The sequence below is a fragment of the Amblyomma maculatum genome, unplaced genomic scaffold, assembly GCF_055883805.1.
Source record: "Amblyomma maculatum isolate TAMU_Amacu unplaced genomic scaffold, ASM5588380v1 scaffold_19, whole genome shotgun sequence".
Taxonomy (NCBI): domain Eukaryota; kingdom Metazoa; phylum Arthropoda; class Arachnida; order Ixodida; family Ixodidae; genus Amblyomma; species Amblyomma maculatum.
In genome coordinates this window covers 4243208-4314957 of record NW_028146744.1, presented here as the reverse complement: position 1 = coordinate 4314957, position 71750 = coordinate 4243208, and the positions used below count along the sequence as shown (strand labels likewise).

The window sequence follows — 71750 nt, the reverse complement described above, 5'->3', positions numbered from 1 at the left end:
TGGCGTGATTTCCCTCTTAAAAGTACGCAGGACATGAAACAGACAAATGTAAAAATTTGCATTCGGGAATATTTCACCAAGTATCTTCTCTGTAAAATCCTTGTCAGTCATCACTGCAGATGTTCTGAGCATCTGTTCGCTTCCAGAGTGCACAACAAATCGTTGAAACAGTGACCGCACTGTGTCCTCGTCTTCAGACACACACAGGAAGAATCCGGCAACCTCTGTGTGCTTATTTGAATCCTCTACACAGATAAAGTATAGTGGCAACCTCCTGTCATTAGTCTTGTGAATAGCATCCACGAATACTATCTCAGGGTAGTTTTGAAATGCACTTCTCATGTCTTGATCTTGATAAAACAGCCCAACAAGCTGGTTGTCTTCCTCTCTCGCCAAAATGTCAAGGGTCCCTCCAGCTTGTCTGGCAATAGCTGCTATTGACTGCAGTGTTCCTGTAGCATGAATTTCTTTGCTTGCTCCTGCTGCCTGCACATTACGAAGATCTCGAAGCAGCACAATCTTGCCACTGTTTCGCAAGTTAGCTTGGATAAGCTTTTTGTTCCCACCAAGGGAGAGAACCTTCTGAGTGTCGCTGAGCTGTTGCCCAGTTAGCTTACGCTGCCGTGGCACCTGTTCATAGCACCCCTGCAATAAAATTTTTACACTTGCGTTAGTTTATTACATGTCCTAGCAATACACGAATGAACGATAGCACGCTACTGACCTTACTAACAATGTGGTTATGCACTGTCTCGACTGCCTTAACTTGAAGGGTGCGACCGTCCTGAGATGTCAGCAACTTTATTCTGGCTTTACAGCCAATCTTCGACGTCCTGCAATAAGATAAAATGCAAATAAAAAGTATCACGCACTAAGCAAATCGTTCAAATTTACAGGTCAGGCAAAATGCTCACTTTTGATTTGGACGTCCACCTGTTGATCTTGATGTGAATTTCCGACCACCATTAGTACAAACGTACTCGATCTCAGCAAACTTGAGAGCTAAGTCCACATCTCTTGTCAATCCTTTCTTTTTCGCTGCTGCAATTGTTCTCGACGAATTCACCCAAAACTGCACGTAATTGTCGCCTTCATATTTGCGGATGGCAGCTTGCAGACCTTCGTATGACGAAAACGTCGCTCCCACGTCGAACGGGCCATTCGGCAAAACAGCGAGGTTTTCCATACGATCACGGCAAGCGCAAAAAAAAAAAAAGAGTACCGCAATGCTTCGGTACAACGACTGAGTGACGAAACACGTGTAGTGAAGAGAACTGCTGATTGCCCCGTCACTTACTCAGATGACACGTGTAGTGAAGAGGGTTTGTTGTTGCCCCGTCACTATACTGATAATGTTATAGTGCCGGGCCCCGTCACTGCAGCGACGTTGTTAAAGTGACGAGCTCCGTCACTGCAGCGACGTTGTTAAAGTGACGGGCCCCGTCACTGTAGTCAGTACCGTCTGGGTACCTAGAATCCACATTCACTGAATGGAATGGAGATGTATACATTCAGAGTGTTCCTGGCATCGCGCGATAGGATTTTGAAAGAACGCCTTGAAGGGTCCTGTGTTCGTGGAATTTTTAGGTTTGTAGATGACTACTTTGTGTTTTTAGAATGTGACAACCTCGATTTCGAGCAGCAATTCCGTCATGTTTTTTCAGTGTTCTTAGAGCATCTTAACCCTATGGTCTTAACGCACGAAGTGCCTGAAAATGGTTTTATTAGGTTTTTAGATTTGTCATTTCACTTCACCTCATCCCATGTTTGTTGGGCGTTCGAGCCGCGCGGTCAAAAACCGATTCTTCCGTATGCATCTGCTCATTCTAAGCTCGTAAAAAGAGCCATTGTTCATTCAGTGTTTTACAATGCTGTAAAAAAGACATGTCAGCACAGGCTGGAACTTAGCTTCAAAAACCAAGTGTGCCGCCTCACACAGGCCGGTTACCCTTCTGACGTTCTGACTTCTGTGGCAGAGAAGGTACGGAAAAAAGTGAAAGCTGAGATGAAAGGCGAGAAAAGACCAGATAAAAAGAAGATGAAGTTTGCTGTGGTGCCATATATGCATCAGATATCACATAACCTGAGAAAGATTGGCAAGCATGCCGGAGTCGACGTTGTCTTTTCGGCTCCTGACCGACTCTCGAAACTGGTCAAAAAAGTTAATTCGGCTAACGATGAACCAAGCGGCTGCAGAAAAAGACACGCCAAAAAATTTGTGAAGTGCCAGGAAGGTGTAATCTATTCCCTGCCGCTATCATGTGGGAAAAGTTACATCGGCCAGACTGGCCGATGTCTTAACGAAAGATTGAAAGAACATTATTATAACGTTGCGCATGTCCCTATTACCGGTCACGTGGCTAAGCACTGCAGCAGCTGCAAGGAAGGTGACGAAGGTGACGATAGGAGTGCCTGCCAACCTTTGTACAATGAGTGTATGATATTAGGAAGCCATCGTGACCAGTTGACGAGAGAGGTGGTGGAAGCACAAATGATAGCGAGGCTCTCGGAAAGTTGTATAAGTGCACCATCTGTGGCATTATCAAAGAGAGAAACAGCTTATCTCGAATGCGAATGTTAATGCGACCCTGTAGTAGTGTGAATTTTATGTGTACTCATGATCGGAGTGTCTTGATTTCTATCTCTGCTTTCCAGTGGGGTATATATACCGGCTGGACAAGCAATAAAAATCAGTTGTCAGTTAAGCGCTGTGTTTGTCGTTATTGTGTTCTCTTGTCCCGTTTATCGCGCTGTAGATATGGAGTGAAGGATGCTCCGAAGTTATCATTATTCGGGGTTCCTGAAGACGAAGCAAGGCGCCACGCATGGCAGCGCAACTTGCACCGTGCGGACAAGCCCCTGGAAATAACGGATGCCGTGTGTGAGCTGCATTTTGAAGAGAAGTATATATTAAGAGACTATGTGCATATCATCAACGGCAAAGAGGTGCGCATACCACGTAGCCATCTCTTTCACCAGATGCAGAACCAACAATTCTGCCCAACCTTCCCGCGTATCTCTCCAAAAAGCCCTCGCGCGAGAGGCCAACACTTGCCATTAGTGGTAGAAAAGAGTGACTCAAGACTTATTTATTATATGGCAGGGTACGTGGCCAGTAGCCATCTCTTTCACCAGATGCAGAACCAACAATTCTGCCCAACCTTCCCGCGTATCTCTCCAAAAAGCCCTCGCGCGAGAGGCCAACACTTGCCATTAGTGGTAGAAAAGAGTGACTCAAGACTTATTTATTATATGGCAGGGTACGTGGCCAGAAAATGTGTCTTGAAACTTAACTGTGCGTCTTGCAAAGACATTCTTCTCGTGGAACCAAATGAGGCAGCAGTGCACCATCTCCCATCCGAGTATACAAAACATTGTGACTGGGGTGGACTTTTATACCCCTCGAAATATTTGTACTGCTTCGTCGCTGAATTGGAAAATTTATTTACAGAATGCTTCAGCACTGGAGAATTGCACGCCAACAGCATCTCCGACGTGATATCGCTTGTGAGGCAAACATTCATTCATTCTAATGCTGTTGGGTGCAGTGTACACAAGGAAGAGATTAGCATGAAGGTGGTCTCTTTCTATGTCCTCACTCGCTTGCACTTTCTCGTCAAAGGACTAACAGCGAAAATAGCGCAAAGCGAAAAAGAGCCAAACTTGCTAAGCTGAGCAAGAGTGTGTAAAATTCGCGGCAGTCAGTTCCACCAATGCTGTTTTGCATTTTCTCGGAAATATTTGCTTATTATTGCAAATAAAGCCATTTTGTACGTATTTCCAACGCAATCAGACTTTTCACATGCCTATGGGCGCTACATGCAGTGAACGCACGCCAGCCATACGTCACACGGAACGTTTATGACTTTACAAGAGAGGACTATCTGCCTTTCTTCCATAAATGTCTGATGCAAGATTAAACCTCTTAGAGCCCGAATAACTTCAGGAGCATACCTGCCTGATCACCAGGTACTCGCCGAGCTGCTGCGAGCGAGCGCTTGCTTGCCAGATGAAGGGAGCGGCAGCGCCATCTTTCGGCGTCGGCGCAAACAGCTTCAGCCCGCCGCCTTCCCTCGACCCACTACTCCTATTCTAGTTCACTATAATAAAACGCGCAAGCCAGGCTTCGGCAAACACGGAATAAAATTGTCTCAGCAACACCAAAACAACAAGCCAGAATGGATTACCTCGCTCGACTACGCCGCGCAACAAGATCGTTGGAAATATTTCCGGTTTCTGCTGCCGGTCTAAAAATTACAACTTCTTCACCACCGGCGTATGCTGCCTGCTCTCACGGCTTGCAACTAATGTTCTGGATGCCTATACGCACTATATTGTGCACTGGATCCATTTTAACATGTGGAATTTCACAGCGCTGGCAGATTTAGTGGCGCCGGCACTTCGGTCATGCTCTGCTACCGTGGATGCAGTTTTCGCTAAACACGGAGCTGTAGCACAAACCTTGAAGGATAAAAGTGCGACGAAGCTTCAAAACTGACAAGCGCAGCAGCGAGGACACTATTTTGCTGGTAACTAAATCTTATTTGTATGCAAACATGTCGGGAAGCGTTGCGATTACCGAGGGCTCGGTTTGTTTATATACACAGTGCAAGAAGGAGCGCAAAAGCTTGAGAAACATGTAAAGTATTGTGCATTACAAGCGTTGTATGTTTTTTTTTTCTTCCTTTAAGGGCCCATCGCTCGGTAAATTACTCTCTTCATCGTTTTATTTATTTCGGCTGTGGCCGTCATTGCGTGTACGCAGTTGCTATGTTGGCACTTGAGGGATGCGACGCCGCGTCCGCGCCGGCTCGCTAGCTATCACGGAGTCTCTGCTTACGTCATAGTGTGCGTCACTCAACTCCAACTACGTAATCGGAGGCCACAGTTTGAATTCGACTGGCGGGAACAAGAAAAAAACCTCAACTTCTTATCGCAATATCTCAGCAATTATTCGATTTTTTGCTGCCGGATATGAGGCGACAGTGTCACCAAATGTAGTTTATTCGATTTTCATAGCATCTTTGGATGTCTTTAGTTACCCTGTAAGGGGAAGGAATTGTAGGGACGTTTTCAATGGCAGAAAGATGAGATGCCAGGCATTATACTGCGGCAGCCAGCCGGCAGGAAAGAGAGACTAGGCTTTACAATAAATACTCCCGTGCTTGTCAAGAATGCAACTATAAAGACAAACAATTACGCGTCAGTAAAGCTATTTTTGATGGCAGTTGCCGCAATTTTGCCGCATGCGTGTTTACGTATGCAACCGTGTACTGCGTGTCGAATGGACGCAGCTGTGAGTTTCCAGTCGTGTCGCTCCTCTTATTCCTTAGCACCTCCAGCACCCCCATCCTTCACGTTTCTCTTGAGGCTAAATGTACTCTCATCTTCGCTTTATAGCCCCTCCATGAGCTTAAAGTAGCACCATCTCGCCTCCCCTATGCAACCGCTGCTGTTGTTTTTCGCCTGGGACTCCCAGTATGCGAGGCGGAGCTACAGGACGCTCTCCAAATTAAGTACCGGCGCTTAGTATTGCCCGAGCTTTACAGCGCGTATGTTTTTTCAAAATGTGCCAAAATAAGAAATGGCTGCCGGACGAAACACTAAGAATGAACGTCGACAAGGTATTACACTTGAACGCTTTCATTTCTAGCATACTAGCAGTATATAGGACACTGTGCTTCGGCGCACGTACGCGACCTCGATTTTGTTTCATGCATCTATAACGGGACGTTATAGATGCATGAAACAAAATCGAGGTCGCGTGCATCAGACGCTCATCGGCTGTCGACTAAGATGCTTCCTTCTAACTAGGCCGCGAAGTGGAATCATCTACCAGCACTCTCCACGTAGTTACCTCACTGGTGTAAACACAGCTGGTTATAATGCAGCGGAAGTGCAACCTTGACTCCTCTTTTATTCAGGATCAACGACATTGCATACTGCATGTGAAAACAAATTATGCAATCCTATCGAAAAACAAGTGTGAAAAATTATTGATAATTTAATTGATAACTGTGTTATATGTAGGACCTGAACGATATCTGTGCGATACATCAGAAATCAGTGTCTCATGTAGAAAGGTAATCAATTTCTCTTAACATCATGTAAATCGTATGATATCGCCAGTCATAGACAGTCGCGTGTCGCACATCTCATTCAGCTCTCATGCAACTGGCGTTTGATATCAAACAGGCTGTAATACTGATCGTACACGTCCTTCGGGATCATTGAGATGGCGTATGAGAGCGCAAGAATTCCTTGGCATTCCATCATTCAGAATTATTCGTCGTACATTTCATGACAACTTAAGTATTTACTTTAGTGACCTTTTTGAACATGTATGTGGCTTTCTCTATGGCAAAACTTGGAATGAAAGTAATGTTTTCCAGCCTGTTTCGTGACAAAAGAAATATAAATTTAATACTTGTTTCCAGCACTGTATAGTGCCATGTACAATCATGTACAGTCAGGGTTTACTGAAATGTGTACAGAGCGAGTGTGTAAGCTTGTGTGAATAGTCATTTTTCTTGTTTGAAGTGAACGCCAATTTTATTCTGATAATTTTGAATAGTTCCGACATGCAGAAAGGGTTGAAGAGCATAACACGCATTTTCAAAATAGTTCTTTTCCAACGCACACCACCATTACACGGGGGAAAACAAAGTGCACTGTCATGCTCATTGAAGCTATCTAGACCTTTCGCAAAAATGGCCATCCAAAAACTGGGGGAGCCAGCCTATGTGTAGAGAACACCTGTTGTGGGCCTGGTCAGATCTCTAACTGCTAGTCTTAACTGCGCCTGCACCATCATGCAACTGCCGATTATAAGCGGCAACTTCACAAACTTCACCTGCACGGCCCATGTGTGTCTAGCGTCACCCTGCATCAGGCATTTGAAAGAGGCACCCATCGTTTTGGCTTGTCTTTTTGCTCACACCATCAAGCTTGATTAGTGAATTTTGATGTGAAGCTCAGGTTGGTCCCACGGATGTCATGGAAGCCATACATCCTCCAATAGGTATATGTATGTTACAGGGGTGTAAGTGAAGCTCCATTCTGCTTTCCATGCAGCCCCGACATTTTACTATCAAATTTAGGTGAACACAGGAACGATAACAGCACACCAGTGGCAGAGGGTACAATGCATCTTGCACTGGGCTTAATGTAAACAAATGTTTTCAAAGCTAGGGAAGCGTGGAGCATAATAAATATTTTTTTTGCTAATATAAATTTAATATGGCCCACAGGCAATTGGAGGCTATTAATTGTGAAAAAAAAATGCACTGTGCATGTGAAATAGCACATCCTCCCAGGATTTTGAATCACCTGTGGAGAAAAAAGCGAGAGCAGCAAGCGAAGCAGATAGTGCGAACTACCGCGAAAAGTTAGAAAACTTCTCCGCCTGAAAAAAACTACACAAGTTGCTTTAATGCTTTTGCTGTGAAAACAAGCAGGTACGTCACCATTGAATCCTTTTGTCCGTGACATACGTCAGGCAAAAGCATACTTGAAGCATTATGGGGTGGTGCGCCAAAGGTTCCAATCACTAGGAACATTCTCAATGGTATCGGAAAGCCATACAGGGCCTGTAGCCAAGATGGTAAAACTGAAACTCCAGCATTGCTCAAGCAAAAAAATAATCAAGGCAATGAAGTAAAGAAGCTGAAGGATGAAAGGCTAATCTTAAGTGCTGTCTATCCCCTCGAAGAAACTACAGACTAGTGCAGGAACTTATCAGCATGATGTAATATCAAAAAAATTAGAAGGGTTTAATGCTGCTGAACCGAATATGTAGCGAAAGCATTAGCTGCGAGTGACCGAGCGTTCTTCTTCTTCGCAATTAGACGCGGCTCTCGCGCATGCGCATAATGGGCGGGGCACACTCACGCGAAACTCTGCTTTGACCCGCGTAGCGTAGCTTTACGCTACAAAAGGATATGCACAAGATAGCAGAAATGTCGTGCCCATTGCTAGTGGCACTGCCCGAGTGCTTTGAAGTGGTAGACTCTACATTTCAATCTATCAAGTAAAAATAGGCGAAAGCTTCAGCTCAAACTTTGTTTTTTCAGTTAATAAGCGCTCCGTCAGCTGCAACTTCATTCCTAATTGTGGGTTAGGTCAGCCTGTGTTGTTTTAAGCACCTTGAAGTTTTAGCTGCTGTCTTGTCAGAGGTGCGTGTGTAGCTGGAAAAATATTGAATGTTGCATAAAAAGGAATCAGACTGGGATGTTGTTTGTCGGGAATAGAAAATGGCAATTATCAAAGGCCATTGAACCTAGACATGTGTCCCAAACCATGCTCAGAATGCTCCAAAACTTTCCCACGCAAATTTCTTGCCAGAAGTATGCATAAACTAGTGTACCACGATACTGCACGAGGTATGTTAACGAAGTGACTACTTCAATATTTTTAGTACCAAACATTCGGTTTATATAGAGCATTTTATATAGAGTATTTAAATATTTCACCAAATAAAAGAAATGATTGTATATTTGCACAAGCTTACAAGTTTGGCTTCGGTGCATTCTACACAAGTTTGCCATGGATAGGAACAGATTATGGGGAACTTCAGTCAGCCCATGTGAGAACTGAAAGTTGACTCTTTGCAATTAGTTGCCAAGCTCTGCCAACCTGCATGCGACGCCATTCAGGGGCTTGCAACAAGGTGCATCTCATACAGCCGGCTGCTCTACCACTTGGAAAACACGGGTTATCACATTATTTTGCACACAAAACTGATCTCATGATGTTGATATTACCATGTCTAGCAGGCTGAGCTGTCTTGCACATACTCAAACTGCTTGCAACAGTACTTCTAAATATATAAAACTTAGCTTTTGCACTTCTTAACTTTTAAAGCAAGATTGGAATCGGTACTTCCCCAGCTCATTTGAAGTTAAAAACGGGTCAAAAACATAGGTACCAAACCCAACCTTGGAAAGGTTAGCCTGACCAATTAGTGACAGAGGCTTCATGATGCTAGTCCAATCGACGCCTGTGAGTCATAGCAGGCATTCACAATCCTCCCGAGCTGTCTCAGTCTCGTAGGCAACGTGATGCATATGTAGGCGCAAAATCAGAATAGGGGAGATTCGGTCATAGCTCAAACTTTCCAACGCCAAAAGTCTCGGCATACTTACGATTCCCCATCGCTGAAACATGCACACACACCATATCGCTCACTTTCCACGTTAGTTTTTGAGTTCTTTATCACCATTTTTGTTATTATTTAATTCCACTATGCCATTTGTAAACTGTTTGTCCAAGCATACTAAATAAACTTTACAGGCACCAGGAAATTTTTGATTACTTCACAAAACTTCATTTTCAGCACCATTTCATTCAGCCACTGTTCTTCAGAATACAAGCTAGTGCGATGCTCTGCAAAACTTTGGGCAATTTTCCACAAAAATGTCAATTGAATTTGTTTGCCAATCTTGAATATGCAAAATTAACTTCAGACCATATTGCACTGCACCATAAATAAAACTTTGTTCAACACTTACATGACTCACTTGGTGACAGATATATTTATTGAAGGCAATAAAAAAATTCTTTTGATATTTATGCTCAACTTTGTGAACGTTTCTGGACTGCAGTGCTGGTCCTCACTCCTGCAGAGCAACAGTGTGCTGGCAGCGAGGGAAGGAGGAGGGGAATGATGTACAGGGTCATCCACTTCTAGCTATAACACGGTCACTGCTTTCAAAGCAACATTGCGCCCGACGCAGGCGCATATCGGACGAAGGCACAGAAGGACCCGGGCGTGTTGCTTCACATGGCCTGCCACTAAGCTCTATTGCATGGCCGGGTCGGACGCAATGACGCTTCGAAAGCAGTGACCGTGTTATAGCTAGAAGTGGACGAGGCTGTACAGCTGTCACAAGCTTCTGAACGCGATATGAAACCGAAAACATTTCTTGCCTCATGGGTTGCTTCTATACAAGTTGTCACTGTGGCATGTCCTAACGAGAATTGAAAGTGAGAAAAATAAGTGAACCATGTCTACACCGGGACTCAAACCATCATCCTTCCATGCCCTAGCTGACTCTATGCTGACAAACCGAGAACCAGAACAGTCCTTATTCCTCCATGTTTGGTATAAGGACACCGGAGGGCACTGAGGAAAAGGGCAATGGTGGCAATAACTAAAACAATGAAAAGCAAAAAGGAAAACTAAGAATAAAAGTAAATAGTAAAGACAAATAAAGATAACATTAGAAAGAAAGTAGCAGCTTAAAAGCGATGAAATTTGTACACATCTGAGAAAAACAATGAAACACGGAATGAGCTCATAGCGAAACTAAACATGGAACTCGTGCTTTCGCACTTCCGCACATAAGCAGACTTAAATGCATCTCCAATTTTTTTTGTTGTCAAATTGAACAGATAAACTGATACATCATTACTTATCGTTGCACCCAAAAACTAAGCTGTTAGCGTGATCTGTAATTTAGTTCAAAAGCAACTAATGCAGAAACACGAAAAAGAAAGGTAGTTGATTACAGTTAAAATTTTAATATTTTTACATACAGTGTCAAGCTCAACTTAAAATTCTAAACCGTTTCATTTTTTCAAAAAGAGAAATTCAAGAAGCATCTGGCATTGCCCATACTTCTTCAATTGGTACCACATCATCTGGGCTGGAAGAGCTGCTCCATTCTGCTCCAAACTAGCTGCCTCAATGCTGTCATCAAATTCAGCAGAGCAAGAGTTTTTGCTGTACAGCGTGCCATTAATGACAGTGCTTAAAAAAATGTGATCTGATGCAACTCAAGTGACTGTTCGAAGCACAGCAGGGTGATGGTGCCCGCATGCACCTTCATTATCATCAGCCTGACTATACCTACTGCAGGGCGAAGGCCTCTCCCATATTTCTCCAATTAACCCGGTTCGGTGCTAGCTGCATCCACTCGACCCCTGCGAACTTCTTAACCTCATCCGCCCACCTAACTTTCCGCCGCCCCTTGATATGCTTTCCTTCCCTTGAAATCCAGTTTGTTACCCTAAGCGACCATCGGTTATCCTCTCTTCGCACTATATATCCTGCCATGCCCATTTCTTCTTCTTGATTTCCACTAGAATGTCAATAGCTTGAGTTATTTCTCTGACCCACTCTGCACGCTTCCTATCTCTTAATGTTACCCCTACTATTTTTCGTTCCATAGCCCTCTGCGTAGTCCTCAACTCTTAAGTAGAAACCTCTTGGTTAGCCTCCACGTTTCATGCATGCACCTTGCTACGGGCCTAATGCATATATAATTTTCATACACTAGAAAAGCACAGAGCATAGCAAATATTTGTTCACAATTAAAACAAGCCAAAGGCAATTGGAGGCAATTGTGAAAAAAAAATGTTTTGTGCACTTGACATAGCACCTTCTACCAACCTCTTGAATCGTTCGTGGTGAAAGAAGCAAGCGGCAAGCAGCATCTTGAGCCGTTAAGCTTGTCCAGCAACAAGAACTGCACTAATTGTTCTTATGGTTCTGCTGTGAAACCAAGCAGGTACTTAACCATCAGGCCTTTTTGTTAATAGCGAGCTTTAAGACACCCTATCGCTTAGCAAGATAAGGCAATAGCAAGAGTGCACATATGCAGAATACTGTGCTGGAAGGGCAAAGGATGCGGCTTTCACTGTGGGCACTTCCGCTGGCGCCCTGTTTGCCTAAATGATAGGGCCATCCTATTTCAAAACTTGCTAGTAGCAAGCATGTCAAGCCTGCGTCACACAAAAGCATACATGAAACATTATGGAGAAGATGCCAGTCATTAGAAGTGTTCTCAAGAGTGTTGAAAAGCCATAGTGGGTGGAGTGCCAAAGTGTTGAAAGTAAGGTAGCCCCAGCGTCACTCAAATGAAAACATGAAGCCACTGGCAGAAGGCAGTGACGTAAAATCTGGAAGAGGAAAAGGCTACTCTTCAGTACCATCTATCCTCCTTGAAGGCACTACTGACCAGTGCTCAGGAATTTATCAGCACAAGCATAGGATCTAAAAGGATATGCACAAGATATAGAGCGAACATGTGCTGCTCGCTGATGTGAACTCCAAACTAGTGATGGAACTAGAGTGCATCAAAGTGGTATACTTCACATTTGAATTTATCAAGTAAGGATAGGCAAAAGCTTTCAGTCAAACCTAATGTTCAGTTATTACATGCAGAAGCAAACATTCTGTTCGCTGCTGGTATGTTTCAAATTTTTGCTTAGGTCATTTGCTGTTTCAAGCATCTGTGCATATTTTAGTCGTTTGTCTTGTCAGAAATGTGTATTCGGCAAAGCGTTGAACACTGAGCAAAAAGGAATCGAACTGGATATTTTCTATATCGGAAATAGAAAATTTAAATGATCAAAGTCTCTTCAAACTTAGAAGCATGTTCCAGAACATAACAGGAATGCTCCGAAGCTAGTTTTATTGCTTCGAAACTGCTCCAAAATGGATTTATTACTGCTCTCTGAGCTGCTCAAGCCTGCTTCCGCCACTGCACCATGAATCGAATAATATCACGTGGAACTTAAAAGAAAAGGCAGGGAAGCAATGAGTACAAGTGATTGATGTTATGAGGCACATGCATGCGAGATGGCAAAAAAAAAGACATACATTCACTCCGAACAGTTGAGATACCTTGGATGGATTAAGCGTTAATAAATTTTAAAGCAAAAGCTTTACTGGCCTAGCAGAACTCAAGGTCATCGGCGGGCCAGATCTGACCTTCAAACAGAGGTGCGGTGGGCGTTGCTGTGCAGCTCAGGTTTCCACGGAGAAAATGTGACAGACACTGTGTCTTTCCTTTCCTCTAAACCAAAATACAATGTTAGCGTAGACTAGCAATGAACCTCCACCTGACCTCCAAAAAGGTGGTGCGACCTTGATATGGTTATGGCGAATTCGAGTGGGAGAGCAGGTGCACTCGAGAGCACTTCGAAAGTGCTCTCAGACAAGCGGGCGCCCTCCAGTGGGAGAGCAGGAGTAGAATCACTGGCTTCCAATGGTAGAGGAGGAGGGCTTTTCCTCTGCCGAGAGCAGCCGAGTGCATTCCCGGCTGCTCTCTCATCTAAAGCGAGTGTAGAGGAAGTCACATGGCATAAAACGTCGTATCAGTGCCATCTTTTTTTTTTCCCCCCCGAGTCAGCGACGCTCAAAATGGCGGCTGCAAAGCGTCGGCACTCGGCGAACTCTTTGGAATCAAGCGAATTTTTGTAAGGAGTAGAAAGCATTGCTCAGGTGCTGTATGCATGTTAGAGAGTTGCTGTTGACGTCAAAAGAGCCAAAGGAGGCAACTCGCCGCGCTGTGAGAACAAAAGTATACAAAACAAGTGGTTCTTCGCGGAGCGTTGGCCTCTCTTCGGGTTGCAACTGCCGCCGCTGCGGGCAGGCAGAGAATGCTGGAAAGAGAAGTGCGGTCTGCTTTTGACACGCAGAGAGCGTTCCCGAGGGAGGACAGTTACACCCTCGCTCGGCGTACTCCTGTACTGCTTTGCAATGCTCGGCGCCTCTGCTCTCATCCCCTCAACCGAATGCGCCATAACCGTAGGTGTCCACCATTCTGCAGTGTCCATCCAAAAAATCGCTACTCTCACAGCTTTCACTCAGATCACTAGCTTTAAGGAATGCTTAAACTCCCAAATTTTTCGCCAGTGTCTGCGATGGATGTTACACTATACACTACACTGCATGAGACTAACAGCATGCGCAGCGTGGACACTGACATATCTAAAATACAATTTTTTTTAACAATATTTATTGCCTCATGGCATCAATGAGGTATGTGATGAAGGATGGAGTAATGATTAAAAGAATAGAAAAAGGTTGGCTGATATTATGAAGTCCAGGAGTGAGCGATAATGTGGCCCCTGCATACAGGCACTATATGAAACAGGATTGCTGGTGAAAGACCCGCTGCCGTCTAGTGCCAGATTCTTGTAGGCTTTAGCGTTCGACACTCCCACAGCAAGTGGTGAGTGTCGGCTGCAATATTTCCGCATATACATGTTGGGCATCTAGGTCATGGAAAGAGACCTCGTTACTGAGGTAACTTCAGAGTTACCACATACAGAGGAATGATGGAATGCAGTGCCAGAGGTGTTCCTTTCTTGATAAACGAAGGATAGTAATGTCCAGATCAAGGAGTCGAATAAGCCTGGGGTCCCAAGACTGATTGTCGCATAATCTGCATGGCTTTAATTGACTGCGAGATGCATGCTGCGAGTCGGTGGATGTCTTGACGTATTACCCAGCAACAACTGACATATCAGACATATTACCGCCACCGTATTGCTTGGGGTGTCAGTGTGGGCCGCAGGGTACATAGTTGTGGTGGCCACTGTGCAGAGTGCCTTTATATTCAAACTGCAACGAGCACAGCACAAAAAGATGTAGGAGGTTCCGTATGTTGAAACGAGTCAATTACTCTAGACTGCTAAAGGTGAGCTGAGTGCATTTTACTGCCAGCAAATGTTAGAGCAGACAGTGGTCACATTGCCTGACACCAGCCATGCCAGCCTAACTGGCTGAGGCATACCCATAGTCAGGGAGCCTACCACTGTTTTTGCAAGGAAAAAGTCAAGGAAGAGATCATTCTTTGAGTTTCCAGGAAAACATACCTCAGCTCACTGTCGTCTGCTGCCGTTTCAGAAAAGCTTTTAACATCCTGTGCTAATGATGTGAAATGAAAAGGAAGAACGCCCTTGGGCTCTTTGTTGTACCATAGTTACACTGTTTCTGGACACCCCACCCCTCTGCTCCTCCTTAACAATCTGTGAACTGTGGGGTAATAATCAGGTGCAGTGCTAACATCTTCAGAGCTATTTGCGATTCCTCAAGAGAAAAGACGTGGCCAAGTTAACCATTGTGTTTTCCTTTACTCACAAATTAAACAGATAAGTTGTACAGCACGGGCGGTGTGGCCACAAATGATTTTATGCCCACTTATTATGGCCAGGTAAAACCAGCACTAATAGCAAAGTGAGTCCATCCTGCTACTGTAAAAGAATGTTCGCAGAAAAGATGCGAGAGTTTAGCAGACTTCACTAAACCTTTATGGGGTCATGGCCCGACCAGGTCCAACACGTCAAATATGGCTTGGTAGCCGCTAGCAGTGTGGGCAACTGGAAGGTCCATTTGACATTTCTTTTCAACTTCCTTTCTTGCTGTAGCGCGTACATCAATAAGCTGCAGCCACCAATAGGCTCCACATTATTCATCTTCATTTTGGACGGTCTGAAGTTCCATGAACAACCCTCCCCACCCCACATTCCTTGCTATGCCCTTGTTGTAGAGGCCAGGACTTTCATGGATGTTAAAAGGCCATATCACAAGCCTTAGAAGCAAACTTCTACCTTGGCTTCGAACAAAGACTGTTCTTTTCATTTCATTAAAAATGGGCAAGTTACATCACTTCATAAAGAAAACGTGATCTGCTCAAACGCGCAGACAAAAAATCATGTTCACAAGATTATAAATACAGTACAACAAAGAAGACCATTTCTGCCATCAAACCTGCTGTAGGCTGGTACAACGCTACAACATAAAACCACACACAGTACTGATAAATAGATTTAGAAAATGTACACTCGTTGCACAACACGCCAACCTACAGCCACAATTCCATTGGGTAAAACTTTACATAAAATCCACATATTTTCGCACAGGGGTACCCCAACCTTCGCAAGAGCTTTGGCACACTGCTTACCCTTTTTCCACACTATATAGACTTGCTTGCCTCAGAAAACAGACATGAAGCCTTTCAGGACAATGCCTTACAGGCGTACAAAGTGGGCTAGCCTAAATGTGAAGCAAAACTCAAGAATTGGCTCTAGGCCCATTTGTGGCTCAAAATCACCAAAGATGTAATCGGGTTTGTGCTGACACGGCAGTACAATGTAATATTTTAGGCTGGAATTGTGCTTAAAAATGTCATGTTCTGACTTGTACATATACACAACCATTTTGTTTTGAAGTATACACATAAGTAGAAAAATAAAGAGAAAAGGAATTACGATGCTTTGGCAGTCTTTTGTTGAGAAGTATAAATATGGTAGAAAAATATAAAAGCTAAAAAAAAGGCATTGAAAAAAAAAACAAAAAAAAACTTGTTTGAGACTAAATATGATTGCAAACAGAGCTAGACAGCCAATCTGAGCTTGAATTAGCTTCCATTTGTATGCGGTATTTTTCTTGGTTATACTAGTAAGGATAATAAATATTGACACCATTGTAGCAAACAGCTGAGCTACAACACACATGCAGTAACAGCCAGTAACTGCTGCAATGTATGTACACAACTTCTGGCCGTTCATGAGATGTAAAAACTGTTGGAAAGTGCTCCATTTCCTGTGCATTGCTTGTGGCAGTTAACAAGTTAGGCGACGACTGCACCCAAGGTCAGTCAAAAGGGCAGTGAAGTCAATTCTATATGAATTCCATGCCATGCACACTCAGGTCTGATGCGTCAGCCTCACAGTTTTCTTTCATAACAAAAAGCAGGCCACTGTTAAAGCATTTCTTGCCGCCTAAACAGAGCTGACCACCCAAATTATAAAGTCAAGTATCCTGGTGCCTCTGGCTCATTGCCTCTAGATAAACATTAAAAACCTAATTTTACTTACTGTAACAAGTGGGCAGAGTAATATTAGTAGACGCCACAAATCATGGCCTGTTGTTACCAACTGCCGTTTCTTAAGCTGTACCCTACTATTGATGAATGACTGAACAAAGTTCACCCATTTCATTTCTTTCACTCCAGATGCAAAGGCAGCAACGGCAGTGCAGAAATCATAAAGAAAGGCAATAGCATCACTCCAAACATGTTCAGCAACACCACCATCTAGCAACGCCAATTGTACAAAACAACACGGCCACAGACCAGTCAACAGACTAAATAGTAGTTATGCTAGCCTTGAGACAAACTGTACAATGATACTGTATCCAAAAGGTGTAACGGTAATAATAATAATATAATAGTAATAATAATAGTAATAATAATAGTATTATAGATAAAAAAGGCCAATTTCAAAATGCGTAAATGTTCTAGTTAGTACATTGCACAGCTGACATTTCCCAACAGCGTTTTGGATGCATCATTATAGCAAAAACAAAAGAAAAAAATACGCACACGAACAAATTGCACTATCATCAAATTTCACCTTCTCGGCACTGCTATAACTCAGTGGAATCCTGACCCTTGCACAGGCACTGGTGCACAAACCTTAGGGTACATATAGGTTGCCAAGTGTGCTGTGACGTCCTTGCCATTGCCAGGCAAGGTGGAGAGAGAAACACACACACACACACACACACACACACACACACACACACACACACACACACACACACACACACACACACACACACACACACACACACACACACACACACACACACACACACACACACACACACACACACACACACACACACACACACACACACACACACACACACACACACACACACACACACACACACACACCTGAAGTTGACATTACGCACATCGAAAACGTTCAAAACAGGAGCAGAAAAGCATTGCCGCACATGACATGCGACAATCGTGATATCGTGGTTGGAGAAGCAATTAAGGCACAGCACCTAATTATCGCTAGCTCTCCCCACCATTAGTTTAAACAACGCGAGCACGAAGATAAAGGACAGAATAAAAGAAAGCCACAGTACAAGCGCTGACTCACAACTATGCCTAAGCCCTTTACTCCAAGGCCCAGAAAAACAAACATGACGAAAATGAAACAATCACGTGAAACAACCCCTGGAATTGCCTGCTGCACAAAAAGTCACTCAAAAAAGACACCTCTTTGCCTGAAAGAGCAAGAAAAGTCTTGCTGACACACTTATTGTCCGTTGAAATAAAATATGATTCCAGTATCTCTCTCGTCATCTTTTCTTTGTGGCGATACAGAATCCTAACCTGGTCAAACTTAGGAGTGCACTTCTTCTTCTTTATTGTTTCACATGAATGGCAGTGTGATACCAAAAACGTTTTGTCTTTGCCACATTTCAAGTTGTTCCGGTGTTCCTGTAGTCTCTTGTTAATATATCGTCCTGTTTGTCTTATGTAACAGGCTCCACAAGAGCGTGGAAGCCTGTACACAACACCTGTCTTGCATCCAACAAATGGGTTTGTATGTTTCACCCCGCATTCTTGCTTCTACGATTCTCTTTCCTTTTGAATAGCCGGGTAGCCGGGCAAATCCTCTTCATCTTGAGCGGGGCGGTCAATGCGACGTCAACACCATACCTCTTGCCTACATTTTTGAGGTCATGTGTAATTCTGTGCACATACGGTACCACTGCAACCTTCCTCTTCTTCTCACCCATGCTGGGCAGGGATATCAGTCTGTGCGTTCTTGTAAGGCTCTTCAGTACCCGGTAACTGGCCTCATTAATAACCAACTCCTGATAACCGGCCTTTACAATTCTTGTCACTTGTCCTTCAAAACTCTTGTCCATGCCGTGGTAGCAAGATTTAATAATAATAATAATAAGTTTATTCGGACATGAAACATGTACACAGAACATGCCCACGGGAAGAGGCAAAAGGAAGAAGCTGGTGGCATTCTTCCTGACGAGGCCTCACCCCGGGTCACACATCAATGGCAGAAGGATGGACAAGGTCAAGGTAAGTTTCACCAAGAAAACAAAACAAAACATAACTAATGAAGAAAAAAAATCTCATAGATTATATTTGGCATTATAAGAAAGTATATAAGAACCATGGCATCGTAAACAAGGTAAGTACATCAGTAACGCTACAATTCGCGACACAAAATGTAAACAAAATAATATACGACAAGCACTACAAGTCACATAGATTTGGTGCATTCCTAAGAAGTGGAAAAAAGCAACTTCATTTTCTTTTTAAATTGAAAAATAGTTTTACTGTTTATAGCATCATCAATTATTGAAGGATAGGCATTGCATACTATACTAATTTGGGTATCTGTATGTTGGGTGCCGTAGGTAGTCCGGGCGCGAGTGGAAACAAGAGAGGTAACACGCAGACTGTAGCCGGTATTTCTGTTCAGATATGTATTTCTAAATGATGTGATGTCTTGCTTAATTTTATGAAAGATATGCACAGCAACAGAATACTTATGGCACACAGGGAATGGAAGGATATGTAGGGCGTGAAATGAGTGGCCGCCGTTTGAAGGGTTTGTGGAACAAGCGCGTAAAGCTCTTTTTTGCAATGAAAATAGTCTGTCTGAACAAGTTTTGTTGCAAGTCCCCCAGATTAAATTACAGTACACCAGTTGAGAATGGATTAGGGCAAAATACAACTGTTTTTTTATCTGCATGGGCAACAGGTGTCTGATACGATTGATCACACCAATTGACCGAGCTACCTGCAGGCGAACATAATTTACATGGTCTCCCCAGCCTAGGTTACTACGGTAAAATACGCCCAAGAATTTTACAGGAGGTTACAGATTCAATCAGGGTATCGTTAAACCGGAGTTGAATGGGATAATCTATAGGCTTATTTTTAGGTCGGAATAATATGAATTTAGTTTTCTTAACATTCAATTTCAATTTATTTACAGCAAGCCAAAGCATCAGTTCATGTAGCCAGGAGTTGGTGCGACGCTCTAGTTCGCAAAGATCACAACCAGAAAAAAAAATGTTTGCGTCATCTGCGTATAAAACAATGTTAGAATAAGTTGAAATATTTACTATGTCATTGATATATAATATAAAAAGAAGGGGCCCCAGTATGGATCCCTGCGGAACACCGAAGTTTATTATTTCTGATTCAGATACGGCATTGTTCAGTCGTGTGTACTGAGTGCGATTGGATAAGTAGCTTTGCAGTAACCTGTGAGGCGTTCCACGAATACCATATCTCTGCAATTTATGAAGTAAAATGTCGTGCTTGACCGAATCAAAGGCTTTGGAAAAGTCAAGAAATATACCGACAGTGAAAAGCTTAAGTTCAATATTATTAATCAAACTATTTTTGATTTCGAGCAGTGCTGCCTGCGTGGATTTTCCAGGCTGAAATCCATACTGCTCCTTACAAATTATATTATTAGAATTCAGGAATTTGTATACCCTCGTAAAGATAACTCGCTCTGCAACTTTCGAAAACAAAGGTAGTACGGAAATAGGACGATAGTTACTGGGGTCATTTTTATTGCCTCCTTTGAAAATTACTGTAACACGGGAGGATTTCATTTTTTCTGGGAATTCACCTGTAAGAAGCATTAGATTACATATATGTACGAGAGGAAAGGTAATAAATGTAGCAGCAGCTTTTACGGCTAGTGCAGTAATGCCGTCTGGGCCAGGAGAGCATGTATTGCGCATTGAGTTTATAATTGAGAGAATTTCATCTTCTGATGTCGGAGATAAGAATATTGAACTCTGACATGCCGGAAACAAAAAAGAATCGACAGATGTTACAGCTGAGGGAAGAGTATATGAAGTGGGATTTCCTGCATTTAAAAAATAGTCGTTAAGTTTTTTAGCGAGTGAGGCACCGCTATAAAGAACTCCATCGATTTGCATTTCCGAAGGAAGAACATGTCGCTTTCTTCCAATAAGTTTATTGATGCCTTCCCAAAGGGATCTAGCATTATGCATGGAGGAAAACTTTCGGCGATAAAAAAGCGATTTTGCTTTTTTAGATCCTGATTTAATTTGTTCCGAAACGTCTTAATCTCTAACAAATGTTCTTGATTACGTGTTCCAAGAAATCGTGCAAACAACTTATTTTTTTTGTTTAATACGTTTTAGAAGGTCCCGTGAGATCCACTCTTTTTTTGCCTTCCTGCATTTCTTAAATTCTTCAATTGGAAACGCCTTGTTAAACGCATCTAGTGTTTTCTCTATGAACACGTTGTAAGCGGCAGATGAGTTCTCCGCTTTGAATACATCGACCCAGCTAATTTCAGACATAAGTAAACAAAATTTAGCGATGTTCTTTGGGTCATAGGTTTTACGTATGTAAACAGGAGCATCCGCAGCCTTCACATTCGAAAAAAGTGCAAAAAATGGAAGATGATCGCTTATTCCCGAAGAGAAAACACCAGACATGGTGTTGTTAGGTAAAAAGTTTGTAAAACATACATCGAGTAGGGTTTCTGTCTGATAGCCTATTCGTGTAGGCATATCAACAATATTTTCGCAACCAAAAGATAACATTATTTCCAATAATCTGATTTGTGTTTGGCTAACACTCATAATATCGATATTCAGATCACCAACTATTACTACATACATTTTGTGTTGACTGGTATATTCCAAAAAAGACTCAACAAACTTTAAAAACACAGACACGTCGCTATGAGGAGGACGATACACTACCATGATAGCTATATTATGACACAGGATAGTAACAACTTCAAAATGGTCAGTCACAAGTGAATAATTGTTCATTATGTCAAAACGTAGGTGATTCTTTATAAAAAGAGATACTCCCCCTCCGCGTTTGTTTGCCCTGAACTGTGATACCTCTTCATATCCTACCATTGGCATAACATCTTCCGGACAGCTGAACCAAGTTTCCGTAAATGCCAAAAAATCAAATTCGTGCACCAGTGATTTAATTTCGCCTTCAATGCGCTCGATTTTATTTTTCAAACTTTGAGCATTTAAATGATAAATAGATAAAGACTTGTCTAAAGAGCAGCCAGCATTTCTGAGTAAGTCGTTAAATGTTGTGGTATTGAAATAAGACAGGGTAAGAAATAAAAGGGGGGGATCCTCGTATGAAAATTTTATACGAGGCCAGACTACACAAGCTTGTTCAAATCTTCTTCACGCCCAATCCTGATGGCATTTGCACCTGCTTCCTTTCGAACAAACACTTTCCCTTCTTTTGTCCAGACAAATTCATATCCCTTTTCTTTGGCTGCGGATTTCGCAAGCCACAAAAGCTTCTTATTTAAAGCAGTCAAGTTGTCAACAAAGTAGATACCGTCCCTAAGGTCTGAACGCTTAGCCGCTTTCTTTAACGCATTCAATAAGCATGTATTGATCATCCCATTCTTCACTAACTTGGAATGCCCCGAATTGGAGCTTAGCAAGGGCTTCACTGATCTCGGGTTGTATTTCCAACAAACATGATCCTCACCGATGTGAATCAATAAATCTAAATACTGTAACCGATCGTCAACTGGTTCTTCAACAGTAAATTCCAGCCCGGATCCACACTCAGTAAAAACATCCATAATGTCCCTCATTCGTTGATTGAATCCTTCACGGTATGTGAATACTAAAAAGTCGTCCACATACCTGAAGGTGGAATGATGTAGGCCCTCCAAGTTATCCTTCAGGTGTCTGTCCACGTACATTAAGAAGATGTCACTCAAGACCGGTGCGACACTCGACCCAATGCATACTCCAGCCTTCTGCGTATAAAGCTTGTCCTTCCTGCCTATGAAGGTGGACTACAGGTAGAACCTCAAAAATTCAACGAAATTTCCAAAACTTACACCTGAGCAATCAATGAAGTCACATTCGTTATTGTCTTCAGTAATGCACATTTGAACGCGCTTAAGGAGGCATTCATGGGGAAGGCTATAATACAAATCCTTGACATCCATGCTGAAGCCAACACATTTTCTTGGGTTGTGTTCTTTGAGGAATTCAACAAGGGCTTCAGAGTTAGGTAGCCTTAGGGGCTCTGATAAAGTCAACGAGGAAAGGTGTTTCTGCAAATATTTGGAGACCAGGTGCTGCGACGTGCTCTTCTCAAATTCAATGGCTCTGAATGGACCATCTCGTTTATGGGTTTTTGCCGAGAAGAATATCTCCAAATGTAATTGCTTGCATTTTTCACCTGTTCACGTATCCGTTCAAGCCCAAGATCACCTAGTAGAGCCATAGCCCTCTCTTTTACCATGGTCGCTTTCATAGGAAACCTTTCTAAATTCTTCTCAACAACAGCCTCCGCTTTTTCTTGAAACTGATTCTCAGAAAAAATAGTAAAATACCCTTCTTTATCTGATAGTATAACTCTGAGGTCTCTCGAGGCCATCCATTTGGTAATAAAGTTAATAGGGCACTGTTTCCCCTTTAATCCTTCTTTTGTGTGCTCTAACACTTCCAAGCACTCATGGATGCACCGCGACCTATCAGAATCTTGAACTCTATTTGCAATACAGCGCGACGTTCACTACAGAGTACAGCGTGACGTTTATTGCCACTTCACTCAGCAGCTCTGTGCCGCAGCGCCAGAAAAACGAGACCTGCTCAGTCATGCCTCTCTAGGTGTAATTTGATGCCAATATAGTTTCAAAGTGTTCGACATGATCCGACGTATACGAATTACCATACACTGCCAATTGTCACCCTTTCTTCAAAAAATGAATTTCCGAAATTTGAGGGTTGACTTATAATGGGAGCTGACCAATGTGCAAATTCGTAATTGACCTATATGCATGGCTACGTGCGTATCCTGCGCATTGAGCTAAAATGTCAAGAATTGGGTAACAAATTTTATGAGGCATAAAGGTCGGAGCCTAAGGCAACACACAACTAATGACTCGTGGGCAAAACAGTCCTTTCTGCTTGGTCAAACTGGCACTGCCAACCAGACCCCTGTCTGGTTTGACACGGCTAGTTTTTGACTCTAAAGCATTGAAGGACTCCGATGCCTTGCTCCTTCCGTTCGGGATTTCACAGTGATGACATAAGACGATGACAATGCTAACACCCTCCCCACTCCCCCCCACACGCAGCTCACTCACTGTAAAACAGTTTGGATGAAGAAGGAAGAAATCCAAGCAAGATGCTTCCTTGGGACCACCTACCTGCTCCTGGCCTGGTGTCTGCAGGCTTCCTCATTGCCAGCAATGTTTGGCTGACGGAAGACCTTGCGTAGCCACCATTTTGAACATTGCGATCAGGACTAGACATGGCTCCTCTGCTGGTGCGCTGCCTAAGTGTTGACGTACCATTCACCCTGGGTGCACTCGCTGTGGACTGTTGGCCATTAAATGGCCTGTTGTAGTCACTCGATGGACTAGCTACAGAAGCTGGCATCCGCATGTCGGAAATGAAGCGGCCTTCAGGTGAGGAGGAGAAGGCATCCCTCTGCTTGAAGAACACCCAGTCTGTTTGTCGCTTCTGGCCAGCTGTGTTCAAAAAAACAGAATAAAGAAAATGGCAATGAGGATTTTAAGGGATGCAAGTTTGCAGAAAACATTTTACACTAAGACCCCTCATTTCCATATTTCACCAATGTTTACCAATGTTGGTCATACGGCATGTCTCTGGCAGGTGGTAGCTGGCAGGTGATATGGCCAGGTAGTGATTGGTTGGTGCCTTGTGTTATGCCATGAGATCACGTAATGTAGGCCAAACTGGCAGAAGCTACCAACTTGGGCAGCAGTTTTGAGATGAGGGGCCAGACATGCTACTCCAAGGCCATGCAGGCATGTTCATACAGCTTGGTTAAAGCAGGGCTTCAAATCTATTTCAGTGGCCTTTCACATAAATGTGGCACGTTACAACTGCATGCTAATGAGCATATGCGAACAGAAACTGAAGTGAAAACAGAAGTGGTAGTGCACCAAAGCATCTGGTTTAACCACACTGAATTGGCTATATATTTTGTGTGTAAGTAGTTGTTCCAACCACTTAACTGAAAAACCTAGAAGCATGAACGGAGCTCTATGTGCTGGAATGAACACCATAAGACTGGGGAGAAGGCAATGCAAAAATAAGCGCTTGCTTTTTAGCAAACCCACACTTCATAAACTTTTGCCCAGGATGGTACAGAAACCTCAGAAGGAAAACTGAGCACACAAACAAACATTTTTTCTCCCCCTGCCGTGCTTTAGCATCATATTGTTACTGGGATATCCTTAATGTAACTGGCGCTGCAATGGGCTGAACTCGACGCCAAGACTTCAGTAGCCATGCAGCATCCACTCTGTCAGCGTCGTCTTCTTTCTCAACGCTTTCTTGTGCCCGCGTTCCTCGGTCGTCATCTTTGTCTGTGAGCACATATCGGTGGAGGTTGCGGGTTCGACACAATCTGACGCTGGATCTCCGCAGTGGCCGTCACCTCGAAACCGTCACGGTGACAACCGACGTGGCTCCATCTACCTCCGCAACTCCAACCATTGTCGTAGCCCACCCCCGTGACCCTGGCCCATCCTGCGGTACACATGAGGTTGATGTCGAGCACTGGCTTTCGCTTTATGAGCGTGTTAGCCAGCACAACAGGTGGGACGCCACGTCGATGCTGGCCAATGTCGTCTTCTATCTCACTGGCACAGCACACGTGTGGTTCGAAATGCACCAAGCAGATATTCCCTCCTGGGATGTTTGCAAACAAAAACTCCATGGCCGGTCCGGAAAACCGGTTGGCCGTCAACTTGCCGCCAAGAGGGACCTTGCCACACGGGCCCAGACATCTATCGAGCCTTATATCACCTATATACAAGACATTCTGGTTCTCTGTCGAAAAGTTGATAAAGACATGACAGAACCTGATAAGGTGGGGCACATCCTCAAAGGCATAGCCGATGATGCCTTCAATCTTCTAATCTGTCGGGACTGTTCTACGGTTGACTCCATTCTGCAAGTTTGTTGACGTTTAAAGCAGCCCAAACAAAGACGCATTGCACATTGCTTCGACCGGCTCCCCAACACCGCCCCTAGCTCCATGTGCAAGGATCTGCCAACCCTAAGGCAGCCTTCCAACACTGAAAACGTGACCCGCATCGTACGTCGCGAACTGGAAGCGCTCGCTCCTGCTGCATCCAACCCACCCTCCTCAGACAGCAACCTAGCGACGATATCCGTTATTCAACGGTCATCTGTCAGGAGGTTGCCAACATGGGTGTCCCCTGTAGCCGCACCGTGGAACACCAGAGTTCGAGTCCCGTCCCTCCCATGGTCGCCACCGCTACGCCTCGCAACACCTACACGGCACTCTACCGATACCGCAATCCTGATGAGTGGCGCACCCCTAACGATAGGCCGATCTGTTTCACGTGCTCGCGTATTGGCCACATCTCTCGCCACTGCCGCAGGTCTTCACCACCTCGACGTTTCACTTACGTTGACCGCTACTCAGATTACGGTCACCGCCGTTTCTCGCCTCGTTATGAGCCGCCCCGCACCAATACCACTCCACTTTCTCCTGCATCCAGTCCAGACAATATGAACATGCACATAGCTCGAGAGCGTGATGGACATCTGGATGACCAGGGCTATGCTTTTGGTGCTTGTCTCATCAGCAGCCCAGACAAAGCAGTGCAGTTTTTTCACAGACCAGTTCTCTACTGTACACTTGGGGCACCCATACAGCAGCTCCTTTTCAATCAAACAAAGATAAAAACTGCTTTCTCAGTTTTTCATAGCCATACTTGCAGTTTAGAACAGAACAACAAATCTATGTAAAGAGCATAATGCTTTGAAAACCCAGTTTCTCATGCAGAGACAAGCAGACAGCTGAGGTTGTTATGCTTACATTTGGACTTGCAAGCAATGAAACAGGAACGCCACCAACCTTGCTCGCTGCAAGTAACTGCATTTCAGCACTATTGGCCTGAGATACATTTAAATGGGTACCAGAGTTTTGCATTTTCCATTCTTTGAGCATGCCTCATTGACTGAACATGGCCAGGTACAGTGAAATCTCGTTACTACAAACACCACATTAACAAAGTTTTCAAATTAATGAATTTTTTAAGAATCCCCGGCAGATTTGCTATGTTTTGAATGTAAAACTATTTCAGAATTACAAATTTCAAAATAGTGTATATTTCAGAATAACGAAAGTATTTTATTTCTTCTTCTATAATTTTGAAACATCAGTATTACGAATTCGGCTGAAATTAACAGCGCCGCAGCTTGCAACCCTTGCGTGAAACGAAACAGAAACCGCCGTTTCTGTGTGTATGGTCCGTGGGCTGTAGCTATCATCGTCAGGACATCTAGGACCAGCTTCTAGCGCCACCATCAAGCTATGGTTATGGTGGCTAGAAGGGAGAGGTGGCGCGACAGCGCATTCCGCCGCTTGGAGAAAACGCGCCTTCGGTTCATGCCGCCGCCACTGGTCGCCGCTGTGGCGCTGCTGTCAGCTCTTCGATGCATTCTCTCCGGCGCACGCCGGTTCGTTCGTTCTTGTTTGCCTGCAGATGCTGCTTGAGCTGTGGTGCTATTTTTCAATCGGCTTTGCCCTAGCTCAGGTTATCCTGTTTTGTTTGGTGCCTATGTAGTTTTTCTTGCCGAGGTGCTAGTGGGAGTATGTAGTACATGTGCATACTTTTCTGTTTCTCTTGCGTTTAGAAACCCCCCGCTAAAAAAAAAAAAAAATGAAAGAATCGTTGTCAGGCAAAATTACCTTCAATTGCTAAACAAAAAAATTAATGAAAGCATCGTTGTCAGGCAAAAGGCCAGTCAATTGCTAATAAAAATTAATGAAAGCATCATTGTCAGGCTAAAGGCCAGTCAATTGCTAAAAAAAATTTAGTGAGAGCATCGTTGTCAGGCAAACGGCCAGTCAATTGCTAAAAAAAAATTAATGAGAGCATCGTTGTCAGGCAAAAGGCCAGTGAATTGCTAAAAAAATCATGAAAACATTGTTGTCAGGCAAAAGGCCAGTCAATTGCTAAGAAAAATTAATGAGAGCATCGTTGTCAGGCAAAAGGCCAGTGAATTGCTAAAAAAAATTAATGAAAGCATTGTTGTCAGGCAAAAGGCCAGTCAATTGCTAAAACATAATAATGAAAGCACGGTTGTCAGGCAAAATGCCAATCAATAACTAAAAAAAATAATGAAGCATTAATGTCAGGCAAAAGGCCAGTCAATTGCTAAGAAAAAAGATTAGTGACAGCATCATCCATGACCAGCTTCTTATGTGCGAGACCTGAGTGAGGCAAATGAAGTTCTCAAAGACTGTGGCATCGAACACACATCTGTCATCACTCAGGCCAGTTATTCAAGGCTGATATTTTATATTGCTGGATATGTGGCGAACAAAGGCATCGCTGGCACCAAATGTGAAGACTGATGCAGACAACTCCTCAGTCTCAAGAACGGAACTGAGCGTGTCTTAATTACCAGTTGAAAGTCAGCGCTCGTTGTGTCGTCTTCTAATCTTGTGCTCCCGTCCACGTTCCGCGCTGTTATCTCAAGATGCATAACCAACATATGCCCAAGCTGCTATTCTAGTTAATTACCAGTGCAGTTGACATAGGCGGTCTTATGTTTCCATCAACCAATCTAAACGCCCCTGTGACATCCCATTAAAACACCTTTACTCGCTGTTTTAGTATACGTGAATTCCGAAGAGACAGCCTTATTGACTTGGTATTCATTCTCCAAATGACCAAACTGCAGCTGGTTGGTTGTCACGGACATATTAAATTTGTGACAAAGTGATCAAGTTCTATGTTCTTAGCAGACTACACTGAACACGTAGAATTCATTTTCAAAAGAAAGGCAAGGGAGAATGAAACTGTTGAAACTGAGGTGGGTTGTTTAATTTGCTATTTGGTTGTGAGCAGTTGTGTCTGGAAATTGTGTTTATTCTACCTGTATTACATGTATATTTGAGGCCATCAACAGCAACCTCAACATTGTGATATTTCACTTTTCTTCCAGCATTCTTGCCCTTAAGTGCAATAAACAAAACTTTGCCTATCCATGAGAGGTTTTTGTGAATAAAACTGCAATTTGTTCCTTCTGTACTTATAATACCGTTTCATATCGCGTGTTGCACGTTCTGGCTATCATCTGGCTAAAAATTGCACTTTCCCACTTAAGACGCACCGGAAATTCGCAGACAACAAAGAATACAAATTAGCCTGATGCCTGCGTACTGTGCGACGTAACCGCACGTTAAATAATCGCTTGTCATCTGCATTCTCTGTAATCTTCGACTGCAACGCCCCTCAGCCCGAGTCGCTTTGGCTTTTTTAAAACTCACGACTCCAAACCAAAATATTTAGCTTTATAACTTCGACCACTGTGCCCATCGGGAAATGATGTAATGCACCTTCAGACCAAAACTTCGTCATTTAAGCAGCATTTAGTAGCGCGACAAGCAAAACAACCGGCACAGCCGCATCGTCCGCTTTCACGGTGCCAAAGAGCATATTAGCAGTCGACGTCACTCCTGACTTGCCTATTTTGCTTACCTGGTTAAAATATTTCAAGCGGTAACAATAATTTTAACATTTTGTTGGTATGACTGCGCTGCAATCGCACCAAAGTTTACCCCAGCCACGGCCCGTCTCGAGGAGGGAGAGCACGCTCTCCCTCGAGACCGGCCGTGCCCCAGCGCGAGCCGAGCACGCATCGAAATGCTGAGAGCAGCGCCACCTACGAGAGGCATGAAATGTAGGAGCGGCGCTCGCGGCCCGCTCGCGTCACCTAACCTTTCTAGCCACCATAGCTATGTTTTATTACACAGAACCCAGCAGGCATAGCTGCCTGCGTTTTTTTCTTCCTGTGTTGTGTGCCATACGCGGCTCGGGTCGTTCACGCGTGCGGGGCGGTATTTTAGTTGTTTTTTTTTGCCGCAGATTATCTTATTGCAAAGTTTGTGCGAGATTGGCGACATTAGCCAGCGAAGTGCCAAGAAGATATGAACGCAGCTGCTTTCACTGCAAGAAATCGACGCAGGGAAAAAGTGATTCGGCCTCTACAGACAGCGAGCATTGCCCCATCGACTGCCGCGATCATTATGAAAGACCGAGACAAGATTTTCAAAGTTCAGGGAGCATTGAAGATGGGGTCATAGAGACCTTTGATGTATTTTTTTTGTTTTTTTTTTTGCACATGGACAAAGGCTGTACTTTCATCGCTCGATGCAATCACGCATGAAATGAGGTGTTCCGGAAAGTGGAAGGTGTATGTGCTGTAGTGGTGTAATGTAGTGCGCAGTCGTGTTTGCTGCACGCGGCAGAAGAAAATAATTGATTTCTTCAAATAAATCAGCTCTGAGTTAGTGCAACATTTTCACTTGAGGTTTTACTTGTCTACACATGTGCCTACTGCCAAGGTATGTCATTTTCATACTTAGGTATGACCACTGGCTTATAATCGCAAATTTTTCATTACAACGATATTTCAAAATAACGAATAATTTTTTGCGCTCCTGCGGGAATCATTATATCGGGATTTGACTGAAGCTCCAAAACATCCGTGCACAACAGAAAAACAGACACCTTTGTGCCATTTCTCTGCCAAAAATCCACTGATTTAAGTACTGCCCCCATGCTTAGCGAGATATCTTTCTGCCCAGATGTGTCACTGAAGTGTTTTAAGGTGAAAGCCTTTAACAGCTCAAGAGTGGCATCGGCAGAAAGTGTGCGCCGATGATAAAGTCGGTGATGTGTAAGAGTGAGAAAGCTCCTCCCCTCTTTCCCCTTCGTCTCTTTTCCTCCCTCTATCAGGAGACCAAAGAGAGAGAGTGCCCTTCTCCCTCTATAGACAGAGTCTCTGTCGAGGAATCAGGAGCGTTCAAAGTATCGTAGCAGCGCGACCAAAAGGCTTCCGCTTTGCTGCATGAAAGTGACCTGACCTAAGTGTTCCCCTGAAATTTTTCTATTAAGAACAAGCAATCTCATAAAATGTTTTCTCGTATCTTAGAAACGAGAGTATTAGTGCAGCTGACACCTCACAACCAGCAGCAAAGCAAAGCTCTGCCATGAGCAGTGCAGAAGCGAATGTGGCGGCACTTTATTGAGTGGCAGAGAAGAGCACTGTAATCACAGCACATTCAGATGCACAAAGCAAGCTGTCATGTCGTATTTTTTAAACTTCTCAGGCTTTCATTTTTGTCCGGTAAAAAGTGCTACGCGAAGGCTACCTCGTTAGCATTTCGGTCAGGCCATTCTCGCAATGCTTGAAAACTTCCCTGCTGGCACCTGAGAATTTAAGCAATATTTAAATGTTAGTTTATGTTGACTACTTTCGAAGTAGGCAGAAAAAAAAAACAGCACTAGGTGGTATTTTAAATACAGAAATGTTGTGGGGATTCCCAATCCCCTGCCCCCTTTATAACGCAGAGCGTAATTATAACGCGAGTTACGCGCGCTGTTAAGGAGGTTAGTGGAAGAGAGGGCACACTGGACAGGCCACCCCCCCACCGCCTCCCAGTCTCCCGCAGTGACGCTGCCCAGTCTCCCGCTCTTTCCTCCCGGCGTTATTACGCGCTGGCGTTAAAATGGGGGCAGGAGATTGTGAATCCCCACAATGCTCACTTGAATAAAAAGACAAAATGACAACTAGGTATTTATAAAATATTGGCCCACCTTAGCTGGGACAACTGCATAAACTTTACAGTCACTAGCCTCCTGCAGTGCTCAACACAGAACTCACCATTAGAGCTGCTGGAGCTGTGCTTGGCTGAGCCAGCTACTGAAGGCGGTGGGGTAAGCAGACCAAACCTCTGCCTGACTCCCCAAAGGACCTGTGTGTCCGATGGAGTGCGTGTGCCACCCAGGGCCCACATGCTGCCTGCCATCCACGATGAGCCCTGATGCAGGCGCAGCTTGGGAGGCCACAGCAATGACGACGTCGAGCCATCAGGCATGCCACATTCACTCGTGCCACCTACTTGCCCAGCTCCTTCAGATGCTGCCTGCAGGCTTGTTGGCTTCGACCACGTGCCTGTACAAGCAACAAACAAGAAGAAAAACAGATAGATGCACTTTTCTTTTTCCCGAGTTGGCAGCACCTGCCGATCGAGGCTTCAGACACACCTGTTTTTGTGTCTTACCCCACTTACCCCTTCGCACTAAAATAGTCTTTTGAAACTTGCATTAGGCAATTTTCAAGCAGCAGAACTGAGGTGAACTAAGCATCATTGTCTCAAGCCGTTATTGTGCGGTTATTTACATGCTGCTAAATTTAAATATAAAAGGTGCTACATGTTTTTCGGACATAGCTTACAACCTAAACTTGCACGACGCTGAGTCATCCATTCCTTAGGGTTCAGTGTAAGAGCATGAATTAAATTTCGGATGCATCGCACCTAATGCCACAGTTCTACCTCTGAAATTATTTGCGTTGCACATTTAAAAGGGTTCAAAGCCTTTGAATTTTTTTTTTTTTTGAAAATCAAGGATTTAAAGGGTTTGTGCAAATCCTGCAGTAAAAGGACTGTGGCACGGCGCCAAACACCAATCAGACGTAGGGGTTTTGACGATTTCTGACTGCAGTCTTCTCATATACTAATCTCGCAATGAAGCGCTGCTCTGGATAGAGACGTGTTATCTGTATAGGCTAGCACAAGGCATGATGTGCACCTATCCTTAGAGAGCAGGCTAACATGGTATTCTTCGAAGGTAAGTACTTGTGTTTAAACACGTGAAAAGACAGCAAAGAAGAGCAGGGGAGCACAGGGGGCAAAAAAAATCATGAGCATAATAAAATGGTGGCCTTGTTCAGAATGAACGCTGCAAAGCCAAAGCAGCCACAGCTGGTCAGGCTCTGGTCAGTTGCTGAACCTATGATGCTGATGGTGCTAGCGTGGCCGTTAATAGTGATGCTGACTATTAGGATACAGTTGCAGACTCCGCCATGCCAGCTGAAACCGTGCCAGTTCCACAAAAGCTATTCTTGCATTGGAAGAGGACACTTTTGGAAGATACAGGGCGGTGGTAGTACAAATGGGAAGTCCAGAGAGAGAGAAAAAAAAATTGGAAGCCTCATGGGCAAATTGGGAGGGTTGGAAGGTGCAATATACTGTGCGATATTAGTGTACATCGAAGAATATCAAGTGATCGAAATTTCCAGAGCCCTCCACTAAAGCGTACATTGCAGCCTAAGTCGCTTTGGGATGTTAAATCCTCTAAAACCTAAAACAATCATTTATACACGCAAATAAAGATTTTTTATTATTTTGCAAAAATATTTGCTGTCCTATAAAGGGTTAATTGGAAAGAAACATGCAGACCAAACCAACTAAATGAAGTATTACAGATTGGCTATTGCTTATTCAACTGTTTTTGTCTTCGAGGACAGCTAGATCAATGCCAGTTTCCTTTTTCATTTTTGATGGCATGATCATCAAATTTACATCTTTGTTGTTAATCAGCATGGAGACCAATTAACTGGCGGTGTATTGCACAAGAATGGCTACATAGGAAAAATGCTGATGGTTCATCATGAATAAAATGGACAGAAACAAAGAACCAAATGCAGTGCCGACATTTCAGCGAAGTCCCTGCTTTGTTCCACTTTTACAGCCATCTTTCTATTACTAACATACGGGTAGAATTCCTTAATTCGAGGCATTACAAGTGTGCTGTCATAAGATATACTACTTTGAACACCTTTATTTAATCCTGATCTGCAGCTGTTAAGCATGCAATATGATTTCAGTGCATCTAATTAGAAATAGTAATCACACTCGCAAAAGCAAGTTTAAGGGGACTAGCAACTGAGTGAAACGTGACACAAGATCATGATGCAAACGAGAAGATGAAAGGCAACAATTCCTTTGCATTGCCAGTGAAGTGTTTTGAGCTTGTGTCAGTAGATGGCACTACAGTGTTTTGCATTTATTGTTGTGAAGCAGTAACCACCGTTCACTAAACCCGTTGCCGGCAAAGTGTGCACTGCAATGCTGCAATGTTTTTGGCTGTTCGAAGTGTCACAAACACTGTGCTAAAGAAAAACCGTACTAATTACTGTCTGGACGCCACTTCTACCAACGTGCAATGTTATTCCAGCCACAACACTGCGAATGCCCTTTGTAAAAACAGCAGCAGCAGCAGCAGCAACCAACTTACTAGTGGACCACGACCGTTCTCTCTCGGGGGATATGTGCACGTCGCTCATCCTGTCGGATAGGTCTGTCAGACGTGCTGAGCGACGAGAGGACTTCGTCTGCCAGCTGTATGTGCTCTGCCTGTCTCCGAAGTCACTCTGGCCAATGTGCTGAGAACCCTCGTCCCAGCTGGGCAGGTATTCCGCTGAACTCAGGCTCACACCATTAGAGGCACAGGGGCTCGAAGATGACAGGCTGCTTGCACCCGAGCCAACCAGCTTCCTGGGGAAATCCAACACAAGTGCCACCCAGAGGGAAATCTGTATGCGTGTCACAATGACAGCTTCTGCAAGGCTTAGTACTGCGAGACACTTAAAAGAAAGTAGGAAGAGTGAATCCTGCTGGAAGCTAGGAGATCATAATAAAGAGCAAAAGTGACTTCCTGTTCCTGAATTCGTGATGGAAACTGATAAAGGCAATGCACTCAAACCTCACTGCAATTAAATTCAATTTAAAGAAATCCTGGATGTAATGAATTATTTCAGTCTTCGCAACCTCATACTCACTGAACACCGTATAGTACTTTTAGCATCAAAGCGCAATGAAATTTCACTGCTGAAATGAACTGAACCTGAGCCTAAATTGTAATACAAGTTCAAATGATTGAGCTGAGTGCATATATTTAAAGACGCATTGGAACGGGAAATGTGATGATAAAGATCCTAGTGGCCAGCGCGCAGCCTGCTTCCGCCATCTGGGATAATACAGGCAAGGCCGGAGAACGTGACTTCGAATAAAACCACTACAAAGCTTTAGTGTTGGGGCAACCAGTCACCCACACCAGCCCGCACAGCTGATGTGGCCGTGTTGCTTGCAATCTGCATCGATGGATGTATGTCGAACTCCCTGTGCTCAAAGCTAGTGTGCTATGTTTACCCAAAACCCCGTAAGAGGACAAGGTGTCAGTTGCCTTCGGCACACCCATGACCTTAGAGCTCACTATTGTGTCCTCAAAGCAAATAGCCTTGCCTCTCTACAATGAGCACAAGGAAACCAAAATGCACATTCTTGCACTTATGATAGAAAAGCGGCGAAGTGCACAGTAGGCTTGATTTTATTTTACTGCGTGCCAACTAAAAGACCCCTTCTCTCTCTCGCTGATATGAAAAAAGGGGCGGGAAAAAAAATGTGCCCACAATGGGGCTGCGACAGCGGTGGACACGCCATCATATTAACAATATGCTTGGAGACCCACAGTTAATAGGGCAACAGTGAAGCGAAACCTAAATTCTGCAGGTGCATCATCATTACCTTAGAACAGAGGTGTTCAATGCAGTAGTGATGCTGATCCGGTTGATGAACTTACAGTGTGATCTCTATGAGTATGAGCAACACAGAATGCCATTGTCGATGGCAAAGAAATTGCAGAATAGCAGACCACTTTCACTATGCTTATAACCTCTTTAATTGCTATTGATCTGACCCGTCCTGTCTTAAATGTCCCACTACCTATGCAAATCTATCCCATTGCCTCTGCTACTGCCCAACTGCCTGGCTAGACTTGCTTGGTGCAGAAGAAAAACAGCATCGACTGGTCGCCCAAGTTGTCAACGTGTTCAACCTGTAATTTTTGGCTGAATGAAAGTCTCATTTTAGTACTACTATAGCCGCGCCACAGAAAAATTCTAAAATCTGGAAGTAGAACAATGCCGAGAGCTAACAAAAGTTTTGCAGACGCTTGCGGCATCCGCGATTGGCAATGACCACTTCGTGTGCACCGATCCTGGATGCCAAGTTGATACAGTGTGTCGGAAGATGGTGCCAGATGCTGAAGCGAAAGAGAGAGAGAGAAGAAAAGAAACTGGCAACAATGCTGGCAGCGGCCGACCGTGCAATAAGGCATAAGTGCATTTATGGAGCATTCTTAAGCTGAGTGGATTGTCACAATACCGGCAAATCGCAAAGCCCAAGTCTTGTGACGAAGCAGCAGATCTGAGACAAGTATTCGAAGTGGGTGCTCTCGTGAACAAGTAAAAATTAGCGCAGTTAACAGTCTTGACAATTCTTTGAAAAGCGGGAGCACTGCTGTCTGGATAGGCGATCTAACCCAATGTATGCGTAGCAGTTTGATTCATGCACTGCGCGATCATGAAGTCACAGCTGCTATTGGATTTCATTACCATACCTAACGCACGACGCACCAATTTAGCAGCTGAATAGGGAGTCAAATGTCAATTTTTTGGTACTAGTACCTTCATTCTACAACAACTACTGTTTGCATCCAAAGCAAATATGGATGTGTGCGGGTGATTTCTGATCATAAGTGGTTATAACGGTCAATTTTTTCAGTTTTCTCATTATCATGAGCTCACTGTAGCTCAGACAACATGACAGCCTACTGGCATATGCAGCAGCCCTTTTGTAGCAATAACTAATTTCTCTGAAACTCTCCACATAAAATCGGTATGCATGAGAAGTAAAAAAAAGGAAGTCACATTACTTGAAAAAAAATTCTTTCAACACATACAAACAATCACACGTGACAAATAAAATGTGAGCAAAATGTTGGTACATTGATTCACGGTGCTTTGCTATGCTAATGCAACAGCATTCTCTATGGCTTAGAGAAAGTAACGTGATAGATGGAACAAAGCCTTCTCTATTCCCAGCAAAAAAATAAGCAACAGAGCGCTCTGCTTACCTGAACGCACCGCCACGCAGCTGGATCTTGATGAGGAACAAAGTGTGAGCAACAGCTAAGACGAATGTGGCGCAAGCAAGGGCAAGCTGCGACCATGCCATGTAGAATGTGTTCAACCACCTTCCCTCTTCAAAATGGTGGGACGCCGCAAACTGCAGCCAAAGGAAGCTCAGAAATAAAGCTGTAAGCCCAAGCCTGCGAAGGAAAAAGGGAAAAAAAGAAGAGGAAAATAAGTGATGGCTACCAGTGAAGAGAGCAAATATGGCTTCCTCTCGCTACATGCAAGTTTCTTCAACCAAAATAGGCAGAACACATTTTTAACGAACATTTAAAAATACCACCACGTCTTCTAAAAAAATTTACAGGTAAGCATATTCAAATATCAGATAGTTCAGAGAAAGCTGTCGTAAACTAGCAGATTGCCATTAGTGGTTGAGAGGTATGGAGCACAAGTCTTGTTTCAGCATTTTACAGGCGACTGCTCAGTGGTGCATACAGAGCCTTAATTTGCAGTCACCGGTTTCCTCACGTGTTATAGTATTGAGCTCGGAAAACATGCCAAATCTTCGAGCATAATATGTTACCCTCTCCTCTTTGCAGTGGCATCTGTACTCCCTGGCACCTGGCTTGGCAAGCCACATATCCTCCGCACTTTGTGGCCTAGTCCAAAATAACAACCTCTCTTTGTGACGGCGCTATACTCCTGAACATGTGGGCGTCGACTCATTGGTTGCCAACTTGCGATTGTACTGACGCTCCAAGGCAATGACACCCACGACGTCAGCACACAAGAACACAGCCGCAAAGTATGCTCCATCTCAACACAGGCTACTAACTATACTACTACTACTACTACTACTACTACTACTACTACTACTACTACTACTACTACTACTACTACTACTACTACTACTACTACTACTACTACTATTCACAACAACCGTGAGTGACTGCTCCTTTATCGCCACTGCAATTGATGACGTATATTTCATGCTACAGCATGTGTCACGTGATAATCTTTGTGCATCATACGGACACTACCTAGCACTTGTGAGCAACTGGCTTCCGTTGGTGCTGCCTCTATAGTGTACTCCGCCATCGCAGCTGATGCACTGATACACGAGGCATTCTGTGACAGCCACCTCTACTGCCATAGCAATTGGCATGAGCTCTATTCTATCAATGAGCATATGCATTCTGCCAGGCTTTCTCTCTCTCTCTCAACTCGTTTTTCTCTTTTCCACATGTGATGCTACATGCTGTGACATCGATCATGTCATTGTAATTTCTATATATTTGACTCTTTAAATAAGCTATTAAAGCTTTCGCAATAAAACAAACGGCTGGAGCGCTAACACTACAGATTGTTTTTTTTGTCTGAATCATACATAAGCAGCATCCATATACTACACAGTTTGTACCAAGGTCATAGTGGCTGCTATGTGCACGGCCAGAAGGGTGGTGAAAACATGAGCATCTTTCTGACCTGCTCATTGCCATCTGCTCCGACATACAGTGAAGAAGCTAGGCCCTGGACTCAGATAAGGTGCCCTAATGTTTCATGCAAATCATCTAAATATGAGGCACAGTAAAACCGCGATAAATCAAAAATCCAAACCATTCGAACTGTCAGCACAAGTCTATGGTATCAGCAGCACACTAATTTGAACGCTACGGGTCTCACACAGGTTATTCAAACGACTTCTCAGAAGGAGGCCAGGTCTGGGTATGACCAATGAGGAGAGACTGGAAATACAGTCAAGCCTGGATATATTGAGCACGAAAAGGATCATGAAATAGTCTGATATGTCCATGATTAGAAAGACAAAACATTAAAGTGGGTAAGCTCATTATTCATAACCTAGAAGCACGAATACACAGCTTTAAGGCCAGCGATGCATCTCTTGTAGCACCACCTACCAGCATGCAAGCAGTGCCCCGCTCGCCAAACGCTGCGACCACGCCCCCCCACTTTTTCTCACAGTTTCTAACCCTTTGTAGGTCCGATTCTGTGCTTCGAGTATACTGAAACTACACTCCTCACATTTTGCAGGGTTGTTCTGTATGCCTGTAGAATGTATGCCTCGTCAATAAAGTTTTAACGGACTGTGGTTACCGCTTCAGTCAAGGAATTCACAGCCCTGTGGCACCATGAGTGAGAGGCGCTAGAGACACCTCATAGGCAATGTGAAAGGAGGAATGATTTATATTAAAGGACACTCGAGAGAGCACAAATACAGAACAAGAACCCCTGAAAAAAAGAAAAGAAAAAAAGAACACCATCAACTTAAAAATGTTAGTGATAATTTTCCTGAGATGTGGTCACGTGGGGTACTACGCTGATAATGACACCGTTTCCCCACAAGAAGTCACTTCAGCTGGTTTTATGCAATTTTTAGTGCCACACTAAAATTATAAATCTTCATTTTTGGATACTGTAGTGCTCGATCTGTACAGTACTAAATGAGGCAAGATCTTTTTATTTCCTCCACAATTTCATGAAACATTTTGCTCAGTGCTATGTCCCATTAAAGTAAAAAAAAAAGAAAAGCCCGGAACAAAGTTAAAAGTGCTGAAGATTACCGTCGACGTCCTGCAAGCAGCACAGAGCTGGCAGATAACACCAAGCCGGCTGGCCGCAGGAGATGCGTGGGTGGCATGCTCACTACCACGTTGGCTAAGCCCAACTTTGTGCCGTAATGGGCAAGCACGAAGTCATTCTTCAAAAAGGCCATGATCAACATGACCGAGGTACAAAGGCTCAACACTGATGCCGTCGTTGACAGTAAGAGCCGCAGGCGTTGCTTCCAAGGCTGCGACAAAAAAAGACGCAGGTTAGCCTATCGAGTGTGCTGCACAGTTAACAAGGCATCAAACTGGATGCAAAGACGAACAAGACTGGAGTAATGAGACGAGTCAGCAGTGCTGTAGTGATAGGTGATCTAGAAAGTTAGAAGAGGCTTAACCTGGTTACGCCAGTGGCAGTGTTCTGGGAAGTACTGGTTTGGATCATGGCTAATAAGGGTAAAGATTAAATTAAAGGTCAAGTCAAGGTCAAAGCTCGGGTCATAGTAAGCCATGGGCTGAGCATATACCAGACTTTAATTACTTGCTCGAGACCACATAGTTGTGACGTCACAAAACAGTTCAGTCAATCAGGTGGATGGCACACAATATCCGATGGCATTCAATTCTAATTTTGCGGTTCCATATGAAAGGAGCTGCCTGAGGTGGCAGCCCATTCCAACTCGATCATGTCATCTGGTCTCGTGACATCACACAACCCGCTGACTAACCTGCGCCCCACTTTCTCACCTGCCAGATGCATGCCTGCGATATATTGACGGTGTGAGCTTCAGACGGGGAATGCTAGGATCCCGGTGGTGGACGTAATGAAACAGCTTAGCTAATGAGAGTGACGGCACGCAAAATTCCAGTGCTCGGCTTGGGTGATCCCATGAGCGTACTTCTCAGCACACTAACTGTGAAAATTTGCTCACTTATTATATTTAGGTAGACAAAATTGCACCGTGAAGACAGGCTGAATCTGGCCAGATGACAGCTTACCATGTGTTGAATACAAAGAGACCATTGCCAATGAAAACAGCATCCTTTAAGTTTACGGGGAAAACAAAATACAAGTACTATAGCCATTCCCGGTAATTTTTCACAAGTAAACTGTAAGAATGACAATAAATTTTTTGCAGTTGCCGACAAGCTGAACCCCATCGCCATTCAACAGTGATCACTCGAGTGGCATGAATCTAATTTCCTTGAAATCCAATTACCTCAGTGTTACAAATGCATTTTTTTGCTGCCAAACATAAAAAGATCCAAGCAATCAACTTTTGCCGACCAAGAACAAGCTGTTATCAACACCTTTGATACAGACCACTAACATAGGAGCTGACATGTATTCGAGCAGTGTTTGTGGCAAGGTTAGCAATTTTATAAACAAGTCTCCTTTGTCAACATCTCCCGTTTTGTAGCGAAGTCGTATGAATACCAACATGCGTAAGTGGTCCCCTCCCCCAATGTAGAAACCCAATCTGCGCAGCATAATCACACACAAACAAGTACTGAAAAGCGCAGGCCCACTTTACATAAATACTCTACTGCATCCAACGTCTTAAAAAAAAGACCAGTTTTCATCATGCGAGCAAGTTGTAGCTTGTAGTAAAAATTAAAAAAAAAAATAAAACATTTTGAGAGTCCATTCCTGACATAATCGCTTCTATTACGAATTCCATGTTTCATTTTTAGTACTCCCTCTTGATGTCCTACTAGAAAAACACTCCCTCCACAGAACAAAAAATTTTTGTTGCGGTTAAGTCTTCTCATTGCTTGAAGAGTCAAGATAGCTGGTATAGTGCATTTGTCAATGAAAACTGATTGGCATTGGCTGATGGGGCCCTCCACCTTCCTCGGTAACCACCCATGAGTTGCTGCATGGCAATCACCCTCAGGGTGACATCCCTCCACCCATGTCAGGACCTCCTCTGTCCACAACAGCCACTGCATCGGTTCTTTCCGTGGCCACCAACTTCTGGTTTCACCTCCTCTCCCCTAGAAGCGGAGAGGAAGATTTTCCTCTCTCCACTGTGCAACCTGCCAACAGCGGTACATGGTTTACACGTACTCAACGTACACATTCTTCTCTGCCGTACAAGTGGAGAGCAGGATATCCCCTCTCCAATTTGCCACCAGCTAACCATTGAAAGTAATGTCACAGCTTGACATGTACTGAAACCAGCACCATCTCCTGAGCGGGCAACTAGTTCCAACGCATTCATTACTAACACTGTAGCAATTAATCAGATCAACTTACAAGGGAGTAGTGTGCCAGCACTCTCTAACGGGTTGGCAGTGTGTGGCCCATCAGCTGTGGCCACAGCAGAGAGTCTTGCAGGTTCAGTGTTTGCTTCACCTGAGTCCCGCATGCCAGGCACAGCGCATACACCTCTTCCAGATGCGCCCGATACTGCTCCACCTCAGTCTCGAATTGGCTCTGCACAACACAGCAAGCAAGTAGCATGCAATCTGAATTCCTTCTCCTGCTAAGCCGTAGCCCAGCAACATCAAAAGCTTGTATACTAACTACCATACTTGTAGAGGCGATAGCACACCTTGCAAAGGTGTCAATGTTTAAATAAACCGTCATGTGAATTTTGTTAGTCATGTATTTTCTTTGCGACAATCAAAAGCTCCTTGTCGAATTAAAGCTGGGCTGATAAACGCAGATTACTGAAAGAGACATGAGAATGACCGCCTGCCGCCGGGGCAATAATCAGCGTGGTATTGAGACATAGAGGTTTGCTTGAAAGTGTGTGGAAGAGGAAGAGGGAAGGGTGTTCCAAATGGCTGCCCTGTACCAGGGGAATGGGATTTTGGGATGTAAAAGGAAATCAGAGAAGAGGTCAGGAGCACGATAACTTCTGACACACAAGCATGAGGCCCTCGAATAATGAAACTAGTGCTTTGTAGGCCTTAAGGGTCAACAATGGCTTTGGCCACAGTTCCATGATCTCAACATTCATCAGATGGTGAGAACAAAGGTTTAAAGAACTAATACAGTTTCTGAAAACGTTAGTTATGGTTTAGCTCTGGTAAACCCTAGTTGAATTGCAAGAGCAACGACGGAAGCTTCTTTTGCTTGCTACGTTATTCCCCTATCATGCCCCATCAGTGTAAGGTGCTACATTATTGGGGGGCACTTAATCCCTGGTATGACGCGAGAACGTAAGCTACCAGCCCACATATAAAGTCACGCTTCAACCAAGCCGTACAGAAATGCCTGCGTATCATAGGGGTAACGAGAATGCAAACTGTTCTTGCAGGCTGATTCTGATATCACCCTCTCATATGAAAAGAGTGACCCGAGTTGGCAGCTCCTGCCCATAGCATAGGGGTAACATGAATTGAAATGTCATGGCAGGCTGATTTTTTATGAGGAGACCGTAGCTACGCCTCTTCACGGCGTAGCTGCGGCCACCCAAGGTCTCGCTTCGGCTGTTGTAGTAGTATTGCTTTCGCAATTAATTGCCAAAACATAAGGCTGGTGACACCTACCACACATAAATGCAAAGATAGTTTGCCATTAGCAGCACTGTCAAAGGCAGCGCCACTGTCAGCATACTAGAACGCTGCCCATGCAAACCATTTTAAAAGATTGTGAGAACGCAGAATTACACCACGCAAAATGCAATGAAGAGAGAAAAAAAAAAAGATGTAGGTGCCTGAAGGTTCTTTGAATGAAAATAACCCTTTGCATTGCGGTTGTTCTTAAAGATGTAGTGCATGTGTCAACCCCAGGCAGTGTAGCCAGTCTACTAGTAGAGTTACAAAATTTGAGCATAATACAGCATCACTACTGGTTCTGGCCAATCACATAAGAGGAGGATGAGAATATACAACGAAGTGGTGCGCCGTGTGTCCTCATCCTCCTCGTGTTTTCAACCAGTGGCAAGTAATAAGTGCCCATGACAATGCCCGATGCCGGCAGAACAAGGGCCCAATCATCAAAGTGTAGTTGGCAGCGAAGTTCGAATTGCACGTTGTTTGCCTGGCTTCTATACGCTGGTGGTCGCTGCCTCAGAAGTGATAGGCAGCGCAAGAGCAACTTTCAATAATAATCTTGGGGCATGTGTGTGCTGTGAAATCAAAAACTGCACGACCGTGCAAATTTGCAGCAAGCCGCTCAGATCACGCTCAAGTGTGGAAGGCAGGAAGTGAAGTATCATGTGATCGCATTGTGCGCGATTGGTATGTAGTGTCACGTGATGCTGTGACGTGTGTGAATGGCAACGCCGAGAGGGGGAGCGTGGCACTTGTTAAGAAGTCAGCGCGCAGATCGCTCGTGCGGGTCTCTTAATCGGTACGGCCCAGCATCCCGAATAAACATGTTGCTTAGTCGCTCTGCCTCTGCTTCGCTCGCCGCGGCTACAACATAATTGGCGACGAGGATGGGATCCCGCTGGACTACGTAAAACGCATCGCGGCGTTCGTGATCCCTCTGGACTACGTAAAACGCATCGCGGCGTTCGTGATCCTGCTGTACTGCGTGAAACTCATCACGGCGTGCGTGGAAGCACCGGCGTTCGTGGAGAGCGTTTGGGCGAGGCACAGGGATGGCAACGCTTGGAAGATTCGACCAGTTCGTCGAGGACGGAGACGAGGATTTTGGGTCCTACGTGGAAAGGTTCGAGCACTTCCTGAAGGCCTCCCAGGTGAGCGACGACCTCAAGGTCTCGATGTTTATTACGGCAATGGGCAAGAGGGCTTACAAGACGCTGAAGACTTTGCTAGAGCCTAAAACGCCAGAGGACAAGACTTGTGCGGAACTCGTAGAAGTGCTGGGAAGTCATTTAACCCCAAAGCTCATGGTCATCGCAGAACGATTCAAGTTTAATCGGCGGTACCAGCATCAGGGAGAGTCCATAGCAGCATATGCAGTGGAGTTGAGGCGTTTGGCAGCTTCATGCGAATTCGGGGAATTCCTCGATGAGGCTCTTCGAGACCGCTTTGTAGTGGGCCTCTGCGACAGCGCAACGCAAGCAGAGTTGCTGAAGAGAAGCAAGTTGACGTTTTCGGACGCCTGCGACGTTGCGAAAAGCATCGACCTAGCGCGGAAGGAAAGTCGGGAATTTCAACCGACCGGGACGCAAGGTACAGTCGACGCCGTACGTCATAAGCCAGGCGGTGGGAAACGCCAGCAGCAGCGTTCAACCGGTGCAGGACTAGCAAGGGAACGAGTGTCTGAATCGCCGGTCTGTTTTCGGTGTGGCTCAGCGCACGAAGCATCGAACTGCAAATTTCGCAAGTATCGTTGTCGTGCATGCAAGCGTTACGGACACTTGGCGAAAATGTGCAAGTTCAAGTCTAGAGACGCGGCTAATTCGGTAGCTGTGGAGGACTCGGATTGTGACCAAGTGTTGTTGTGCAATGTCTATTCTTGTGCAGAACGCCCAGGGCATTATGAAATCTGTCTCAAGGTAGCCAAGAAGGATGTTAACATGCAAATAGACACGGGTGCGTCTGTTTCCATTGTGCCAGAAACGCTATACAGGAAATTGTGGCCCAGTCTACCTAAAGAGCCTTGCCACATAAAGCTGAGGACATACGGTGGGTCGCCGCTAACAGTCACAGGGAAGTTGACGATTCCAGTCGAACATAATGGTCAGTGCAAGCAACTTCCGCTCATTGTCGTTAAAACCGACAACAATAGCGACATTGCGTTGCTAGGGCGTGACTGGCTGGAGGCTCTTAAGCTAGACTGGTCAAGTGTGCATGGCGTGTGTTTAGACAAAGTTGCGGCGCTACTTGAGAAGTACGCAAAGGTGTTCGAGCCCACTCTGGGGCTGATCAAAGGTAGTCCAGTCAGGCTGGTTTTGAAGGAGGGGAGCAACCCCGTATTTTGCAAAGTGCGACAGGTGCCATTTTCTTTGAGGGAAACCGTGTCACTTGAATTGCAGTCTCTTGTGAACAGGGGAGTGTTAGTCCCTGTACAGAAAAGCGACTGGGCGACGCCCCTAGTTGTTGTGCCTAAGGCGAACAACAAAGTCAGAGTGTGTGGGGACTTCAAGGTTACATTGAATCCGTGCCTGCGAACTGACCATTATCCACTTCCCGTGATGGAAGATTTGTTTGCAAAGTTGTCAGGATGCAAGTATTTCACAGTGCTTGATTTGTCGACTGCGTACCAACAGCTGGAACTGCATCCGGAGGCACAATCAATGGTGGTTGTCAATACACACCTGGGGCTTTTCAAGTACACGCGCTTGCCCTATGGCATCACAAGTGCACCTGCTATTTTCCAGTCTGTCATGGATGATGTGTTAAAAGGGCTTGAGCGGGTAAGCTGCTACTTGGATGATGTGCTTATCGCAGGTTCAACATTTGACGAATGTTTTCATCGAGTGGAAAGGGTGTTGGCACGTTTTCTAGAAAGAGGCATGCGATTGCACAAGGAAAAGTGTAAATTCTTTCAGACATCTGTCTCTTACCAGGCCACATCCTGGACGACAAGGGCGTTCGGCCATCAGATGAAAAGGTGAAAGCGATAAAAGAGGCACCAAGTCCAAAAGATGCGGCACAGTTGCGAGCTTACCTGGGCTTGATTAACTTCTACGGGAAGTTTGTACCGAACATGTCAGCTAAGCTTAAGCCTCTGTATAATGCTCTAAAAAAAGAAAAGGGATTTCAGTGGTCACAGGAAGCTGAGCAAGCGTTTCAAGAAAGTAAGAGCTGGTTGACACAAAGCAATGTGCTGACATACTACGACCAGAAAAAGCCGATAGGACTAGTGTGCGACGCTTCGGCTTACGGCGTAGGAGCCATTCTTTTTCATAAGATTGGAAGCGACGAAAGGCCAATTGCCTATGCTTCCAGAACGTTAAGTAAAGCAGAGCAGGGGTATGCTCACATAGAAAAAGAAGCCTTGGCTGTTGTTTTTGGGCTGAAAAAGTTCCACAAATATCTGTTCGGGCATCGCTTTGAGATTTACTCCGACCATCAGCCATTGGTAGGCTTGTTCGCTCATGGCAAGCCCGTACCAGTGATGACAGCAGCCCGCATGCAGCGCTGGGCTTTACTGCTTGCAGCGTACGATTATCGTTGGGTTTACCGCAAAGGTCGAGAGGTTGGAAATGCTGACGGTTTTTCAAGGTTACCACTTGCAAATCGCAATGATGTCTCGGATTATGCACATTTCTTTTCAGTTGTTGATGAAGTGCCATTGTCTGCTGTTGAAATTCAGAAGTGCACTCGAACTGACACAGTATTGTCGAAAGTGCTGTGTTATACTATGAGTGGTTGGCCGCCGCATGTTAAAGATGATGAGTTAATGCCTTATTTAATTCGTCGACATGAGCTATCTGTAGATCAGCAGTGTGTTACATGGGGAAATCGAGTGATTATACCTCGTGGGTTGCGCAAACAGGTGTTGCATCTTTTGCACGAAGGACACCCCGGGATGACGCGCATGAAAATGCTCGCCCGTAGCTTTGTGTGGTGGCCTCAGCTCACGGAGGACATTGAGCAGATTGTGAAAAGCTGTGACACGTGTCAGTTAACACAAAATGCTCCGCCACGTATTCCACTGATAACTTGGGGTTGGCCAACTCGCAGATGGCAAAGAATCCATCTGGACTTTGCTTTTACCGATAACCAGTGGCTCCTAGTCCTAGTGGATGTGCATTCCAAGTGGACAGAAGTGTTCGTCATGCCATCCACCTCTACCGAGAAGACCATTGAAAAGCTGCGGAGTGTCTTTGCGTCCTACGGCCTGCCAGAAGAAGTAGTTACGGACAATGGTCCACAGTTCTGTGCCAAGAATTTCGCAGACTTTCTCCGCAGGAATGGGGTGCGGCATACCAGGACGCCACCGTACCACCCCGCATCAAATGGAAGCGCAGAGCGGTACGTACAGACCATTAAGCGGGACCTTTTGCGACAGGTTCGCGACGAGAGAAGAACAGGGATCAAGAAAACCTTGCAACATCGGGTTGACCAATTTCTGTTCACGTACCGAAACACACCAACCGCAACCACGGGGCTGACACCCGCGGAATTGTTTCTGTCATGGAAGCCGCGCACACGCCTGACCTTTCTCCAACCGAACTTGGAAAAACGTATGGACGACAGGTTCTACCAGACGAAAGAGAAGGCTAACGAGAGAGGGCGGTCGTGGAGATCATTTGAGGAAGGCGACCATGTGCTCGTCCAAGGACTACGTCCTGGGGAATCGAAGTGGTTGCGAGGCGTTATTGAACAGCGGTGCAGTGCATCCACCTACAATGTTAGAATAGGGCAGGAACAGAGGTTTGTGAATGCTGACAACCTACGTCCGTGTTCGTTTCAAAGTGTTGAATCCGGGCCAACTGTGTATCCTTCTGTGCCTAGTTCAATGCCTGATTCTGTAACGGAAGAGTCGTCTACTAAGACCCCTTCCTTAGATACGTCTGAGCCACAGGATTCCTCAGCACCACAGCCTGCCCAAGCATCTATGTTGCGGGGACAGAACGCCAGTTCGCCTGCAAGGTCCACGCTGCCTGCACCACCGCTCCGGGAGCATGCGCCACCTCCGGACACGCCACCTCTTCGGCGCAGTGCTCGGTCTCGGAAGCCTCCTGATCGTTATACCCCATAGAGCTGGTGTAAAACAGTTAGGGGGAAAGGGAATGAAGTATCATGTGATCGCATTGTGCGCGATTGGTATGTAGTGTCACGTGATGCTGTGACGTGTGTGAATGGCAACGCCGAGAGGGGGAGCGTGGCACTTGTTAAGAAGTCAGCGCGCAGATCGCTCGTGCGGGTCTCTTAATCGGTACGGCCCAGCATGCCGAATAAACATGTTGCTTAGTCGCTCTGCCTCTGCTTCGCTCGCCGCGGCTACAACAGGAAGGAGTGGCATTTCTCTCTTCATCTCTGCTAACATCGTAACATATTCACATTTTTGTTTTTTGAAGTTGCAAGCGCGCCACAATGCCACCCCTCGAGAAATTATAAACAAGGTGCAGAGGCGGGATGAAGTGCAGGGTACGTGCAGATGCGCAGCGCATTCTAGTGATGAAATTTTTTGCCTCGCCCTTTTGTTTTTCACGGTGTTCGACCTGAAATTTTGCGCAGTCCCAATGAGTTCGAAACAATGAGGTTTTACTGTATGTGTTTACTTGTCTCAGACAGCTGACTGTACCTTTAACGTCATTATAGCCAAAATTCATATTCTACACCAAGTTCACTCATCTGCGCTTTAATTATGGTCTAGCTTGTGCAGTTTCAAGCAATATCAGATGCCATGAAGTAAAGTGCTGTGGGTGTGCATATGCCAAACAAAATTGTAGGCCACAGGACACAATACCAGAGCTATAGGTCAATTTCAACCAAGTGGCATTTTCTGCATTGTTTTAGTCAAGACAGATGTTGCATTAAAGACTGGGCTGGACAACTTGAGCTAACAACGAAATATTGTGATGTTATCATAAGGTACAATAAACTAAAATTATTTGACCCCCATTAATTCGAAATTTCAAAATAGGAGTGCAGTCCCAGCTGACGTCCGTGTAAATCTATGGTGTCAGACGCTCGTCAATTCGGACATGGAAGGCCTTGTGCCTGTTAATTCAGATGAGGAGTCGCATCCAGGTATGACCTGCGAAGCTAGTGGTTAGCCAAACTGATGTTCTCTAACATGAATTGCATAAAACAGTGGTACCTACAAACCTCAGACGTGCACGCTACGGCAGGAATGATAATGATCAGAAGTATTCCACTGCCGAAATACAGCATAGCCACATAAATAGTTTTGCTTAAATTCACGTCATCCCACCACTGACATTGGGCCTGTGCATAGGTCAGCCGTGTTGTTTCGGACGCTGCTTAGCACGTCACACGCTGTTCTAACGACCACGCATATTTCTCTCTCTTGAATCCACATGCTTCCTCCACTCTTCAAGTACACTGAACCGTAGCGTTCCGAGGATGATCGTCCATGCGTTGAAGCTTCCTCAAAATGAAATGGGGTTGTTCGTGAAGAGGTACCATTGCTACTGAGCTGCACTACGAAAATGTTTGTGAAGGCTGAGCCGAGCCAGCAAGCAAGCAAGCAAATAAAGAAGGAATCTAGCAGAACAGATGGTTTTTGCGAAAGTCAAAGTGTCAAATGAACTTGTACAGTTTCTACTGAGATATGTCAATGTATGTGCCAACTCTGTGGTGAAAATATATACAGCTTGAGAAAAACATGCAAACACCACAGTGAATGAACAACTTATGTTTCATGTCAAAATAGAAATACAATGATATACATACAGCATCTGCACCAAACTCAAGGACAGCATAATGCATACAGCAGCAGTATTTCAGCTTACATGGTAAGTTATGGAAGCTGAATTTTAAGCATGGCAGCATGCTTTTGGCGCATATATAATTTATATTGATTGGTTCAAATGAGTAATATCAAGGGGCAGGATTTTTCAGTTTTTGTTTGGAAAATCTGGCTCCATCTTTAAGTGTTCTTTTTCAGAACATGTTTAGTCTTTCTTTCTTCTTTTTGCAAATATTATTTTCAACGAGTCAATTACTTTTCTCATTATCTATATGTCAATCTTTGTGGTCAACGGTTGCTTATAGTGCGTCTCAACATTTTTGTCAGCGCAAACAATTTATTTACTTCTAATTAATGTCCAAATGAGAGCATTTTGAACTGTGCCTGTGAAAGAAATTAATCATTGAGAAAAATGCAACACAATAAATAAGAAAGTAAGCAGAATAAAAATGCAAGTAGAAGTTTACTTCAATGAACTATAGTAGTTTAAAATATTAGTGTTGGTTTCTTGAGTTCCTGCGCTGCATCAAATGAAAGCATGGGGCACTGTTATGTTCCCTCCTCATCATTGTCTCTATGTGTGCCCTAACCTTTTATTTATCATGGCTGACCGACTTGCCGAACAATGCACCCTCTTAAATTCCATAGCCTTAGTGTTGACCGAAGTGATGGTTTGGCTTGGTTTGTAGGGTTTAACGTCCTGAAGCAACTCTTTGGACAACGCGAGGCACCAAAACGAAGGACGCCAGAAATTTCGACCACATGGGGTTCTTTAACATGCACTGACACTGCACAGTAAGCGGGCACCTTGGTTTTTTAATCCTGCATCCTGGAGTTCATTAGGCGAGCGCTCTAACCACTGAGCCACAGTGATAGGTGTGACAGGGTGTGACACAAGTGATGGAACTGCCACTCATTCACTGTGGTAATTAGAACAGAAGTTTTCATGATGCCCATGCATGGTTCCATGTCAGCGCTCTAAAATCAGCTGATACTAAACATCCTTAACCGAGTAGTTGCTCTAATCGGGTGGTGATAGGAAATAAAAAGTGCTCAGATAGCAGGCGGCTGGGAGGTGGTGCTTCCCGGTCTACCGAGGTAACGAAGCAATATCTCAAATTGCACAACTGGTTGCTTATCTAATAATACACAGTGGCATCATGTCCCTGACTTCTCTATTAAACTAGTCAATTTTCAACCTTGACCCAGTGCAATTTGTGCTCAACAGCCAGCCAACTATGCCTTACATGTCAAGAATAATGGCTTCTTTCGGTTAAGCTCAAATTTAAAGAAACTGAAACCAACATACTTTTATGGGTGTTTTTGCTTAAACCAAGAAGTCCAGTCTCTAGTTATATATTCAACAAAAAAATAGTGCTAAATGACCTCGAAGAAAGGCAACTACGCACCTGAAGAGCCCTGGGTCAAGGTGCTACTGATACTCTATCTCAGTAGTTCCTTGCACCAGTACTAAAGCTACCATGATTGCAGAGGCAACGGTTTGAGGCTGTGGAATGTAGCGCCAGTATAAAGTGCCCGTAAAGCATAGGGGATGACATGTTTTAAAGTGCACATTTGCAAAATGCTATTTCAAATCGAACCTGAACGAACGCTCGACTTATATACATTGTTTCTAGAGTTTAGCGTTCACGACCATTGCATATGCTGAAATCATGTTTTCAACATGTCCAAGTGCTTCGAAGAGGCCGTCTCACTCACAGTCAACTCGTCGTTGTTACTGGGTTTTTTGGCATGTTCATTGGTCATAAACAGCACATCAGGCACTCATTTGGCTTCATCTCACCTACAGCAACATCCACGAGCATTGAATTACCTTTATTTTTTATTTCGGGCAATAATTTTGGCTTTCCCAGGCCTAAAAACAAAAGTTGGTTATTTATAACAAAAATTGTTTCAGTTTTGAAAACCAGATGGCATCAGTAGGCTGAAGTACAACAACTTTGTTTGCATACAGTGAACTAAAAGTGCGGACGTGACAAACTGTGTAATGTTACTCAAAACGCCTTTCTAAAGCTTCCGAAAGTTTTTTTTTGAAGAGTTGGGACGTAGACTGCATCTATTTATACTCTACAAAGTATAAAAAAAAGGTTTGCCTCATTCATATGCAACCAAACTCAACGTAATAAAATAATAAAGAACGCTGAACATTCCCAGCACCACATACCTCTTCTGTAGGAGTAAAGTTTGCCAGAAGCCGGACCTTGATGAGTTGGTGATAGTTGCAGACTGAACACAGGCGGCTGTCAAACTTGGGCTTAAGAGCTATTGGCGATGAGTCTGGCTCACAGCATGTCGTCGTCGTGAAGTTGAGAGCCTCATCAAACTGTGCAGGAATCGGCTTGTTGTAGTCGCCGTCCTGAAGAAAGAAGCAAAAGTAAAAACTAGACCAGCAGAATGCAGTCAACTGGAGACGTCCAAATTAGAAGGAGCAACAACTACATGCATGTACGCAAAGGGTACACAAAAATATAGCAACAGCTCCGCATTGCTCAGTAAAGTACATCGCTGCAAAGTAATTTGCCCAGACTGTTGACAGCACAGAACACACTGCTGAGCGAAATTATCAGATCCCGCTGTGACATTCATCACTGATGCATTTATGATACTGCACAAACAAAATGCGCATGATTGCTCCACACATTCTTTTTCCACGAGGAAAAATATACAGGCAGCTGAAGAAGCGTATTGCTTCTAAATCACAAACTTTACAACTACAAATTAATGTTGGAAGGCTTATGACTCATGAGGTCTTAATGTCCCGAAGTAACTCAGTCTACAAGAGATTCCAAATATTGTTATGCTGAACATCAACTACGCGCTTATTTCCAACTATATGCTGTTACTAAACTTGTTGCACAGTGTTCAGTTAGTCGAGCAAAGTTCCTGACAGCACTGTAACGATGAAGTGGACCTATTCTAGTACCTCCACTGAAAAAAAAACACAAGAGGTTCAGTTCAGAAACATTTTTAACTGCTAAAATTTAGACATTTTCCACAAAGTGTAGCACTTCTGTAGATGTCATTATGCAGTAGCCTGCATATATAGTTATCATGACATCTTCAAAACTCTCTCTTTTCATTACAGTTTATTTTTCTAAATCCAAATTTTGCACAAAAATCATTTGCTAGGGTCGACTATGTATAGTAGAACTTCTGATGCCAGCACATGCCTATTTATTTAATATGTGCATAAGGCAATCCCCGCAAGGTGAAGACCATATTAAATAGGATAATATTCACTTGGCTAATCTTGCCATTTACGAAGTAGCTCTCCTGACCTTAAATAGTAGAACGGAGATCCAGACAAGTGCCAGCCCCATTTTCAAGCCCAACGTCAGAAAAATTGTTCTGTGGAGTTTCAGGAAGCCGCATGGCTACAGTTGGGTGTGTGCTAATAAGTTAACACTCGCTTATTGTTTAATTCCTGTGGCAAGGATAGAAAAGCATTGTCGCTTTCAGGACCCAGCCTCAGAGAAACAAGTTCATAGAGTGTGAGTCACTGACACTTGTTTAGAAAACAGCGGTGGAATTATGCACAATCACATCATAAAAGCTGTCGCAAACCTATCAGTCAGTCCCCGCTCCTATTGGTCAACAGGTCCATCGATCAGAATCAACCAACAATAGCAGGGCTAACCAATCGGTTTATGACAGATAAGTGATAATTTTTGTGATGTGATCGTTGCGTCATTTGGACTCTGAATGCGCAAACCCTTGTTCTTCTTGATGCGTGCCTCCCTGTTTTTAAGAACGTGCTGAATCTGCCTAATCTTTTGAAGGGTTTGCCTTGGGTAGCAGTTTCCTTAGCCCTGTGAATGCGCAGCTAAAAAATGTAAACTGCAATGCTTTAAGAGTAAGAGAAAGTAAAAGGAAATCAAAAGACAACTTTAACACACAATAGCAAGCTGCAGCCTAGAAGGCATCATTTATTCATCAAGTGGTTTTATTGAAAATCATTAAAATAATGAAGAAATAGATTTGTGCCAGCTGCATCATCTGCCACTGCGCTCAGAGGCACCCGAGCTGTAGTGGTACACAGGAAATGTATTGCTTGGGTAAACGAGGATCTACCAAAAATGACTGTGGCCAGTCAGCAAGTTCATCATACCTCCTTAAATCCATTGTACTGGTCACAGCTTGGGCAGTCCCAGCAGTTAATATTGCCATATGAGACCACTGTCTGCGCTCCGCAGAACCAACACTTCACTTTGGCTGAAAACAGCGGCCTGTGTAGAGAATAAAGAAAAAAATAAAGGAATATTTACCAAATTGCAGTCAGTATACGATGGCTTAATTAAAATGTGTTGCTACAGTTATTACCAGGACATTTCCACGAGAACAGATATAAACACACAAACTATGTGCCCAGTTGAGAATAAAGAAAAAAAGAAAGGAATATTTAGCAAAATGCTGTAAGTATACGATGGCTTAATTAAAATTTGTTGCTAGTTATTACCATGACATTTCCTCGGGAACAGATATAAACACACAAACTGCGTGCACAGTTAACAAGGCATTAGCTGCCGAGTTCCACAGACAACCGTGTGTGAGTGGAGACACAGATATTCAAGCCATACAGCCACGAGCACTGTATCACAGTACTGCACATCGAACGCAGTTGTCAATAATAATAATAACGTTTAGTTTTTCTGACCAGGGTCGGCAAATTAATGTTTTGTCTCCCTTTCCACCGCCTTTCGTGATGGCTCAGTGGTTAGCACGTGCGGCTGCTGAGCCCACGTTTTCAATCCCGCCGCGTTTCGATGGCGGCGAAATGTAAAGACGCCTGTCTCAAGTCTTTCACTCCCACCACTTTTTTTCACGGCTGAGTTCGGATGCCCGTCGTGGAGACGGTTGGTCCGCCCTTTTCTTTCCTCCACAGCATTCCGCAAAACCAATTTTCAATTTCATCGCAGTGCATTAACGGCAGCTTTGGTCACGTAAAGAGCTGTGAACTGATGTGGACTAGCGCAGAAATGAACACCGCGGTGACCTTGTTAGTAATCGATGTAAACAATCAAATATAATGTAGCTGATAGCACACCGCGGCTTCAGATGCTGCAAGTGAACCATTAAGTATTGAGAGGGTGCTGCTACGATGAAAGTTGTTTTCCCATCGACAACAGTTGCAGACACAAGTCGACAGATGCGGACAAACTCTCCTCGCCGCCTACTACATATTTCATTTATTTGTCCCTTAAAGGCCCGAAGGCATTACATAAGGGGGGGCGTACATACAGGTTGGAGGGTAGTAGCAGAGAACACAAACAAAAAAGAAAGGGGGAAAAATACACGGGGTACCAAAAAAGTGTAAAATATACAAACTAAAAGCAAGAAATAAACATACAAAAAGAAAACAAGGAACAGTTGGCACTTCGGCGTCGCCGCATGAATATGTTTGAGAAGTGATTAGCCAGTTTCTCACGGAAAAGGCGGTGATCGGAGCATGTAATTACGTTGTCGGTAAGGCCATTCCAGAGCACTATGGCGTCGGGAAAAAATGAACTGCTCATTGCGGAGGTGCGGGTTTTAATGCGTGCGATTGGATTACTGCGGTTTAGGCGGGATGACGTACGTGGGGGTGGCTGCAGCAACAAATGTCTTGGTGAGCGATAAAAGAAAGAGTGAAAGAGGCATAGCCGGGAAATAACACGGCGAGTTGCTAGTGTTTGAAGGCCGAGGGATCGTTTTAGTAATGTTACGCTGGTATTTCTTGAGTACTGCGATGTAATAAAACGGGCGGCGCGATTTTGAGTGGCTTCAATGTCTGAGATGAGATACGATTGTGATGGATGCCAGACAGATGACGCGTACTCCAATTTAGGACGTACGAATGTTATGTATGCCAACTTTTTTACTTCAGGTGATGCAGATTTTAGATTGCGCCGGAGAAAACCAAGTGTGTGTGATGCTTTGGAACAGATGGTCTAAATGTGTGTTTTCCATGACAGCGATGGTGTGATGTGTACTCCTAGGTATTTATAAGATGATTTGCTCGTGACGGCGACCAATTTTATGTTGTAAGTGCTATCAATAACTGTGTTTTTGCGGGAGAATGATATGTATTGGCATTTATTAAGATTAAGAGGCATGTGCCATTTGTCACACCACGCTGAGATAGTGGTTAGATCCTGTTGAAGAGCGGCAATGGCGCTAGCGCCGTGGATGGGGCTGTAAATTACGCAGTCATCTGCGAATAAACGTAGCGGTGATTTTATGTTGATCGGTCGATCATTGATGTAGATGAGGAATAAAAGAGGTGATAAGCCTGCACCTTGAGGTACGCCGGATGTTACATCGGAAAAAGCTGAGCGACAGTTATTAACACAGGTGAACTGCTTACGTCCTTTAAGGAACTGCTCTAGCCAGGAGAGCAAGGTTTGTGGAATGCCGAGCGATGAGAACTTAAAAAGAAGAAGATTATGGGAAACACGATCAAAAGCTTTTGAAAAGTCGAGAAAGATAGCGTCGATCTGGACAAGGTTATCTAAGTATTGTAGAATGTCGTGGGTGAATTCGGCAAGCTGGGTCTCACATGACAGCTGCTTCCGGAAGCCGTGTTGATTCGGATAGAAAAAGTTCATTGATTCTAGGTGGGTCATAAGATTGGAAAAAATAATGTGCTCAAGTAGTTTAGACGGTATACTAGTGAGGGAAATGGGACGATAGTTGTTAGGGCACGTGCGGTCATCCGCTTTAAATATGGGTGTAATTTGAGCTTTTTTCCAATCGTCAGGGACAACCCCGGTATCTAAGGATTGCGTAAAAATTAGATGCAGTACCTGGCTAGACAATCAGTTCAGTTCAGGCGTTCAGTCGTGTCCGACTCTTCGTGACCCTATGGACCATGTCACGCCACGCTTTCCGGTCTCTCACTATCTTCTTAACATCACATAGCTTCATCTGCAATGCCTCGAGAATGCCATCTAACCATCGCGTTCGCTGCCTACCCCTTCTCCGGCGACCCTCAACCTTTCCCAACATCAAATCTTTCTCCAGCGACTCCTCTCTTCTCATCAGATGACCAAAGTAGCTGAGCTTTAACTTTAGAATTTGACCCTCCAATGAGCAGTCAGGGTTTATGGTCGACAATATCGACTGATTTGATCTTCTGGCAGTCCAAGGAACTATTAAGAGTATTCGCCAGCACCGCAATTCAAACGCGTCAATTCTTCGGCGGTCAGCCTTTTGAAATGGTATTTTTTAGTAGCTTGCTGTTAATTTGATCGCAGCCGGCAGATGTAGATATTTTCAGTGAGGCAAGAAGCTTTGATACACCATCAGGGTTAATTTCGATTTTAGGCATTTCTGAGAGTGAGATTTCTGGAATGTGTTCATTAGCAGTAACGTTAGCAGCGGAAAAAACTGACGTAAAGTAATTGTTGAGCGCGGTCGCACAGTCATCGCTTTTGATTGGTTCTCCATCAGCATCGAGGAGTTGTACATGGCGATCTTGTGGTTTCTTAGATAGCATGCGCCAGAATTTGTTGGGGTTAGAGTGAAGGATTGATAGTAAATCTTGAGAGTAAAACTTATCTTTAGTACTTGTCAGTTCTGTGGTATACTGTTGGGTGCACAAGCGATATTTTTCCCATGCTAAGTGACTATTTTGAAGTTTTGCTGTTCGATACAGGCGCTTCTTTTTGCCAAGGAGAGACTTGAGGCGTTTGTTAAACCATTGATTCTTGGTATCTGATTTAATAAGTAGTGTTGGAACGTGCTTACTTTCCAAATGTAGTAGGGTGTCTTTGTACAAATTCCAGTTCGAGTTAGGTGTGCGATTTAGATAAGTGCAACGAAAGTTGTCGAAAATTTTTTCAAGATCATTGCCCATAGCATCAAAATCAGCCCTTTTGTAGTCTTTTATCAGTTTGCTGGTTGGCGATTTCTTCTTTAAAGGTAGCGTCATAGAGATGGGAACAAGGTTGTGGTCGCTTAATCCAGGAAGGACAGTAATGGATTTTACGTCGTCCGGGTGACTTGCGAGCAAGAGATCTAGGATGTTGTCTCCTCTCGTTGGAATTGTTGTCGCTTGCTGAAGGTTAAAGTCAAGGGTTAGTTCTAGAAAAAGTTTCTGTTCGTTTGCAGGTGTCTAACTTAGTGCCGAGAGCAATGACCAGTTAATTTGTGGGTAATAGACCATTTGCGGAAAAGCGAGCGCCACCTGTCGTCCAAAATGGGAAGCTTCGCCGGCACTTTTGGTTGGAAAGGGCTTCTCGAACTGGCATGCGCAAGGCAGCGTTCGGCGCTTCACGTGCGTTTAAATCGTTGTTTTAGTGTTGCTCTTTTGCTGAAAACGTGCATATGCTGAAGAAAGAGGATGGCATAGAAGGAGAACGATGTAGAGCGCCGACTTTTCGGGTTGTAGCCAGAATAATGGCCACGTATGAGCAATACGTGCAGTTTTCGTCCTCAACTGTTCGCCTGCAGGCGCATCCTGGCCGATGCTTAAAGGAGGAAGGCCATGTCAGGAACTTGAATCTTCATACCGCTAATAAGTTTTGATGAGAGTGAGCAGAATCCATGAAGACCGCAGTGTTTATGCGACAATGCCATGGTTCGCTGTTGATTCGGGCCACATCGTTTGAATTCACTGCGATTGCGTTGCGGTGTGAGATATTTTGGTTAGAAACATGTGTATCTCTCTTGTGCAGAATGCTGGTACACAAAATGAACATGTATTGCATGAGCGCTAATGCGCAGACGAGTGTTACAGTGACATGGGATGCACTATTTTGTAACACGCGCAAATGTTTGTCTGGGTTTTCTGATGTAGGGTAAGAGTTCCTGCTGACTTCGTCCCTGCAGCTTCTGATGTAGTCCAGGCTTTACTGATTGTTAAACGGCTCGTATTATCTCAACCACGCTCGCGCTCATACGCGAGAGCTTCGCTTACTGACAGACCGCTTCCTGCGTAGACTGTACTCTGCCGTGCTCCCGCTGTTCAGGTATAGCGCACCTTGCTATTGTATTGTTGGATTTACGGTGGATGTTCATACAAGTATATAAATTCATTTCCCACCGAATCTGTCGATGGAAGAACTCTTATAAAAGCGATACGTGTTGACTTGGCAGCAAGTGCCAAATACAGCAAGAACGCCCAGCTACTTCGGAAAGGGCCCGATGGGTCCGACCGACCCCATCAACGGTTTCGTCTTTCGCGCCTTGTATGTCGTCGTGGTTCTCGTTATATATACGTTCAAGTGTCGCTGTTGCATGGCGCATGCTTAGCTTATATAAAAGGCGTTCCAGTCAAATGGCTGTCTTTCGACTGCATGCAACAGTGAACAATGCTGCGTTTCTTTACTCCTTATCGAAGGCTCAGCGAAACCTGTCAGCATGTAGCACGGCTGCTGTTGAGTGTTTCTGTGAGGGCACTAGGATGCTTCTTCGTGCACGGGCGTACTCTGCAAGTTGATAGTTCTTATGTGTCAAAGGGAAGCTCTACACTACTTTGTCTCAAGGCAGAGATGGCCCCTTTTCCGTAAATGGTGCGGCTTTAGAAGGAAACAAAACTCATAAGAATAGAATATGGCACCGACAAAAAGATGAAAAAAAAAAAACAAGGGGAGAACAAAAGCGCCTCCACAAAGCAGCAGCGTTAGAGGACACAGAGCACACTACTTTGTTAGCAGACGACTCGCGCTCGGGGACCAGTCATGAAGTATCCAGACGGCCTTTTTTCACATGTCTGACTTTTTTTTTTTTAAATGTATAAGTTTTCCTGAGCCACGGGCGCACACAAGAAACACACAAGAGACAAGAAACTCAAATCATCCACCGCTCAACAGCGCAAGAATGCACGGCCAGGTAGCGCTGGCGTGTCATGTTTTCCAGGTAGCGCTGGCGTGTCAGAAAGTTAAGCCTGGAGAAGCGGTTCGAAGTGGTTGAGGTAAACAGGGAGGTACATAAAGCAGGTTTTGGTAGGGCTTTTCAGCGAGATGGCATTCATTTTAACAGAAGGGTCGGAGCAGAGATCGGCTGGCGCTTGGCAGGCAGGGCTGTAGCTTTTTTAGGGGGTCCGCGAGGACTCCGTGCACCGAGGTAGTTAGAAGTGAAGCAGAAGAAAGTGTAATAACGCAGGCTGAGCCCCCAAAAATGGCAAAGAGTAGGTCGAGAAAGAAAAGTACAAAAAAGAAATTTAACACTAGGATCAGCTACATAAACATGCAAGGAGGTAGAAAAAGAGCGAAATGGCTAGAGATAGAACAGCAGTTGAAGGATGACAAAATAGGTGTGTACGCTCTTTGCGAGACTCATCTCAGGGATCTAGAAGATCCGCCGTTTATAGTAGGCTACGTCTGGGAAGGGTGCAACAGAACGAGAACGGAAAGAAAGGGTGGAGGCGTAGGTATGTTGATACACCAGGGAACAAATTGGCAAAGAATTAAATCCTCTTGTAAAGAACATATCTGGGTTTCAGGAACCATTGCCGGCATAAGGACATGGCTAGGGGTAGTTTATTTAGGAACAGGACATCAATGCAGGCAAGAAAACAGGGATCTTGTTGAATGTCTCAGTGGCGATATAAGCCAGTTTGGAAACGGGGCCAATATTATTCTGCTGGGGGACATGAACGGCCACATCGACGATCTGGATGGATACACGGATTGTAACGGGAAGCTAATGCTAGATTTCTGTGAGCGACACGATCTAGTTATAGTAAATAGAGAAACAAAATGTGAAGGCCAAATCACGTGGGAATTCCGCAACAGGCAGACGACCATTGACTATTGTCTAATGTCGCAGGAAATTTATAGCAAGGTCACAAAAATGGAAATAGACGAAGAAGGGGAGTGTAGTCTGGGAAGTGATCATAAACGTATTAGTCTGCAGATGGGGCCCTTGATGAAAAGAGAAATGGAACTTAGACAAAACGTAAACGCAAAATTAAACGACGATCAAATAGCGAAGATAGCAGCAGACATAGAGGAAGCAATAGAGAAAAGCCCCACGGAGGACTGGGATTATGAACAGGTAGAACTACTCATAAGGAGTAAAATTAAGGAGGTTAAAGCAGCAAACCGCTAGAATGGAAAGAGGAAGCCACGGAGCTGGTGGAATAAGGAAATCAGGGAAGCTATTGAACAACGACGGGCTGCTTCAAGGGAACACCGAATTGCAAAGAAAGCACAGGCTTCTCAGGAGGAAATCGACCAAAAATGGGAATCATATCGACAAAAGAAACTTCAAGTGCAGGCCCTCGTCCAAAGTAAAATAAGACAGTCCACCGATCGCTGGATGGCTGATATACACGATGCCTCTAGAGGCGGAGCAAGAAAATTCTGGAACCATATAAGCTGGCTATGGAAGAAGAATCAAAGAAAGCAAGATCGGATTCAAGATAACGAGAGAAATTGTTTAAAGGGGGACAACGCAGTGAACTACATTACATCAGTTATAGCCGAGTCATTTAAGAACGACGATAGGGTAATCTCCGCAAATCAGGAAGCAACACAAGGTATCAGAATACAAAGCACCTTAGAACTGACCAATCTAAACTGGAAAAAGGCAGAAAAAAAATATTCCTAAAAACACATCTACAGGAATACATGGAATTCCGATCAAGCTGATTAATGAACTCGGTCCAAAAAGTAAGGAAACGTTGTTAAAAGCTCTGGAAACAGTCATAGCGAATAAGCAAATTCCGGACAGCTGGCGGAAGAGTAAAATGAATTTGATTTATAAAGGGAAAGGAGAAAGGATGCACATAAAATCCTACAGGCCGATTACCATAACATCTGTAATGTACAGGTTAGCCATGCAGGCGGTGAAATTAAAGGTGCAAGCATGGGTTGAAAGTAACAAGATACTCGGAGAACTTCAGAACGGCTTTAGAAATGGTAGGCGCTTAGATGATTGCCTGTTCGTGCTTACCCAATGCATCGAAATATCTAGAGTGGAAAATAGACCTTTGTATTTGGCCTTCCTGGACAGAAACGGGGCGTACGACAACGTAAGCAGGGAACTCCTGTGGAAGATATTAAAAGAAGAAGGTATCGGTTATGAGATAATAGAGTTCCTACAGGAAATATACCGGGATAACAAACTAGAAATTACGTGGGAAGGGATAAGAAGTGCGGAGGATGTCAAAGTATGCAAAGGATTAAGACAAGGCTGTCCTCTATCACCGGTGCTGTTCATGCTTTATATGATAAACCTGGAACGGAGGATACAAGACAGTAACCTAGGTTTTAACCTGTCATACAGATTAGGTGGAAAGGCGGTAGAGCAGCGCCTCCCCGGTTTGATGTATGCAGACGATATTGTGCTGCTAGCTGAGAGTCTGGAAGAGTTGCAAACTCTAGTTAAGTATTGCGGAGACGAAGGGGACGCTCTAGGCTTCAGTTTCAGCGCAGTTAAGTCGGGTCTGATGATTTTCAACGGCTCAACTGATCAGGGTCTTAAAATTCAAGGCCTTGAAATACCTAGAGTAGCAGAATATAAATATTTGGGGGTATGGATAAACGAAGGATTGGCATACATTGGAAAGCATGAGCAATCACTTAAGGCCAAAGGGCGAAGGAATGCCGGGATAATGAAGCATAAGGCATTGTGGGGATACAATAGGTATGAGGTATTGAGGGGTATTTGGAAAGGAATTATGGTGCCCGGACTTACTTTCGGAAATGCGGTTTTGTGCCTAAAATCAGAGGTACAGTCGACATTAGAAACAAATCAGAGATCCGTTGGACGATTAGCACTAGGTTCCCACGGCAAAAGTACAAATGAGGCGGTACAGGGTGATATGGGCTGGGCATCTTTCGAAGTACGGGAAGCTCAGAGTAAAATATTATATGAGGAACGCCTGAGGAAATTGGACAGTAAGAGATGGGCAGCTAAGGTATTTAAATACCTGTACCTAAAAAGCGTTGACTCACAATGGAGGAAAAGAACTAGGAAACTAACTAGTAAGTATGTTAGTAACAAGGACGGAGAAATAAAGAGCATTAAGCAACAGGTGGTAAACACAGAAGGTAAAAATTGGATAAATTCGATGGAAAAAAAACAGAGTGTGGAATTATAGCGAAAGTGGAAAATGCAGATCAGGAAGGAAGATTTCTTTGATAACTCAAGAGGCAGTGCCCTACTTTTTGAAGCTAGATCAGGGTGCCTTAGAACACGCAGCTACAAAAAGAAGTTTAACAATGGAGATGACGCATGTGCTGTATGCGGAAACTCCAGTGAAACAATTGACCATATTATACTCGAATGCAATGGTATCCATCCAGAAGTTGATGCAGGCGCAATCACTGTTCCTGAAGCTCTGGGGTTTAGAGATAACAGTGGCCGGGTGAATAAACCAGCGGTGGAAACTAGCAAAAAACGGCTGAAAGATTGGTGGCTTAAAAGCAGAGAAGTGACATAATGTTAGTAATGTAGGAGCAAAATTTAATAAATAGAATGATGGTTTAGTTAACAATTCTTAATCATTAATTAAGATATATGGAGAAAAATGAGCATGATAGCTACTGCTACCACCCCGTTTCAAATTGGACGCTCCTATATTCCATCCATCCATCCATTCCAACCAAAACCAAATTGCCTACAGAGGGCGCTAGTTGCTCCTTTGTCGCGCATGCGCAGGAGCTTTTCCGCAAATGGTCCATTGAAATCACCAAACAGAAATATGGGTGCTTTGGGGTACTCATTCCTCATAATCGTTAATTCATGGCGTAGGGAATCGGGGAATGATACGTGACTGTCAGGGGGTCGATAGCAGACACCGAACACTAGCTCTCCGGAGGCGTTGTAGAAGAAAATCATAACCTCGTGGCATCTCACATGCGCCTGCTTTAATTGCAAGCATTCAAGTCTTCGTAAGCGCTTTACAGCACCAGGTGGTGAGGTGATGAGACCGGGCGCTCCCGTTCTGAAAGCACGAAGACGCGCGGGCACCGCACGTGGTGGGTCAAACCAAACGCGGAGTTCGCGGCGTGCCGGAGTCCGCAACACTCGCATAAATAATAAAATAATAAGGCGAGGCAAGTATCAAGGTTTGAGCAAAAAGCTAATCTCACCGAATTCTTTTGCAGGAGTACACAAGAACGGGAACACATAGTGTGGCGCCTATTAAAACTAGAGTGATCATTGCGAACGCAGCGTTAACTTTGCGGTGTCCGCTGAAATGAAACACAAACGAAAAAAAATCTCACCGAATTCTTTTGTAGGAGTACACAAGAACGGCAACACATAGTGTGGCGCCTATTAAAACTAGAGTGATCATTGCGAAAGCAGCGTTAACTTTGCAGTGTCCGCTGAAATGAAACACAAACGAAAAACAACCGCCTTGATTTGTCGAATGAACGGACAAGAAAAGAGAGGGCAATTGCTATGCACAGAACATAGACATTTAACATGAGCGCACCGGAAACATGGGCGGACGGATGAACCAGGCCGGCCGGCCGAACCGTTTGAATCGGACAGTGCGGACAGCACGCAACGAGGGGCCCTTCGGTTGCTTCGGTATCCTTCGGTACCCTTCGGCACCCGCAAAAGCACCCTGTCATCTTTTATTGTTCGCTCTTATTTATTAATGAAGCTTTGAGCTGAAGTAATTTTTTAGAACTCTAATAAACTTTGTTTTAATGGTAACTTGTGTTGATTTCATGTCGTTTCTGTTTTGTAGTGTCGTTGATCACGACTTAAAATATCAACTTTTTTAATATAACTGTTATTTTGTTTCTTTTATTTTTACGAACGCCGTTATTAGTTATTAACGCGAAAAAGAGCACGAATGTTGCGGATGTGACATCTTCGAAAGGCAACGAGCAGACGTCAGGGGCCGTATTACAGACGGCTCACACTCAAAATCACACTCACACTCAAAATCTTCCTATTGGCCAGCGGCAAAACGGTGAGAGTGGCCGTCCTTTACATCACCGACGTCTGCTGTTTACGTCATGAACACACTTGAAGTGGTGACGTCGACTACGGGCCAATTGTGAGCGGGGGATGTGAGCGACGCGAGCCGCTCACAACTCGTTTGTGAGCGCGCTCACAAAGGAAAAATGGCGGCGGTCTATGCGGCGGCCGGCGTTCTCGTGAGGCGGTAGCGGCGGCGCCCCGACGCGATCATCGGCAAAGGACGGTGTACGAAGACTGTTTGACGTGCCGGGCGAGATGTTTCGACGCATGTTGCTACTCGAGAAGGATATAGGACAGTGACTGTGCGACGCGACGAACTGAGATAGGTGTGTGCGGCCGAGTGCGCTGTCTGTGTGGCGGCAGATAATGTGTGCACTGCGCTTTTTCCGAGCTCCTAGTGGCTTCCAAACCGCTACTGGCAACGAGGCGAACATCGGCCTCGCGCAGCCGACACTTCAAAAGCGTTTGCGGCATGCAGCAAGGCGACGGCGAAGAAAGGCTTCCTTCGTCACGGCAGCATACCGGGCGTCGTCGGGTTTGTCGACGGCCCATCGGGCGTCTACGAGTAGCCTTGTGATGTCCCTGTTTTCAGATATGAGATGCCGACATGATTTGGGCCATGAACCTCCCTACGTGGTATCTTGGCATGATGCTTTCTTCTGGCGGCCTTCTCGGCTGCACACAGGCATGACACAGGCCGAGGAAGGCCTTCTGCGAGGCGTCGAATTCACGACAGTGAGCCGTGCTGCTCTTTGCAAGATAAGTTACGGTAGGCTCCACATGCCTCACATGTATTGCCGTTCTTGGGCTTTTATAAAAGCTGAAACGTAAGACACGTCGTACATTTTTGAAATGCCTACGTAAGAAACGAATATGGGAATGCGTGTGTTTGATGCCTGTATTGAGTAGGAATGGGGCACCATTTATACCGATATGAAGTGCAAGGCTGTCCTTACAGCAGTGTTGCTGAAACTTTCAATCATTCATTGTCTGCACTCCCATGAATGTCATCGTCAGCAAGACCTGGCAATGAGCTACTTGATGCGACTCTTCCATTGTGTCAGTTTATGAGGCTGTTGAGGTCGACAACGACGAAGAATGTGCTTAACAGCGTGCCATTTTCGGTTATGCTGGTGAAAGGGGCACCTGTTGGAGACATGGCTGCCAGTGTCATGGCATCCCGGTCCGGACTCTCCATAACGGCTATAGAACAAGGCATACACCTCCACAAGGTTAATGGTGGATAACTGCGTAGGCGTGCTGAAGAGCCGCTTCCAGTGCTTGCAAAAATACTAGACGCTCCTCTACCAGCCAGAGCGTGTAACATGTGCCGTGTTGCATAACTTCTTTGGATGTCTTCCTGCCTGCTGACGAGGAGGGTGCTGCTGGCTTGGACAAGAAAGGGTCACATCTGTGTACCGGCTACTTGGAAGTGGGATCACTATTGCCATGCATACCTCTAGGGAAAAGCCATACAGAATCATGTTAGCCTGTTCCACAGAACCTGCCACCAGAGCTGGCTGGCACAGCTGCCCATGGTACGGCAACAGCTGCGGCGTCAATGCCAGCACAACAATCGGCTATGATATACCACACGTAGCTGACCAACTCATCGCAGGCAGCCAAGTGCAGCGCCTTCTCGTTTCATGTCTGTGCCAGAAACCTTTGTGATAATGATGAATCTTCTCGAACCTCATCTGTCAAGTCAAATTTGTCTTAGTACCCCCCCCCCCATTCACTGTTGCTTGCAACCGTGCATGTTGGTGTTTGTGTGTGTGCCTGTGTTTGAGTACATAATTAAAGTGTTTCACAACGAGGCAGCAATTGTGATGCCTATCGAAATGGGAAAGTCTCACAGAAGTTTTTTAGAAGCACGTGTATCAACTGTGCCCCTTTATTTTCCTGCAGCGTTTCACACGCTTGAATATGCAGCAGCGAAACCAACAGGCAGTTATTTGCACGTGCTGCACGATTGTGCTACACAGAGAAGACATACACGAATAATTTTTTAGAGCCTGTAAGCTGGCACTGTACTCATCGCAGGTCTGACACACTTCAGAAACAAGAAATGAAAGTATTGTGCATAAAACTGCGACTCAGAGGCATGACACAAAATTATAGTTGCTTAATGATTACAGGCGTGCATAGTAGTTGTCATAGGTTTGGCACATTTCAGAAGCAGGAAACAAAGTATGGCTCTTAACAGTGCAGAAACATGACACAAGTAGTGCTATGTACAATGTTTGCATAAGGTAGTCTCCATTAGTGAACCTTCCAGGACTACAGGCCTGCATATACAGTTAGGACGCATAGAAAGCATTTGCTTAATGTTAAACAGTAAAGCTGACAAATTGAATGCATAATATTGCGAGTTTTAGTGCTCACAGTGATTGTAGCGTACGCAGAAAAACATCACATATGCATCAAGCAAATGGTGTGTGGGCAGAAGGTATCGCTCAAAAACAAAGCAACTCAGTCATGAGAACAAAGAAAAAAAAATACAGAGCACACTACAATGAAAGCTACATCGAAAGCCCTGTCACGGTGGCACTGCAGTGAATGAAGGCTTCGGGTTCAGTCACGGCAGGGGTGGAAGCATTCCCATGATCATGTTCTTTCCTAAACTATCCAGCTACATACAAACAGATGATCATGCAAGGACAGAGCTTCATTTTGGCCTACACTACATGCTTCACAGTCGTTTTGTATTTCCTAAAGAGAAACAAATAGAACCACGGAGCCTGCACGTTGCACTTTCAGCACTTTTCCCATCGATACTAGTAGGCGCCGACCGAAAACACCTTCGCAAGTTGTCTTTGTCCATTTCCGTGTCAAGCGCTCCATCAAATTTTATCGCTGCAGGCCCTGAACTTCGACTGCATTCTATTAGATTTTCAGCATGCTCACGGCACTTGCACGGCACTTCGATTACCGACGACGCTAAAAAAAGCAGCACCTTCTCGGGCAATCAGCTGTTTGCTTGCAGGCCGCCATGTGCACGCCATGACGCCGCCCGCGCACCCTCGCGGCAACAAAAGTTACCTAATAGCAAGTATAACTACAAAACTAAGAACGCTTCAACTTGAGCTCAATGTTAATCAATACTAAAAATAGTATCTTGCCAAAATAAACCTTTGTTTGTTTTATTTATTGCGTATTAGTTGCGTCGTGTTAGAAAAAGTTGGTTAGCCGTGGCCTAGTGGTTAGAGCGCCCGTCTCGGCTGCGGGAGGTGGTCAGTTCGAAACCCACCGCCGGACACCCACCGGTAAAAATGGGTACAAGCGTCCCCCGGCCTGGCGCTCGGCTTTTCCAGGGGTGTGCGTTTGGGAGAAGCTCCGTAAACCCCGCTGCGCGCCCCTCCTCCGCAGTGGGCCCAAACCCAGTTTCGAACCTCGCAGCCTGCAAAGGTGGTTCTGTTTGTCTTTCAAAGGTACTTCCTTTGACCCCTCACCTGAAGTGCTCCCTTAGAGCCTCAGCTGCAGCAGTCCTAAAAAAAAAAAACAAAAAAAAAAAAAGGGCCACATAATGGGCTGTTGCCGCGGAAGGCGGACTTATTGTTGTCCGATGGCGGAACGAATCACTGCCACATCGGCGCAACTATTTGGGCCGTGACCCCTTTTCCCAAGCATTTCACCCCAGAAGAGCCGAGCACCAGGCCGGGGGAAAGCTTGTACCCATTTAAAAACCGGTGGGTACCCGGCGGCACCAGGGATCGAACCCGGTACCTCCCGATTGCGAGGCGGATGCTCTACCACAAGGCCACCGCTTCGGTCGGTACCTGGGATCGATACCAGATGCGCATCTACAAGCGCGTCATCGACCTTCACTCGCCCTCAGAGATTGTCAAGCAGATCACATCAATCAGCATTGAGCCTGGTGTTGAAGTTGAGGTCACCATTGCCGACTCTTAAGCTGGGTCCACATGCCAGAGTGACATCTGAAAATAAAGACATGTGACTGAGCTTATACAGTGAAAAAAAAAAAAAAAAAAAGGGCCACATGATGGGCTGTTGCCGCGCAAGGCGGACTTATTGTTGTCCGATGGCGGAACGAATCACTGCCACATCGGCGCAACTATTTGGGCCGTGACCCCTTTTCCCAAGCATTTCACCCCAGAAGAGCCGAGCACCAGGCCGGGGGAAAGCTTGTACGTCGTGTTAGAAAAGAAAAAGAAAAAGATGCTCCAGGAAAAAGTTTCCTGGAGCATCAATGGACAAGAAGTGGAAGCTGTGACAGATTTTCTGTTCTTGGGCGCCAAGATTACCTCGGAAGGAGACTGCAGCCATGAAATTAGGAGACGCCTGCTTCTGGGAAAGAGAGCAATGGTTAGCCTTGACCGCCTAGTAAAGAGCAGAGACATTAGTCTACCAACCAAGATCCGTATAACCCGTGCTATGGTCTTTCCAGTTGTGATGTATGGATGCGAGAGTTGGACTGTGAAAAAGGCTGACCGCCGAAGAATTGACGCGTTTGAATTGTGGTGCTGGCGAAGACTCTTAAGAGTTCCTTGGACTGCCAGAAGATCAAATCAGTCGATATTGTCGACCATAAACCCTGACTGCTCATTGGAGGGTCAAATTCTAAAGTTAAAGCTCAGCTACTTTGGTCATCTGATGAGAAGAGAGGAGTCGCTGGAGAAAGATTTGATGTTGGGAAAGGTTGAGGGTCGCCGGAGAAGGGGTAGGCAGCGAACGCGATGGTTAGATGGCATTCTCGAGGCATTGCAGATGAAGCTATGTGATGTTAAGAAGATAGTGAGAGACCGGAAAGCGTGGCGTGACATGGTCCATAGGGTCACGAAGAGTCGGACACGACTGAACGCCTGAACTGAACTGAGAAAAAGTTAGGAGACGGTCCCTGCTCAGTTTTGTGCCACACTGTGGCATCAACGTTTGCCGAGGATTCGGGACTACTAGGGCGGAGCCACGCTAAAAGTCGCTGGTAATTGGACGATTTCGCATACTCGTTACGATTGACGTCTCAAGGCTGCGTCACAGCTTCGTAATTTTGACGTCACGCTCACAAACTTGTGAGCGGAGTCCGTAATTCGGCCCCAGTTCCCGCATCGAAAGTTACCGACGGTCGTCGCAGGTGTTTAGGTATATAGTTTAGGTATTTCTACTGATTCTCCTTCAACAGGGAGGCGTTAGGCTTTCTTACGTCGATAGAACTACAGCCATCTACAGCGCGCCGTCGACACTGCGATAACGACCGGACATATCGCAAAGACAACTCCGCCTCCGTGTAGTATGCGTCGTGCCGCGTCTGACAGACTGCGCGCTTTCGTGCTCATTCAGCTGCAGCGATGTCGTTCAAGTCCAAAGCTGCCTCCCTTTGCCAGCGGCTCGTTCGTTCGAGCTTGGCGGCGAAAAACGCTCACCGGCGCGGCTACTACTCATACTGCAACGAACCTTTTCAACCACTGAAGCGCGAGCCAAATTGGGTGAAGGCAGAGGAAGCGGTCAGCGCGATCAAATCAGGCAAGTTACTCAGTACCTGCTGAGATTGTTTTGCGGTCGCCTAAAATGAACGGCACCGGAAAATTGTCATCTGGGCACGCCTTTTCGTTCTCGCACCTTCCTGGCTCCTTTTTTTAGCGCGCCTTACGCAACGGGCTTTACGGGCGTCCTCGAGCAGAGTTCTAGATTTCATAGGGCACCTATCGCCTTTCGATTGCGGCCATGAGGCCAAGTACAAACGCACTCGCATCGTGCAGCTCAGATATTGTCTCCTAGTTTCCAGCAGAAAATTAAAATTTATGATTAGAAAAGTTTAGGTTGTGTCAGTTTGTTCATTGTTGCGGAGGAAAAAATTCTTCCCTCAACAATTCTTTTACGTATTTTGTCAGCGCGCGTAGGCTGCTACCGAAAATGCCGAAGACCCTTTGAGTTTGTAATTGCTAACTATAGCTAATTCTTCGTTTGTAAATCCGAATGTTCAAACTTGATCCTTGAGCTACAAAGCTGTAGCGGGTGTTTTTTACTGCAAAACGAAGCCCGATTGGGCGTGTATCCGTATTCTTTGTATGTGACCTTGGAGGCATGAGTGCCACGAGACGCGTAAACAACGAAGATGTAGGTGCACAGGCGTCGACGGTTCGCTTTTCATTTTCCGTGCAAAGGTCAGCCGGTTTGAATATACGACTCTCTACGAAGAAAGTTGTAATTTTGGTAAAAGAAAAACCGGGCAACCTTCGTTACACGACCGCGCTTTAACTTCGTACTCGTTAACGGCGCATGTCGCACGCTTCGCTGATTCACTTGGCGCAAAAAAATAAAAAAAAAAGAAAGAAAATGGAAGCAAGTGGAAAGAAATGGGAGAGAGGAAGAGAACAAGAAACAGAAACGGGACTGGTAAGTCCTCAGGCTGCATTATTCATCAGCCGCAGAGAGATTCTCAGGTTGCTGCTGCACCCTGGAATATATATATATATATATATATATATATATATATATATATATATATATATATATATATATATATATATATATATATATATATAACAAAATGTCATTTATTGCAGCATGTGTGTGCAGTTTCCTGTCGAACCAGTTCTTATCATTTGAAAGTGGTGCAACAAAAGTCTCAACATAACAGCGTGGTAACAAATTAAAGGAACAGTGGCATTACTTCGGGGCAGCTGGCAGCTCTCAGGAGGAAGGATTTATCTTGAAAATGTTTTTACTGAACTATATCAGTTTAATTATAAATGCTTAGTAAACTGAACACAATTTCTGTGCTGCCATGTGTGCCGCTTTTTTTTTAAATTGCAGAAGCCAGAATAAATCTATGTCAAGCTTTGGTTCTTGTCGTGAATGCAGCCGAGTGTGACTAACATACTTCTTTATGCAATGCTCATAAAAAGCAAAGCAGCATGTGGTACAATGTGCAGTAGAGTGGAGAGCTGGGCCAGTTGGTACATATTGGTAAGGATTAAAACCAGCGGAAAGACGCAGACAAAGAGAGAAGCACACAACACAACACACCAGCGTTGTGTTGAGTGCTTCTCTCTGTCTACGTCTTTCCACTGGTTTTAATCCTTACCAAGGGGTACAATGTGTTATCGTTTTTACATAAGGCACGGCTGCTCTTTAATTTGTAGGTAGCTGTCGTCAAGCAGATGAAATGACTACCATTAACACGAACTATGCACAGTAGGCCTGAAAAGGAGTTAGATTACCTCTGCTGTACTGAGAGCCTTGACGGTCCTGCTGATAAGGCTCCAGAACTTGTTTTGGTCACATGACTGCCTATCTTTTTGTGTTGGCATGCAAACAAGAGCTCGCTCTCGGAGAGCAAAAAGGAAGGCAGGAGACCACTTCTCTGTGAATGCGAGCCTCTCGAAAGATAGCGCCCTGTACTTTAGTGCTACTTGTGGCTGTGTCACCTTCACTTTATTCGCTCAGCTAGTTCATTCACACAAGCACTCTTCATACTGTACGCGGGACATGTTGTTCGTGGTTTGTGGCAATTTTGCATGAAACACCTGAAACTAGTATTTAATGGAAGAATGTGAAATTACATTTTTTTTTTAATTTCTATCCAGTTCTGGAGGAGGTGATGTGCAGTGCCGTGGGAATGGCCAAGTTATATTGGCCCATAAAAATCCTAAAAATGAAAAATTTTTGCTAGCAT

At 44.7% G+C, this 71750-nt stretch overlaps 2 protein-coding genes and 1 pseudogene across 2 annotated transcripts in view; 2 read left to right on the top strand and 1 right to left on the bottom strand.

The window, feature by feature from the left end:
- Positions 1–21750: 21750 nt before the first annotated feature.
- LOC146171586 (uncharacterized) lies at positions 21751–63473 on the bottom strand (annotated as a pseudogene).
- On the top strand, positions 43530–48569 carry LOC146171587 (uncharacterized). Its single transcript, XM_084586446.1, has 3 exons — positions 43530–44577; positions 45408–45451; positions 48480–48569. Exons 1-3 carry the CDS (start codon positions 43530–43532, stop codon positions 48567–48569), a joined length of 1182 nt encoding a protein of 393 aa, XP_084442572.1.
- Positions 63474–69237: 5764 nt separating the features above from the next.
- LOC146171585 (succinyl-CoA:acetate/propanoyl-CoA:succinate CoA transferase-like) overlaps positions 69238–71750 on the top strand; it is a 6565-nt gene continuing 4052 nt past the window's right edge. Inside the window, exon 1 of the mRNA XM_084586405.1 lies at positions 69238–69595. Within this exon, the coding sequence (XP_084442531.1) occupies positions 69421–69595 (175 nt within the window). The 5' untranslated portion in view covers positions 69238–69420. The remainder of the gene's footprint in view (positions 69596–71750) is intronic.

Coding starts and splice junctions, on each gene's coding strand:
- LOC146171587 (XM_084586446.1), top strand. CDS start 43,530: ATGGCAACGCTTGGAAGATTCGACCAGTTCGTCGAGGACGGAGACGAG. Junction 44,578..45,407: donor GATTCCAGTCGAACATAATG/GTCAGTGCAAGC, acceptor GTCTCTTACCAG/GCCACATCCTGGACGACAAG. Junction 45,452..48,479: donor TTCGGCCATCAGATGAAAAG/GTGAAAGCGATA, acceptor CTATGGTGTCAG/ACGCTCGTCAATTCGGACAT.